Source organism: Rattus rattus, chromosome 6 (genome assembly GCF_011064425.1).
Source record: "Rattus rattus isolate New Zealand chromosome 6, Rrattus_CSIRO_v1, whole genome shotgun sequence".
Lineage (NCBI taxonomy): Eukaryota > Metazoa > Chordata > Mammalia > Rodentia > Muridae > Rattus > Rattus rattus.
In genome coordinates this window covers 37,922,565-37,993,728 of record NC_046159.1, presented here as the reverse complement: position 1 = coordinate 37,993,728, position 71,164 = coordinate 37,922,565, and the positions used below count along the sequence as shown (strand labels likewise).

Below are 71,164 nucleotides of genomic sequence, written 5' to 3'. Positions count from 1 at the left end.
TTCAGGAATACAGGTTAGCAGAATGAGAGTGTCATGCTCCTAATTGAAATTGGGGCTGGAGAACATTTTAATCCTCAGGAGTTGTCTTTGAAAAGGAGATTGTTGCTGAGTGGCTCCCCTGGAACACTCAGGCAAGGACAGTTAATTAGTTGTTTCTAGTGAGTTAAGATTGGAATACAATTAGGTTTTTCATTAGTAGTTCTCCTGTATCATTATATAGAAAGTTGTAGAGAATTTTAGTCTGATATGTTCAATTTGCATATGTGACTAGTGTTTCTAGTCAAAACATTTGTCTTAGAATCCATACAGTTATTTGTGATGACTTGTACATATTTAAAAACTTAACCACTACTGATCTTGAAAAATAAACTTTGCAGCCACTATCTGGACAAGGCAACCCGGCTTGCCTCTCAAGAGCTGCTCATCAGAGGCAGACTATTAGAGTGGCTTATGGGAATATTGCAGCTACGAAGAGTTAGAGACCATACTGCCCAAGTGTAGGTTTGCCTAACAGATGAAAGGAATGCACCTTATTAAATTAAGTTCTGTTTTAAAGGGTGGCTGCTAAGAAACAAAGATGCTTAATCTCTGGTGGCCTTTGAGACTAAGAAGAGAAAACGAAGCCAGAGGAAAGGGAGCAGTAGGCATCTGAAGCAATGAGGCAGGATCTGGTGTAGGGACTTAGCAATTATAGAAAGAGATCACGTGTCCATTCTGTGAGAGGTCATTACAGTTGTTTATATCTATATGGGATCAAAAGTGACACAGCTGGACTGAGGTTTAGAAATGTAGATTCATTTTCAAGTAGCACAATCAGGATGCTCTGTGCCAGTTGTCTTTGAGGGTTGTTGTTGTTTTTGGAAACAGCAGAGAGATCTACCTGCCTCTGCCTCCAAATGCAAAGATTGAAGGCATTAACTGTCCTTTTAAAGCTATTCATATAGATGATACATGAGAACAACAGTCTTTAGATATTTATGTAGTGCCCCGTGGTGTACAATACATGTACAGTCATACATTGTGTTAACACTTTAGTCAAGGTAAACACCTCGGGATGTAACGCACAGCCTCAGGTATGCTCAGACACGTGCTCCACCACCGAACAGCACCGGAGCCGCAGCTATTTGTTTTCATGGTGAAAACATTTAAAACACTTTGTTGTAGCTTTATGAAATGGGCAATTTGTATTATTTTCTATAGTTGTCCAACAGGTTTAAATTATCTTTAGGGGATGTAAAAGTCACCACTTTAGGAAGGATTTTATTGGATACTCATTTGTTCTATATCACTACTACCTCCTCTGCATAGACTATTTTAATAGTTCTTGAGCAGTACTTTTTTTTATATTTGTTTTGTAGTTTCTCTCTTCTCTCTGTTTACTAAATGAGTGAATGATTAAGTGCTTGCATACTGGGAGAGGCAGAGTAGCTGAATGGTTTTATAAAACCACAGAGGAAAGAGCGCAGTAGGTGCACGGCACAGTTACTGTACATGCTGTCAAAGGCACACAAGAAGTGAGGCTAGGAGTAGCTGCACACTGGGTGCCCATGATGGAGTGTCTGTGGCCTGTCTGTACACCTAGGAAACATCACTTTCGTCTACGCAGACACTCTAGAGTGTCTAGGCTCACTCGGTGGTTGGAGTCAGTTGATTTGAATAGGTAGATATAAAACCGGCTATATATCAGTGCACTTGCATGACGATCTTGTTTGTACAGGGGTCCTGCCTGCAGCATGCATGGAAGGCTCTTTGTCTCTGGGGGGGATTTTCTGAGTAGTTCCAAGATTGCTTTTGAGTCTGCTGTTGCCAATTTTGCTGGTTGTGAAAAAAAAAAAAATCTTGCATTGTTAGGATTTTGCAACAAGTTTGACTTTTTTTTTTCTTCAGGGAAACATTTTTCTGAATTTGGCGGATCTGGTGTGATGGCCCTTGTGGGGAATTTGGATCATTTAGAAAAAGAATGCCTCAGCGCAGCGCAGCTGCCTATATGTGTAGGGATGGAAAGTCTCATTTTACAGTTCCACACATTCTTCCTTCACTTTGCTATTTCTGAAGAGAGTTCTCACTCAAAGGCCGTGGGAATTTTGAGGGACATTGTGATTTGATCGTAAGATTTAATTGCTAAGATGAATCTAACTTGTACTTTTCAGCTAATGTGCAGTAGGGAGGAAGTGTGTCTCCAGTTGGGAGTGAATCCAATGGGTGTGTGCGTTGTGCTCGAGTGCTCTGAAAAGAGGAGACAGTGACTCGCGTGATCTTTAGGATGGTACTAGACTGGGCAACTGTGGATGAGTTTTCTCACCATTCTGAAGACAGCGTCCTAACAGTGGCATCTGCCCGTGTGTGTGTGTGTGTGTGTGTGTGTGTGTGTGTGTGTGTGTGTGTGTGTGTGTGCGGCAGCTGCTGTATAGAGAAGCATGTTGCGTTGATATATGCATTTCCTAACAAAGAGGAGCTTGGTCTTGAAATAATGCACGCATACACTTTCCTTTCTGGCTTGTAAGTTACAATGGAAACATTGAAGTAAATTGCAAATCAGTTCCTATTGCTGCAAACAACAAACCAGGCAGTTTTAAAGTCAAAGGTTTTTTCTTTCTACAAAAATTATAAAGCATGCTTTCTCCTATTAGAAGACATAAGTTAGTGTCCGTTGGAATATTGAAGAAATTTTCAATCTGGTTTGTATTCATGCATCTATTTCTGAAGTAACTGTCAATTCTTATGATTGAGCGATCATGGAATTTTCTCTGCCTCTAATGTAAAAGGTGTTCTAAGACCAGACACAGTTCGTAGAAGAAGCTGTAAAGTGTTTTTTACTGTCCCTGTTTTAAAAGCCATTCAAGGTTTAGGATGTCTTGTCTTTGGTAGGGATACTGTGAGTTTCTGGTTACAGATCTCAGAAGGGAAGCCGAGCAGGGCAGGTAGCAGGGTCCCAGGTCTCGGCCACTACCATGATTTTGCCAGTACTAGCAGCAGGGATGGCAGGGGTGTGAGCTTGGTCTGCCAGGCAGGTCTAAAGTCCAGCAGTGAATGCTTCGGGAGAGAAAACTCTTCCCTCAAGTGTTACAACTCAGTAAAACAGCCACTCTCAGACGAAATAACTTGTGCACTTTGTTCCATGTGGACAGGGACATTATAAACAGTGAGGAGTAGCATGGGATCCAGGGGTAGATGCTTCCCGGTGGCTCAGCTTGAGATGCTGGTGATGCTGTCGTAGCATGGGGAAGCAGGTCAGGTGTTTCCCTATGTGACTAATTGTCATGATCCTCTCAGTGAGATGTTGTGCTTCTGTGTTCCAGAGCAGGCGAGTTTGGCTGGGAGCTGGCCTGTGCCTACTGTACTCAATTTGGAGTTTCCTGGGCTTCGGGCTCACACAGCCTTACCTCTTCTGTCCAGTGGCACGGTTCACTTGCCCCACAGGGATGTAGCTCTGAAAAGAACAGTTGCTTAGCATGACCAAAAACCTAGGTTGGATTTCTAGTACATCAAAAAAATTAATAATGCTATCTTTGGAAATTATTTTTAGTGTATAGAAAAATCGCACAGTTAAGAAGCATTTTTTGGGGTTGGGGATTTGGCTCAGGGGTAGAGGGCTTGCCTAGGAAGCGCAAGGCCCTGGGTTCGGTCCCCAGCTCCGAAAAAAAAGAATTAAAAAAAAAAAAAAAAAAAAAAGCATTTTGGAGAACACTCATATGCTGTTCAGGAGGATCAAGCTCTTATCAGCATTTTATTTTACTCATTTGGTTGTGTGATGTTCTGTATGGCTATCCATGCATACCCTATAAACCAAAGTCTCAAGATAGAATCCCTGAAACTTGGTTAAGTAAAATGTATCTGGAGCAAAATAAGAGAAAGTGAAGCAGGGCCTCGTTAGTGCATATGCCATGCTAGCTGGCCTGCTAGTTTCTGACTGTTGTGTTTCTGTCTTGCACCTCACTGTAGGAGCACTGGGCTTACAGCCATAGGCTACTGTGTCCAGCTTTATGTATGTCCTGAAGAATCCACTCTTAGGTCTGCTTGCAGGGCAAAGACTTTACCCACTGAGAGGTGTCTCCAGCCGGGGCAGTTTACTATTTAGCTGTTGTAGATTATTGGTAGCGATGGCAAGATATTGTCAGTACATTTCGGTAATTTGCTTGAGTAATACTGGTGAAGAAAGACATGAATGATCCCTTAAGAAGGTTCAGGTACACCCTAGAACACCACTGCTCTCTACACCATTGTGTTTTCTTATGGAAGCATTACTGATGATCACAATTTTAAATATTTAGTTAGGAGGGTAAGCTTTCCTGTCCCCTCCCCTTCTACTCTCCTTGCATTCTCCTCTCTTCATTTGTTACATATTTTTAAAATAAAAAATTTAGATTTTTTGATTTGTCTAAATGTTTTGTCTGCACTTATGTGTGTGAACTAACTGAACATGCGTGTGGTTAAAGAAGTTAGAAAGAGGAATTGGATTCCTTCAAGCTTAGTTACATACTGTTCAGCTGCCATGCGGCTTCTGAAAATTGGACCTATGTCTTTTGCAAGTCTTTCTAGCCTCTCCCTCATTAAAAAGAAATCTTTTTTTTTTTCCAGTATGAGGAAAGGTGTTTTGCCTGAATATGTGTCTATGTAATACTTGCATGCACTGCCCATAGGGGCCAGAAGAGGGTGTTAGAGTCTTGTGGGAACTGAAACCTGGGTCCTTTGTAAGAGAAGTGCTTTGAACTCTCTATCTACCCTGTTCAATAATTTTATTCTTGTGTATGAGTGTTCTGCCTGCATGTACATCTGTGCACTATGTGTGTGCCTGGTTCCCCTTGAGGCCAGAAGAGGTGTCAGATTTCCCAGAACTGGATTTATAGATGGTTAAGAGCCAACATATAGGTGCAAGGGGTTGGACCCAGGTCTTCTGGAAGCAGCAACAGTCATTGTTCTTAACCGCTGAACCATCTCTCCAGCCCTACTTAATGATTTTTGGTGGCACTGGAAATTGAATTCAAGGCCTACTGGTATACCATGAGCTGTTTGAGCTATCTCAGTCTTCCAGAGTGCTGGAATTCTACATCAATCTCAGGTAGACTCTTCTCCCCTTCTCTCCTTTTTCCTTGTCCCCGCTTTCCATTCATCTATGCTGGGGCTATGTACCTAATCTCCCCACTGAGATTAATTGTTATCTAATTGTTGAGAAGTCCCTGGACACAAGAACATTGACTCACAGTCCATAGGTTGTGAGAAGTGTCCAAGTGTGCGTTCATTTAAAAAGTTTTCTGTGCTGCCTGCCCACTGGCCACCATCCAAGATGGACTGTCTTTGAGGACCTCATTCAACAAGAACATGTGCGAGCTCTTTTTGGTGATTGACTTAGCGCATCTGGCATGTATTTAATATTCTACTGTATGTATATCACAATTAGTTTGCCTGTCTTCTCATGTACATGTGGAACTCATCTACCTCTTAGTATTTTAAATGATGCTGCTGTGAACATGAGCTCACAAAAATCTCTTAGAATCCTTGCTTTTTTCAGTTCCTTGAGTTAGTATCCAGAAGCAAAATTGCTGGGTCATATGGAATAATAATTCACTTTTGGCAACAGTATTGAAAGGTCTGGGGCTGCAGAAGATTGTGGCTGAAGAAAGCTAGTAACTTGAGACAGTGATAGGAGTAGAGAATGCTTTATTAGCAGAAAAAATGGGGTGTTGGAGATGGGAGGTTGATGTCTGCCACTATTTCGACTGTGCCACCAAAACCAGGCGAGCACAATGTAGTTCATTAATGTCCAGTTCTGGAATGTGGGTTGTGAGTTCTTACCTTAGTCCAGAGCATCTTGTGCTTGTAAATTGAAGAAAACCTGATTAGTCAGTGCCTTGTGTGTGGGCTATGCATCTGGTTTCCATCACTGCTGGGTTTTGCTTTGTATTGACAATTGCCCCCTTTTTTTCATTAAATTTATTTATTCCCTTTACAATCCAATATCAACTCTTCCTCTCTTCACAGTGCCCCCTCACATAAGTAGTCCTCCCATTCCCCCTTCCTTTTCTCTTTTGAGAAGGGGAAGCCCTCCTCTGGGTGTCATCCCCCCCCCCCACTCCCTCCCTATCAAGTTGCTCAGGCCTAGGCACAGCCTCCCCCACTGAGGCCAGACAAGGCTGTTCATTTAGGGGCAGGTGGGTGGGCAGGCAGGCAAGCAAGGGACAGGCTTAGGGACAATCCCTGCTCCAGTTTGGGGAACCTGTATGAAGTCCAAGCTGCTCATATGCTATATATGTGCTGGTGGGGGGACTCGGGTCCAGCCTGTGCTCGCTCTTTGGTTTGTGATTCAGTCTCTGGGAGTGCCAAGGGTCCAGGTTAGTGGACTCTTGGTTTTCCTGTGGAGTCCTTGTCCTCTTCTGGTCCCTCGATCTTTCTCCCAACTCTGTAATCCTCCTTGAGCTCCATCTACTGTTTGGGTGTGAGACGCTGCATCTTTCCCATTGGCTGCTGGGTGGAGCCTCTCAGAGGACAGTTACGCTAGGTTCCTGTCTGCAAGCATAATGGAATATTATTAATAGGGCCAGGGATTGGTTCTTGCCAGTGGGATGGGTCTCACCTTGGGGCACTCATTGGTTGGCCATTTTCTCAGTCTCTGCTCTGTGATCCTGCACATCTTTTGGAAGGCTTTGTGGGTGGGTTGTTGTTTTTCTCCTTCCACTGGGAGGCCTGCCTGGCTACAAGAAGTTGCCACTTCAGGTTCATATCTGTCCCCCACTGGTAGGAGTCTCAGCTAGAGTCACCCCTCTTAGGCCCTCTGGGGCTTCTCCCCACCCCAGGTCTCTGACAAGTCCTAAGGATTGCTCCCACCACCCAGCCGATCTCCCTTCTCTCTCCCCTGCTCTCCCTGTCATCCCCTCCTCTGGTCCCCTCCCCTTTCCCTCTTCTACTGATTTCCCTTTTCCCTTTTCCATCAATTTCCAGTGTCTTATTTTGTTTCCCCATCTTAAAAAGAGTCAAATATTCTCCCTTGTCCCCTCCTTGTTCTTGGGCTTCTTTGGATCTGTTGATTATAGCGGGGTTATCCTGCTGTGGCTAACTATCCTTTATGGCTAATGCCTGCTTATAAGTGAGTACATACCATACTATGTATGTCCTTCTGGGTCTACGTTACCTCACTCAGGATCACATTTTCTAGTTCCATCCATTTGCCTGCAAATTCCATGATGTTTTGTTTTTAATAGCTAAGTAGTATTCCATTGTGTATACCACATTTTCTGTATTTCTTTTTCAGTTGAGAGACATTTAGTATGTTTCCAGTTTCTGACTACTACGAATAAAGCTGCTATGAACATAGTTGAGCAAGTGTCCTTGTGGTATTCTAGCGTATGTTTTGGGTATATGCCCAGGAATGGTATGGCTGGGTCTTGAGGTAGAACTATTTCCAGTCTTCTGAGAACCCACCAATTGCTTTCCAGAGTGCTTGCACAAGTTTGCACCTCCACCAGCAGTGGAGGAGTGCTTCCCTTGCTCTGTAACCCCACCAGCATGTGCTGGCCTTTGAGTGTTTGATCTTAGCCATTCTCATAGATGTAAGGTTGAATCTCAAAGGTGTTTTGATCTGCATTTCCCTGATGACTAAGGACTTTGAACATTTTGCTTCATGGCCATTCCAGATTCCTCTGTTGAGAATTCTCTGTTTAGCTCTGTACCTCATTTATAAATTGGGTTTTTTGGATTGTTGATGTCTAGCTTCCTGAGTTCTTTATATATTTTAGTTATTAGCCCTCTGTCAGATGTAGGGTTAGTGAAGATCTTTTCCCAATCTGTAGGCTGTCGCTTTGTCCTAATAATAGTGTCCTTTGACTTACAGAGGATTTTCAGTTTCATGAGGTCCCATTGACAATTGCCTCTTAATTGTGACTGTCAGTGTGGCCAGGAAGTAAGTGGGTAGTAAAAGGGGAATGTGTCAGTGCTTTCTGTTGTCTATCTTGCTGGGGACCAAACCCAGTCTTCTACAGAACTGGGCAAATGCTCATTATTAAGTGACATCTAGCTCTTGGTCCTTCCTACTTCATTGATGTAGTTGATATCAAACAACTAGAGAATTCTAAACAGAGAATTCTCAACAGAGGAATCTGGAATGGCCATGAAGCAAAATGTTCAAAGTCCTTAGTCATCAGGGAAATGCAGATCAAAACACCTTTGAGATTCAACCTTACATCTATGAGAATGGCTAAGATCAAACACTCAAAGGCCAGCACATGCTGGTGGGGTTACAGAGCAAGGGAAGCACTCCTCCACTGCTGGTGGAGGTGCAAACTTGTGCAAGCACTCTGGAAAGCAATTGGTGGGTTCTCAGAAGACTGGAAATAGTTCTACCTTCATTGATACTGAAGTATCAATTTACTTACCATAAAACTCACCAATTTCAGATGTGCAAATTAGTGATTTCAACACATGGTCTGAGTTGCATGGTTGTGGATAGATATATAGCTCTAACTCTTTCTTTCCCCATAAGACCCATTATGGATATTTTGTAAAAGATGAAATCATAATATATGTGGTCTTTTGTGTTTGGCTTTGGTTTTCCTTTTAGACAGGATTTCACTGTGTAGACTAGGTAGTGTTAAACTTATGATCTTACTGTCTCAGTTTCCTGAGTGCTGGGATTACAGGCTGCTTGTACCATTTATCAGTGCAATTCAGGTAGTTCTACAGTTAGTCATTAAGAGAAGGATATGGGGAGAAAATAGTATGGTTATAAATTGAAGGAAAAAAAAGGATAGAAAAATAAAAATAAAACCCTCCCCATCCACCTTAATTCAGGCAATAGCTTTAGCTTTACAGAAAAAGGATGTCAGTTTAACCCACAGGTCCAGGTGTTGACAGGCATATACCTCCTTGATTGACTCTGGCTCCTGTGAGAACCTCCTGGCTGTTAGCCTCACAGTAGGGTGAGCATTTTTAAGAGAAAGTGATCACATTGCAAGACTCAGGGTCAGGCTTAGCATGCAGCGCTGGTCTCTGAGAACTAGCTCTGGTAGGCATGGGAGTGACTAGTCTTTTCTCAGGTAGTGCTCCTGATAAACCAGCATGTCTTCTAGACCCCACATTGTAGTGCCACTATGGGGTCAAACTTTGAACATGAATTCTGGGGACATGAGCTGCATCCAGACTGTAGCATGTCGGAGATCCATTGTTGGCTTTTGAAGAGCCCCACACTGTTTCTGCTAGCAGCTGTGTAACACAGTCTCCTGCCCTCTGTACACAGCAAAGGTTTCAGCTTCTTTGCAACCTTCTTTTCTGTTTTTCAGACAGGATCCACCTATGTAATTCAGTCTTTGGCCTTACATTTGTGATTCTACTGCCTTAGCTTCCAAGTCAAGATGGGATTACAGGTGTATTTACATCGAGCCTTACAAAGAACACTTCTTTTCTGAATTTTAAACTTTATTTTCTTAGTAGCTGTCTTAATGTTTTACAACACTATCTTTGTTTTAAATGTGTTTCCCTAATGACTAGTGATGTAAAACATCTTTTCATGGGCTTATGTGTGTGTCGCACATCATGACTATGTATCATTTTGATAGCACTAGGTTTTGTTGTTCGTGAGATAGTGGATCATTTTGTAGCTCTGGATGCTTTCTGCGTAGATCAGGCTAGCCCTGAACTCAAAGGTAGATCAGGCTAGCCTTGAACTCAAAGAGATCCTACTGCCTCTGCCTCTCAAGTGCTGAGGTTAAAGGCGTATGCCACCATGGCCCAACTAGCACTAGATTTTTTTTTAATGTGTAATTTGTATGGACTGAATGTAGAGTTCTATGACTGTAATTCCAGCTTTTGGGAGGTAGAGAGAGGCAGGAGTATTTGCATAAGTTTAGGGTCAGCTGGAACTATTTAGTGAGACTATTTCAAGCAAACATATATTATGTGAAAATTCTGAGAGTGTTGTATATATTCGAAAGTAATGATTTCAGTTACTTAAATTTTTACTTTCTAGATCAAACAGAACACTGCTGAACTGACAGGAAACCAAACAAAAACAAAAAAACTTTCTGAGTTCTGCACAGGAAATGATTTTGTAAAGTTGGAGTCCGTGTTGCTGAGAACTTAAAAGTATAGAATGCTCGTGTGGGTGACATAAAGTCACAGTACACAATAAGCCAGTGTTGGGGCCTCACAGGAAAAAAATCTTACTTGCTTGAGTTGTCTCTTGAGAGTAGTCCTGTTTGTTTAACCAGCACCATGTTGACCAGTTCAGAAGCCAGCCAGTTCAACTGAGAAAGCTTATAGTCGGTAAAGTGTCTAGGATAGAAACACATCCATTTAGCATTGACCGTGGTTCAGAGGATATGGTGTGGAATGTGAAACTCCTGAGTAATATGACAGTGTATTGAAGCTGTAAAAGATTAGAATAATAACCCAGTGGGTAAATCAGGTGCTTTGTGGAGTGATTTGGTAGCCATTAAATACTGAACACTGACAAAGGGTAGCAATAATTCTGACTGATATGTTAACAAAGTTACTAATTTGTAAGGTTTATTTGGAATGTGGGAGATGAATCAAGACAATTTGAAACCATTCTAAATTTTTAATCTTTGATACATTGTAATATTACAACACAAATCTACTGTTTATTCAGAAATACACAATAATGGGAAAAAATGAGGACCCAGATGTTTATTTTTCTCTGTATGATGTTTAGCATGCCATTTCTAATTAGGAAAGGGTAGATTTAAAAGCAGTGAGATATAATGGTTATTGGTCGTCCAGTTGAAAATAGAAACTTTCTGAAAGTACATAATCAAATTCCAAAGAGAGGAGTATTAAGTATTCCATTTATTTATGTGTTGAGTGTTTGCATGCATGTGTATGCGTACCATGACATGCATGTGTGTGTTCAGATGACTCACAAAAAACTCTGCTTTCTCTCAAGCCTGTTGGTAAGCACCTATACCCGCTGAGCTGTCTTGCTGGCCCTGGATAAGCATTTTGAATGTAAAATATTAATAAAACTATTGTAAAACATCTAATTTTAGTCTTAACACAGATACTAAAATTAAGCCAAAAAGGGAACAAATTGATTCATAAAATGAAGTTCTAAATTAAAGTGCATTTTATTAGTTCTATTAGAGACACACTCAAATAAACTACTCTTCAGTATTTTTTCTCAGAACTGTTTGTTTCAGCATTAAGTTTTAACATTTATTGCCAAAGCAGTTTAGCTACCGAAGAAAAAACTTAAAGTTTTCCTCTTGACTTCTCATTTCTTTGTGAAAATGTGTGTAGAAGTGAGAATTTGTAAATTTTCATGTCATGCTGTAAAAACTCTTCTGCATTTAAAAGATTTCTTTTATGCGTGTGGGTATTTTGCCAGCAAGAACGTATCTCTACCATATGCATATAGCGCTCACACGCACCAAAAGAGGGCGTCGAATCCTTGGGACCAAATGACGTAACAGACGGTTATGAGCTGCCCTGTGGGTTCTGGGAATCAAACTTGGCCCGCCTGGAAGAGCAGGCAGTGCTCTTAGGCGCTGAGCTGTTTCCCCAGCTGCCCCTCACACTTTCTATTTATATATAGACCTATTTGGCCTAGAGATGGCTGTTGAGAATAGGCTGACCTTGAACTCACAGATACATGTCTGTGACACAAAGGTATATATATTACTGTGTTTGGCAAAAGTTTCCCTTTTAAACTTAGGAACATCTATAAGAAATACCAGTACATTTCCAAAATGCCCTTCTTTTGAGACGGGGTGTTGGTATGTAGCCCAGGCCAGGCAGCTCTTAAACCTGTGGCTATTCTGCCTCAGTGTTCCTCCTTCTGGGATTACAGATGTGAGATGTACTGTCTGCCTCAAAATAATATACTTTTTATTCACTTAGTAGTAGTGTGTGTGTGTGTGTGTGTGTGTGTGTATGTATGTATGTAATGTATGTATGTATGTATGTATGTATGTATGTATGTATGTATGTATGTATGTGTGTGTGTAGTATGCTTACCAAAGTGCGTATGTGTAGGTCAGAGAAGAACTTTGGGGAGTCATTCCTAACCATTCACCTTTATGTGGGTTCTGAGATTGGACCTCAGGTTTCCAGGCCCATTTAGCAAGTGCTTCCCTGGTTCCAAAATACCCTTTTAAAAATCAGATGTTTCCATTTAAAAAATAGATACAAATGCAATATTGATAACTAGAAGATTATATAATGTTATGGTTCTTTATTATTAATTAATCTAATTTAAAATGCTTTATTTTGTTTAGTCTGGTCAATTCAGTGAAGATATGATACCCACCGTGGGCTTCAACATGAGGAAAGTAACTAAAGGTAACGTCACAATAAAGGTATGTTGGATTCTTATACTTTGTGCATGTATGTTGTATGCATTCATGTGTATGTGTCTATATGTATTTATGCATGCATGCATGCGTGTTGTGTATTGTCCTTTTTATAATTGATTTAAATTGTAATCAGAAAAATTTCTGTTTTCTCTGCTTTTACCTGCTACTTACAATTGCCAGTAATGGATGATGTGTTTTGAAAGACTGTAGATCAGTTATTGATGTTTTCTGATAGGTTAAAGTGTTTAAGAGTTTAACTGTAGAAGCCCTTAAAAGTCAACTTACCATATGGGTTAGTAGAAGTAACATATCTTGAGAGTTCCAGAAAATAACAGTCCCATGTTCTGCCTGAGTAATGTTTTATATTGAAAGTTGGTAATTACTTACAATAACTTTAGCTCAGTATATTTCTGGAAGTAGATATTGTAACTCAGTTTTTTTCTTCATTATTAAGCTTAAAGTTGAAACCAAAATAGGTGTAAAAAGTATAGCTCATTTTTAGTATAATTTCTTTTTAGTTCCTGTTAGGGGATTTAACTTTTTCTTGTAGCTCTTACTTTCATTCTGTAATCCTACGAGTTTAGGCCTCTAGCCTGAACCAGAGACCATTTTACCCAGTTCTTGTTGACAGATGTGCTCTTTTGACAGCAGTCTTCATGAGTTTTATGTAACCATATATAGCACAGTGCCTAACAGAGCAGGCCAAACAGTGATATTTTTATGGGAAATTCTAAGGGAAGGAATGTTGACTCTGGTACTTACAGAGCAATTCAAAATGACGCGCTTCACCTTTAGTAGACAGGTTGCTGTTTTGTTTTGACATCCACATCTGGACGTTGTGTGGTTTTGTAGATGTTAAGCTTGTTATCCTAAAGTTGTGTGGATCCATGATTAGACCTGTATTGGCTAATAGTGATTAAGCATCACTTTATCATATTTGACCAAGCAGGTCTTTGTGATTTCCTCATCAATGACTACTTGAAGTAACTTTATTAAGAACTGCCTTGTTTTCATCACAGATCTGGGACATAGGAGGGCAGCCCCGGTTCCGGAGCATGTGGGAGCGGTATTGCAGAGGCGTCAATGCGATTGTGTAAGTTGTTGCCTGTTTTGTTTTTGTTTCCTTTTGGTCCCTTTTCTTGAAAGAAATTGTTTTGTAGTGTCTGTTCACCGCAGTCTTCAGTGTTGTAAGTCTTGAGAATGTAAAATCTATACTGCGGTTTATTGAGACTGTAGTGATGGCATGTTGAGATCACTGTGCTCTCTTCTTAAGTTACATGATAGATGCTGCAGACCGAGAGAAGATAGAAGCCTCTCGAAATGAACTGCACAATCTTCTAGACAAGCCACAGCTACAAGGAATCCCAGTAAGTTTGCACACTCTGTTTTTATATTTGCAGTTACAATTTAACATTGGGATTGAGTCGATCTTGATATCCCTACAGGTGGGTTTTAGGATCCCAAAGTTCCACAAATATAGAGGCCTTAAGATTTTTGCTTCCCTCTACCCTTTCTTTTCTTTTCTCCCTTTCTCTCTCTTCTCTTTTTTTCTTTTCTTATCCTTGTTTGAGATTAAGCTTTATGATGTGGCCCTGGTGGCCTAGAACATGTGATTTTGTTGCCTCAGCCTCCCAAGTGTTGGAATAATGGTAGTTTGTCACCATACTGGCTTCTCAGGTCCTTTGTGGAAAATGGCATAGTATTTACATGTAAACTACATACCTTCTTCCATGTTCTTTGAGTTACATTTGAATTACTAATAATATGTAACGTAGCAGAAGTGCTCTGTGATAGTTGCTGACTGTGCTGTTTAGGGAACCTCAGCAAAGGGAAGTCTGTACATTCAGTGGAGTTGTAGTACTCGCCCCTCCCCCAATATTTTTTGGCTTAGTTTTTTGTTTTTTTGAGACAGATTTCATTGTATCTCAGGGAGGCCTGCATCTTGCTACATAGCCCAGCCTGTGAGTCTAGATAATTATGTTTGCAATTAGTAAAATGTGTTTGTTTTTAAAGGTTAAGAGGAATGGCTCCAACATTGTAAAATTGAATATATCTTTCAGATCTTTCTCTACTGCTTATGGCATTTCCTCATTGAAGCAATTATTTGAAGTATTTTTGTTAAGAATTGTTTGTCTCACCTGGTGAGGTTGCTTATGTCTGTAATCCTTATACTTGGGAAACTGGCAGGATTGCTATGAGTTCTAGGCCAGCCTGGAAAAGTTCTGTGTTGATGTAAAGATCTCTGTGTGGGACTGTGTTGTCAAAGACTAGGGTCACCTTTGCTCATTGTCTGCTGGATCCTGGATATTGTACTGTCCATAGATGCCTTAACCTGATAGCCACCAAACTGTGTAGTGAGAGCAGTGCTTGGTTCTGGGAATACTGCATGCCAAGGGGGAAAGAGATTGAGAGATTGAGTGGGCGTTTAATGGTGCAGTCTGGTGATCAGTCAGTATGAAGACAAGCACAGAAGTGTCCAAGAATTGCAGACATTTATATAGGTAGAGCTGCAGGAGGAAGGTGAATCATGGAGATCTGAAGGGTGAGTAGAATGTGAAGGATGCGTCTTGTTGGTGGGTAGGGAAGACACAGGTCCTTGGTGGGAAGCAGTTTCCAGAGCAAAGAGCCATGGGGATGTCTAGGTTGAGTGACATGTGATCTGCATGTGACACACTTAAAGATTGCATGGGTTTAAACATATCACTGATACTGTTGTAGAATGAGCTGAAGTGGTGAAGAGGGGACTGTGATGATGTGAATGGTTTTAGGAAGCTTTCTTTGGAGTTCTGTGATAGGATAGTGCTCAGGTCAGTCCACATGCAGGGAAGGGTTTTAGAGATGAAGGCAGCTGTGAGCCTAGTTATCTCATGGGAAGAGCTCTGTGGAATAGCAATTCTTAGGGTTTTCTTTTCCTATGAAACTTCTATCAATTTTGAGCATTTCAGTGTGTGTGTATGTGTGTCTGTCTGTCTGTGTGTGTGTGTGTGTGTGTGTGTGTGTGTGTGTGTGTGTGTGTGTGTGTGTGTGTGTGTGTGTGTGTGTCTGGGTTTGTAGAAAAGGTCCTACTTCATATACCAGGCTGGCTTTGCAGTGAAATATCTGTCTGCTTCCAGAATGTTGGAATAAAAGTCAGTGGCTACTAGAACTGGTCCTCATAAAATGTATTTTGTTCTTATTTTCAATTCACTCCTCTTCCTAACTCCTCCCAAGTCCACCCTCACTCAGCTTTGCTCCCTTTAAAAAAAGATTTTTTTGATGACCCACTGAATCCAGTTTATGCTGCTGTATTCTCATGTATGTGGGACTATCTGCTGGAGCGTGGTCAGTTTACCAGAGGCCACACCTTTAAAGCAAACTGACATTCCTCTAGAGGCCATTATCCATACTAGAGCCTCAGTTATGGGTGGGGGTGTTTGAGCTTCTTTCCCCTTTTTGTTAGAATGTTGACGAGCTTGGTATTCAGGGTGTCTTTGACTCTAGGTTATGTGCCCATGTTGTTGTTGAAAGAAAAGCTGGAGTCTCCGTGTCTGCATTTGATTGACAGATAAACCCTTAGCTGTGAAGAGTGTTCCTTTTTAAAGATAACTTCTTGGATCTAAATATGTAGAGAGACTGGCTCAGAATCCCAGAGATCTGCCGACCTCTGCCTCACCTGACAACAGTGAAAGTTATGACTTTCTTAGACATCTCGGAATGTACATCACAGCCTTAGAGTTTTTATTTAATGCTGTAGATTAAATCATTGGATGTCATGCATGTGTGCTATGGCTTGGGTTTAGAGGTCAGATTATCCCACAACTTACGGGAATCCTTTCTTTTCACCCCTTCTGTTATGTGACTTGAACTCAGGTCATCAGCCTTTCCCCACTAACCCATCTCTCAGCTCCAAGAGTATCAGACACTGAATATTTTAAATAAAAGTTGGCCACAGACTGAGTTGAGGCTTGGCTACTAATCACTCAAACGTGCTTTTATTTATTTGATACTTCTCACGTGCACTTTAAGATTAAGGCATATGTAACATGAAAGCAGTTTTGGTGTATTAAGATACTATAATATGTTTCTGTGACCTTTTTATACATGAGACTTACTCATAATCTTTTCTTTTTAAAGGTACTAGTACTTGGAAACAAGAGAGATCTTCCAAATGCCTTGGATGAGAAACAGCTAATTGAAAAAATGTAGGTCCTAAGAAGAGCAATGTTGAGAGGCGTGTTTGTGTATTATGACTGCCCTCTGTTTTGTTAGCATAAAAATGTTACTCAGAAATGATCGTGCCATGTTCTTAGTTTGATGAACTAGGCAACAAGAAAGTAGATCTTTAAAATTTAATTAGTGGAAAGTATTCTTTTGTATAGTAGTGACCATGAATGAGCCTGAGTAGAGTGTGATGAACCTGACAGTGGCCATCAGTGCTGACCAGTTGTGTTTCTTATAGGAACCTGTCTGCTATTCAAGATAGAGAAATTTGCTGCTATTCAATTTCTTGCAAAGAAAAGGATAATATAGGTAAGGAATGGTGGTTTTGGAAAAAATGAGTGCTATGGAGAAGGACCCTGCTTTTCCCTGTATGTATGGGAATGAGGATATTGTTAGATGGTGGGATTTATTTTCTTTTAAATGTATGCTTATATTTTTAACTGTTACCTTAATTATTACCCTAGGAGACATAGCAATGTATGGTGACATTTTGTTTCTCATAACTAGAAAGGATAGAGACCTCTAAGCATCTCTCAATCCCTATAGCAAAGAATTAGCACAGAATGTCAGTAGAAGGAAGGCTGCTCCTCACTTCACGTTTTAGGGCTCTGTACTTTTCTTTAAACCCAACTACTTTAGATATTTTCTAATATTTACTAAATTAGAAATGGGAAACTTTGGGAGGAAAAATAATCTTTTATTACTGTCAAGAATCAGCCAGATAATTTTCTAAAGGAACAAGAACAACAACAACAAAATGGTCAGCCAGGCAGGGTGGTGGATACCTGTAGTCCTAGCTCTTGAGATGCTGAGGCAGGAAGATTACTGTGAGTTTGAGGCCTGTCTGGGATACATGGTGAGTGCTAGGCCAGCTACAGCTTGGTAGCAGAGCCCTGTCTCAGAGAGAGGAGTAGGGACAGGCGGATGAGAGAAAGGAAGTCTTGGGTTCATTTATTAAGGGTTTGGCCATGGTGGTAAGAGTTGAGTAGTGTTTGAGGCTGATCATGGCTCACTAGGGTGAAGTAATAGTTTGTAATTTCAGTGCTTCACTGAGACTATGGGAACCACTGTCCTAAAGCTAGATTAGATTCAAACTGGGCTTTATAGGAATCAGAATGCCTATATATGTGGAGCAAGAAATAAAATTGATAGCCAAATGGAATATTGAGTTATCAAGATGTTAATTTCCAACATTCTTACATACTTTAGTTCCAATGAATTGCTCCAAAAGGTATTTACGTGCACATGGTTTTGTGTCTTTACTGTCCCCTCCATGTGTCAGGGGCGGTGTCCTGATTTGAGCACTGTGTCCTGGAAACGTGAGAGGAGAGTGTTTATTCCTATATCCCTGTGACTGTAGAGTATCTTATCTTCCTTCTGTGTTTTTGTCTGACATTGAGATCTTATCTGTCTTTGGGATCTTACCTTCTGTCCAGTGGTTCTGAAGGATAGAAATTTTTTTCTTTTTAAGTTGCTTAAAACTTAAACGAAAATGTGGTCATTTTACTTCAGGCTTACTTTTCCCTTCAGATTTCACACTGGTGTAGTAAAAGATGTAAAGATATGTTTCAACAATTGTCAAATCATAGTCACTTTTGTAGAGCTCCCAGCACTAATCTATACTTGGAATATGTGGTCTACAATTTCTATAATGTGTATTAGCTGGGAATGTGTAAGACTGAATTTAGTTATCTTTCAAGCTCGGAGGATAGAGTGCTGCATCTAATGGGTTCTCCCATAGCCTCGAGGTAGTTAGTACATTTTAAAGAGCTCAGGACAGTAATTCAGTGTTTGACTTAGCTGCCTTCTCGGTCTGTGGATTTCCCCTGGCTCTCTCTTGGCCCTGTAGCTTTGACTGTGTGTTGGTTCCTTGTTAGTTGCCTCTCTTCTGCAGATCTTTAGGATTAAAATGCCTCTTGTCAGATCCTCTAGAATTTGAGATGTGAGAGCGACTCGGGAAGCAAACCAGTTGTGCCTAGGCATGGTTGGCACATGCTTTTAATCCCAGCACTGGGGAGGCAGAAGCAGGTGTGTTTCTGTGGACCTGAAGCTAGCCAGGGTAAATAGACAATATTTTACTGGGCCAGAGGATTCGAGTTTTCCCAGTCTGCATCTTCCTCAGCTTCTCTGTATACTCTGCTTGGATTGCTTCAGGTTTTTATTCCTTCCTGTCCTGTCCAGTTCAGCTTAGGCAGGCTGCTTATTGTAGCCCTCCCAGTTCTACTGTACTTGCTGACTTGTTAAAATAAGCTAACATAGCTTCCTTATTTCAGATTCTCTAATAATTTCCTGTTGACTTGAATAAAGTCCTAACTTGTTAGCCTCACTTTAGCTTAGTGGTTTTCAAATGCATGTGCTTCCCCAGGAGATACTGCTTTTAAATTAATTTTTAGTGCAGACTGATGGGTTTCATTATGACAGTTGCATGTACAAAAATTATACTTTACTCACATTCTTTCTTCCCCTTTGTCCCCTCCCTATTCCTTTCAGTTCACTTTTCTCCAAGTGTCCCTCCCATCTCTATTTTTAGGCCGTGTGTGTGTGTGTGTGTGTGTGTGTGTGTGTGTGTGTGTGTGTGTGTGTGTGTACGTGCGTACACATGTGCGGGATTACACATGTGTGGGCGGGTAGATGGCATAGTTTTGTTCTTTATGACTGAATAAAACTGAGACATTTTGTAATGTCTAGAAACATTTTGATCGTCACAGTGGTACTGGACATGATAATGGCACAAAATGAGTGGTTAAGGCCGTGGATGCCCTAAAACATCTGTGGGGCACAGGGAAGCTTCACCTCGTTAAATGAGAATCATTCAGCCTGAAGGGCAACAATGACAAGGATATGAAGCCCTGGTCTAGCAATGCCCTTCTCCTTGTGCCTTAGCTGTAACTTAGCAGTCCCTCCTCTACAGTGAGTGATGTCTTCTGAGACTTCATGTTTTTGTTGTTTCCTTTGAAAGCCAATCTCTGAGTGACTTCAAAGCTCAAGTGATTATTTTACTTTCTACTACAAATACAAGTTTCTTGGTCAGAGAGTTTCTTTCATATCTGCCTTCCTGGCAGTTTGTGCTTAGTTCCTGATCTGACGGGTAGTATTATGTATGGTCCATGTCTGGTAGTTTCTCACATTGCCCTGTGGAAGCTCAGACAGTGAACATCTAATGTATTATCTGTGCGTTGATTTCTTAATGCTGATCTCTTAACTCTCACTTTCCCCATCTTTAGATATCACACTTCAGTGGCTTATTCAACACTCAAAATCCCGGAGAAGCTGAGACATCTTCTGAGTCTTCCAGTCCTTCTTGGCTATAATCCTAGAACTACTGTCGTTCCTCTGAAGTACTTCCCAGAACATGGTCCTTCCTAAACCCAAGAAATTGCCTTTTTCAGAGTTTATTTCTCATGTGCACTGCTGAAGATGTGTATTCCTATCCTTCATAACAAATCAGCTGGAGTTGTCATGATAAAAGTCAGCGCACACTAAAAGGCTTCACACATGTGTCAAGTGTGTTGAGGCCTGTTCTCTTTCTTTCTTTCTATTTTAAAAACACCCACATTTTTGACCATCCTAATTAAGAAAATTGCATATTACCATTCTGGTCTTTCTGGGCCAGATTTTTGTAGTGGTTTTCAGTAAATGTCTACCTATTTCATTACCGAGTCCAGTAGCTTCTACTGGTACTGACTTGATGCAGCATGGAATTCCTAGTGCCACACACAGTATTTAGACAAACTTTAAGCCTGACTTCTGTGGGATACGGGCATACTGTTTATCCCATCTCACACATGCATGTGAAATGTAGACTTAAACTGTAGGAATAATTGGTCTGCCAGTAGTTAACAGAGGCACCAGGTCAGAACAGAACACTGGAGATTTCCTACCTGGTGAGTTTTAAAAACTGCTGTCTGAAACTCCTTTGTCACCAGATAGCACTGGGGAGATGGGGAGGAGTTACAGCATGCTCTTTTGTATCTGTCCAGATCATCAGTTTTTTTCCCCCTTTTAACACACTTTTTTAAAGGGATGGGAATCGCAGATTTTCTTTTTCCCAAAAGCTTTCATGAATTTAGAGCATTCCAGCTAGTGTAATAAAACCCTTTAAGAATGTCTAACTTCATATGAACACACGTCTGTTATTTGTCTCCAATCACCCACCCTGTGCTGCTGCATGACACCCTTAACTCCTGACTTTTTATATCTAGTCATGAAGTTGACTTTCAGCACAAAGGATACTTATAAACAAATTCTTATTTTTTTTCTTACCAATGTAAGGTTTGGCACTCTTTTCACTGGTGCCACTCGACTTACTGATTGTGACAACTCTAGGCCTGCCTGCTTCATCTAATGTAATCATGTGCAACGTCTGCAGGTTGTTTAATGACCGGCCACACCGAGAACAGAGGAACCAATGCTGTTTATTGTTTGCTTCTATGATACAGAGCTGTACAAAAACTTACAATGAACATATTTTGTAGCTTAGTGATCCACGTACATAAAGGGACATATTAATAATGGTTGACTTAGAAACCGTTACTCATGCCGATGTAGTAGATAAAGCCCATGGCCCACCTGCTTATGTGTTGCTCACACTGTGTGTGATTTGTCTCTTCTGTCAAGCAGCACCCATGTCAACAGTACATATTCATATGTGTTGAGCACTCCAAGTGTAGTCAGTAGTAAGTTCTTTCCTGAATACCGCTTTAATTTATAGACTGCCACGGCCTTAAGAACATTCTGTACAGATAACTGCACTGTGTTGCACAGACACTACTTGTTTTCTCCATTCACGTTTTTAATGAGTAGAATCTGGGCTTTAAAGTTCTCTTCTTATTCATGGAGGCATGTTGCACTCTTCCTGAATGGGATAGGTGGTTTAAATAAAAAGGATATTTAAACTTTGCTCCTGTAGCCGGACATGACTAATGGTCATTGTGAACCATTTCAAAGAATGTGGCAACTTGCTTGTGCCTAGAAGGAGGGATTGGAACCAGAATGTTTAACTAAGCGGGGACTGTGTAGGTTTTTGTTAATTGACCTATAGAAACCTTAATTTGTTTATGTGTCTTTCCATTGCTTTCCAGCATTTCAGGACATCTAAAAGCTACTACCAACATTTTCCTGTGCATAACCTCTGCATGTGAAAACCTAACAGTTACTGAACTTTGTAAATACGTACATTTTTTATTTAGGTGTGGATGCATTTTTTGTCTGTTTACTGCTCCTCTCAGCTTTATTCAATAAACTTGCATTTTGAGGGTTGCATTGACAGTTTTACCTTAAAATGTATATCATGATGAAAGATGCAGAGCTCTGACTGGAGTGGGGAAATAACCACTGTGAAAAGGGCTCCACAGACCGTGTGCTGGGAAGGTCGTCATTTCAGATGTCAGAGGTGTCGGTGGGATAAACTAGAAATAAACGTTTACAGCGACTCCAGAATTCTGCTATGACACCCCCCCCCCCTTTCTCTCTCTTGCTCGGAGAGGATTCTATTACTTACACATTGTCGTGAGTGGCACTTGGTGGATGGGTAGGTACTGAGGATTGAGTCTAATCTTCGCTAATGCTAGGCAGGCACTCTGGTGCTACTTCTCTCCCTAAATCTAGGACTTTTCAATGGTAGGGCCAAGTCAAGAATTTTATCATTCAGCTTATTTAAAAAAATTACAGTGTCAGAAACTGAACCTAGGCTCTTGCATAGTCTAGGAAAGACCTGTACCACTGAGCTACATCCCAGCTTTAAAAATAAAAATCAAAGCCATAATTAACAAATTTCAATGTCTACTTCAGAATGCAAATATTTTCATCCTCTGGTAGGCTGTTTTGGGGTTGAGGAGATGGCTTAATGGATAAAGCACTTGTCTCTTAAACTGAGGTTGGGATCCCCAGCAGTAGGTGGTAGACCTGTATCATGGTTTGCCTGCAATCCCAGAGCTGTAGAGCCTGTCAGGGTAGAGAGAGGCAACAATGTGGCCAGCTACACTAGCTGAGGTGAGCGAGCTCTGGGGCCATCTGAGATACACTGCCTCAGTAGTTATGGTAGAAAATGATTGCGGAAGACACCCAACATATCCTCTGTGCTCCAAGTGTAGACACCTCTGTACTCCCATACATGGGAATATACATATACAGGAATGCACACCACACACATGAAGAAATAAAAATAGTGATTTTCCAAAGCCCCTATTTTTAGAGTAGGGCATTTGTCCCATTTCGCTAATGTTATCATGGATTATAAGCTATGTGGAGTTTAAAAACGAGCCATTGTAGAAGTGGTTTGAGTTTGGCTGTTGTCGTGTGTTCTGTCATTCTGCATCCCTGGGTATTTGGTTTGGCATTTCTATCACAAGAATGTACTATGGTGAAATGGACATTAATAAGGACTGTGAGTCTGGAGGGGGCTGGAGAATACAAAGTACACATTTAGCTTAGTTCAGAAACAGAAACTTCATTATTTCAAAGTGCCTTTCTTCTGTTTTGAGACAAGGTTTTGGTTTGTGTCCCAGGCTGGACTCATACTCAGGATCTGCAGTGGTGGGATGATGGGTATGTGGCTCAAAATAGATTTCTAAACTTTGTCTTTTTGACTACGATAAAGTAAATTGGGTGTTTTGGAGCATGGCTGCTTTAGTGTTATTTATTTATTTATTTATTTATTTATTTATTTATTTATTTATTTATTTATTTTTTCGGAGCTGGGGACCAAACCCAGGGCCTTGCACTTGCTAGGCAAGCGCTCTGCCACTGAGCTAAATCCCCAACCCCAGTGCACTTTATTTTTGTGTGGGAAAGTGATTTCCTTTTGCATCTGACATTGAAGCATGTTGATTTGGTAATTACAGCCTCTCAGAAGGTCTGGAAGGTAGAAGCCAGTCTGTAACACCCTGCTGGCCAAGGACTCTGGAAATGTAGCACTGTGAGATCACCGTGCTTGTTATTTAAACTATTAACATTTTATTGAAAATGGAATATTCTGCCCCCAACAGTGCACACTTGTGAGTCAGGAGACTGAGGAGAAAAGTTGTCATGCAAATAGTAGCCTTACAGACTTCCTCTAAGTTTGCTCTTTTACAAGTTGGCAGTGCATGGCAGGTGTTTCCTGTTGGTAAATAGCCTTCACAGACTTCTGTTTAAAACTGAGCTATTAATAAAAGTGGGTGCCCTTGTCATTGATGCCTCATGTTTCTCAGGGAAAGAGGAACAGGTCAGTGGCATTCTAGATAGAGTGCAAGAGTAGACTCAATCTAAGCAGTAGGGGGGGTCACTGGCAAAAGGAGGGAATGTGGTGAAGAAGCATCAGTTTAACATGCTCATGCCTGATTCTGATGAGTGTCAGATTAGCACTTGGGGGAATGCCCCCTTTTCTTTGTCATTGACTGGTGGTATCCCCCGTGAGTTACTGAAGTCTTTCCAGTCTATCCAATGAGGATTCCCAACCAAGCTTCTTAGTGATTCCCGCACACTAGAGGTGTGAATAGTAGCTAACGCGCGCGCACACACACACACACACACACACACACACACACACACACACACACACACACACACACAATCCCCACTTGCTTAGTGACTGTGTTTACTGGGTTTACAGAACCATGCAGACCTCTGGCTTCCCTTTGACATGGGAAGCAGAACAGCAGCCAGTCAGTTATTGTATCTCCCTCCCTTTTGTCATCTGTGACAGTGTCCAGCCTTCAGTTGTTACACAGTATGCTCCACATGATGGGTTATTTTGTTTCTGTGTCTTTTAAACTTTATATCCATTTTTATAATTTATTTAGAGTCCTGTTCTTCAAAGAGAAATTCACATTGCTATTGTCTGTTAAACTGTCTGCCTCAGTCCACAAAGACTGAACATTGAGGTGATTTCCCTTTGTGGCAGTATAAGTAAGAAAGTGGGGGGGAGGTATGTGCCCACAGGTAGGGTACACACAATATCAGTTCTTCATGGGTAGGTGCAGCATTTGGGCTAGCAGGACTTGGGAAGGGAAGGAAGCTCACTATCTTTTATTTTTAGGGACAGTTGACTCACTACACTGCTCAGGCTAGTCTTAGTCTTTTGGTCTTAAAGCAGTCCTCTTTCCTTAACATCTGAGGAGGACTTCAGGCATTATGAAGACCAAGCTGCCTCAAACTTAAAGGAATTTGCCTGCCTCTGACTATGAAGTGCTGGAATTAAAAGTGGGAGCCACCACGGCTGGCTGAATAAGTTAACTTTTAATAGGTAAAGTTACTTGTTTCAGAAATGAACAGTCCACAAGAGATTGTCTTGGTCCCACCCACATAAAAGTAACCTCTGCCTAGCGATATACAAGTTTCTTATTCATACAAAATACAGTCTCATCCTTTTTTTTTTTTTCGGAGCGCTCTACCACTGAGCTAAATCCCCCCCCCCCCACACACACAGTCTCATTCTTAACAGGGCCTACTACTACAAGTTTTTTGTTTGTTGGTTTTTTTTTGTGTGTGTTTTTTGGGCTTGAGAGAGTTTGTGGTATTTATGTCTTAAAATGGGGAATATTTTGCAGCAGGGGAAACAGGTGCAGAAACTAACTTAGCAAGGTTATGAAGGCAAGATTCCGATTGGATTCTCAGCTGTCTCTTTGGAGCTGCACAGTAAAGCTATAACTAAAATGAAAGTGACTTTCATGTTTGTCCTGAGATATTTTTATGAGAATGTATGTATTTAGAAAAACCTATCACAACCCTTTTTCTGTGTGTGTGTGTGTGTGTGTGTGTGTGTGTGTGTGTGTGTGTGTGTGTGTGAGAGAGAGAGAGAGAGAGAGAGAGAGAGAGAGAGAGAGAGAACAAGAGTGAGCTAGGTATGGTGTGGTTCAAGATTATAATATCTTACTTGGAGCTGAGACAGGAGCATTACAGGCTGGAGGCAAACTAGGGCTGCATAGTGAGATCCTGTCTCAGAATTTGTTTTCATATTTAAGGCTGGGTATTCTGATTAGATAGAGATGTCTTAATTTCATCAGCTACATTCAATCTGAGAAATCTAAAGGGCCAGTCACAGATACTCCACTTTAGTTTTTTTAAAAATTTAGATAAAATAGGAATACCGCCATAGTGTTCCGAAAACCCGTTCTACTGACACTTATTGTTTGTTGTGCCATGGAAAGCATTTTTCATAAGCTGGCTGGTTTTCTCTAGTTATTAGACTCATCTTTTAAAATCAGGACTCTTCCGTAATGTGAGAACAGTTGCTGTCACAGTGGCTGACAGCTGACTAGAGTGCAAGATAAACTTAAGCTAAAATTTGCACAGAAGTAGCTTAAGGAGGAAACAAAGCATATCTTAATGTTCATATTCAGTTTGTGTTAGCTCCAGGGAGGCAGAAACAGTTAAGAACTGGAGTGAGTTGGTCCACAGCGACTTAGTCCAGTCACTTTTCTCTCTCATTCTCTTCCTCCCCCCCAATACTGCTTGGGCCTTTGTCTCTCACAAAATAAGCTCTTACAGGCGCTCCAAGTGTAGAAAGCCACAGCCCTTAAAAAACGAAATCCGTAACCTTAATTATAGGAATTAGGACTTAAAAGGGATTAAACCCCAAATCTGCCCTACATTTCCAAGGTTGCGCCGCCTTGCACTGTGGAGATGATGGGAAGGTCAGGAAAAGCTGTTTAAATAGATTTGATGAAAATGATTTGGTGTTACTCTCCAATCTCGCCTTGATGGGGATTGGATGTGATCTCGGAGTATTTTAGAAGTATCATGAATGATTCTTCCAAAGTAAGGCATTCCACTAAAAACAAAAACAAACAAACAAACAAACAAAAAAAATCAAGACAACAAAAACCGGATGACATTTCATGCAGTCTTGACCGGGGAAATCTAGACCTTCCCTAGATATTCCTAGTAGGTACCTCCTTTGCTTAAAGGCCCTGCCCCTTAACTTTCTCACCCTTACTACTCCAGACCTGGACGGGCTTTCTCCTATCCATCTTCAAGAAACATTCTGTTCAGGAACAACATTTACTCGGGCTAGGGTGGGTCAGAGGCCGCGTCAGTGTCCGGCTCCAGGAGCTCCCGTGCCGCGCTCTTATTGGTTGGAAGTTCTTTCCCCAAAAGCCGGAGCCACCTAGGCTCGCCACGCCAGCTAGACCAGACTCGGAACCGCCCAGGGGGCGTGGCCCGGCGGCGGGGCGGGGCCTTGCAGTCCGGGTGGCCTATAGAGCCGGAGGGAGTCCCCGGCCGCGCCCCTCGAGGCCGGGCCCGTGCGAGGCCAATCCGGGGCGACCGGCGGGCGAACGCGGGGCCAGGCGGGCCGGGCAGGTCCGCGGGGCGGGGGACAATGGATCAGTTCCTGGTGCGTCACGAGGGAGTTCCTTAAAGGGGAAGTGAGCGGGCTCCCGGCGGACGCGCGGGGAGGCCGTCGGCTGGGGACGCGCCCGGCGCTTCAAAATAATGCCCGCGGCGGCCGCGCGACCATGCAATGGCGAGCGCTCGTCCTGGGGCTGGTGCTGCTGCGCCTCGGCCTCCACGCAGTGCTCTGGTTGGTCTTCGGGCTGGGGCCCAGCATGGGCTTCTACCAGCGGTTTCCGCTCAGCTTCGGCTTCCAGCGCTTGAGGGACCCCGACGGCTCGGGGCCAGTTGGTCCTCCCGGAGGCCCGTCCTGGCTTCATCGGCCAAGGCGCGGGACAGAGGGGCGGCTCGAGACCCCGCCGGGACCAGGGCCGGGACCGGGCGTGTGCGGCCCGGCGCACTGGGGCTATGCTTTGGGCGGCGGTGGCTGCGGCCCGGACGAGTACGAGCGGCGCTACAGCGGCGCCTTCCCGCCGCAGCTCCGTGCCCAGATGCGCGACCTGGCGCGGGGCATGTTCGTCTTCGGCTATGACAACTACATGGCGCACGCCTTTCCGCAGGACGAGCTCAACCCCATCTACTGCCGCGGCCGGGGGCCTGACCGCGGAGACCCGTGAGTAGCTCGCGCGCTGCCTTCCGCCCCTCCGAGTCTTTGAGAGGACACCAGGGTCTTTAGGGTCCGTCGTAGTCTGAGGTTCCTCCTCTCCGCTACCCGGTGGACTGCCATCCTCTTGATTCTCCCTGACCCTCCAAAGTTCTGGTCCCTGACATTTCCTGTTGCAGATGGGGAAACTGAGGCCCAGAGACCGGAAGGGACAGTCACAGTGTCCCTCGCTTCAGATGGACACATCAAGTGCTAGTTATATAGGTTTCCCTTGGAAAACTCAGCTTCAAAACGAGCCTTCCCCTTTCCTAATCAGAATGCCACACCCAAAGCTTTTTAATATGAACACTAAGGAGCGGGTTCCTAGAAAGGGGTCATCCAGTGAGTTGGACACCGGGTTGGGATGAGGGGTTAAGCGTTTCTCCTTCCCAGGGACCGCTTCCTAGACTGAGGGGAGCTTGTTGGGAGGGGTGGTAGTTGCCTGGTCTAGATTTGCCATCTGGATCCTCGAAGGATGATTTCTTAGGCGCAGAGTTGACTGACACGGTCAGTGCTTGGTACCATTGTAAACACCAGTGGGGTGATGGTGCTGTCAGAAGGTCAGCCAGTCCTCCTAGCCCACTAGCCACGTATGGGAAGGTGGAGTTCCGGGGTTACTCTAGTGGACTTCAAAGTCCAAGAGAGCAGGACACCCAGCCAAGTTCCTCCTCCCTGAAGGGTGTGCACTGCCACAGACCCAGTCAGGCTGGTTGGTGACTGTGATGTTTCCCTCTCCTTAGATGGGAGTGTAGTTGGGGTGTTCATTGTCTTGGCATTCTACATGGAAACCCTTGGACATCTGTCGTGTATGGTTTTCTTTACCTGGTGGGAAGCTATGGAGGATTCTTAGTTTCTAAAAGGAAAGCTATGGGCTGATGAGATGACTCAGCCAGTAAGGGCCCTTGACACTTTGCTCAGACGTGAGTTTGATTCCCCAGGACCCACATGCAAGAAGAAAAAAGAACTGAAGAGACTCTTGGAGTTGTCCTCTGACCTCTACACACGCTCTGTGACTCCCACACACAAGCTAGCTTATACTCTAAAAGGGCGTGAAGAGCTGTAAAAGTGGGTTGGTTATGTGTAGATTTGTGCCTTAATTTGCAGCCTGATGAGCCAGTAAGAGGGAGCACCCCACACAGAGGGACTGGGTGTTTTTGTAGTTGTAGCAGGCTGATGAACCACATCGGCCTTTGTACATGTTAAAAAACAAAACAAACAAAACAAAACAAACCCAAAACCTCCCTGCTTTCTTTGAGCAGTGCTGGGAATTGAACACATAGCTCCATGTAGTTCTTTATAGCGGAGCTAAATTCCATCTCTTTCTTTATGTAAATGTATTTTTCTCCCAGTTTCTTTGGAGGGAGGGGACTAAACAATTTTGTGAAGTAACATCAGTCCTTTGGGGGGTTATAGGAAGGGAATGAGTTGTCCCACTCCTAAGAGACACAGGGGAGACTGTACTTATGGCTGTGTTTTCTTCAATTCCAGCCTTCCCCTTTCTTCCCTTCTCTTCTCTTCTCCCCTCCTTTTCCTTCCCCTCCTCTTCTCTCCCTTTTCTTTATCTTGTGAGAACAAATTTCATTAAATCTGAGAGGGGAAACTGAAAAATCCCACTAGTTATTTTTAGCAGATCTTTTCTGCCAGTTCCTGTCCATATGGCAGTGTTCTCTCTCTCTCCCTCTCTCCCTCTCTCCCTCTCTCTCTCTCTCCCCCTCCCCCTCCCTCTTCCTCCCTCCCTTCCTCCCTCTCTCCCTTTCCTCCTTTCTTCTTTCATGTACCTGCAACTTAAGTATGTGCCTATTTTGGATATTTTTGTTTTGTACCAAAAGTCAGCCAAAGGTTAACAGTTGACATTGAGATACAGAAAAGTTTGAAAATCTGTAGATGACCTCCCTTAAATATTTTACAGGGCATTTCTCATACGTTCCCAACTGAACCTTAAGCACAGCATCAGTTATGTTCCTGTCAATTAGACCTCATTGTCTTTCTCTTTTCTTCTTTTTCTCTGGTCCAGGAACTGCTCTGCCGTTGGATGGTTCTTCCATAATTCCTTCCTTCCTTTCTTCCTTCCTTCCTTCCTTCCTTCCTTCCTTCCTTCCTTCCTTCCTTCCTTCTTTCCTTCCTTCCTTCCTTCCAGTCTGTTAGTCTTTCTGGATTCTTTTCACGTTGAGGATTGTTCTAACGTAACCAGGAGTGTTGCATTAAAAGCTCTAGCTGCCCTAGTAAGCTGGGCTTCGCCTCTCATCCCAAGGGACCAATTAAAGAGACAATTACTGGCACAAAGCAGAGTAAAGAGTCTTAATTAACCTCCTGGGAAGAGGTACAAGCATAGGGGTCCTGCTATCTCTGAGTTGGGCTTCAGGGACCCGCCATGAGCCCTAGGACCAACTAGAGGAAGCAGGATTGGTGCAGAGAGAATAAGAGATTTAGCGCTAAGCAGTCTGGGTCAAGTTGTGGTCTTAGCCATTATAGTAATAGCTCACTTCATACGAGTTGAACCTGTTAGCTAGGAACAGTGTGAATCTGTTCCTAGTTGTCATTGCCTAACTGAGAGAGCAGGTCTTGTAAGATGATCTGCCTCACAGGTAATTGTTCTCAGTCTCATAGGGACGAGAGAGGGTCGACGGGTTCTCCTGGCGTGATTCCCATGCTCACGTGTACCAAAGCAGGATGACCCGAAGGGAAGTAAACACGTGCAAAAGGAAGACGGATGCCCAGCTTTCACCCCGTTTTTAGTTACTTTGTGGGCTCCCATGAGAAGTTGAGTCGGAGCTTTTCAGCAGAAGCGGCATCTAAGTGCCTGTTATACTTGGGCCTTGTGCGGGCTGTGCTAGTGGCCCACCCCTGAGCTCACTCTATTTGGACAGTCTCGTTGAGTTAGATGCACTGCGACTTCAGCAGGTCTTGAATTTGTGACCTCACTTCAGACTCTTGAGTAACTGGAGTTACAGGCCTGGCTTTAATGATTTTTTTTTTTTAATTGAACCATAAAGTAATTTCCAGAGCATTTAGAAGTGGGGACTGGGGCTCTTTAGCAAAGTCGAAGTGATGGTGGTGGGTTAAATTTGTTGATCCCAGTGGCATCTTGGGGGGCATAGGCCTTTTTAGAGGTCTATGATAAGTCCTGTGGTTTGCCTTGGTTATACGCTGGCAGTTTGTCTAAGGTGAAGTCCAGTCTGGACTGGGATGATGTCTAGCTAACACTATTGGGGAATGATGGCATTTAACTTAGTGATTGGCAAGCCTTTGTGGTATTGACATGGTGAGAGAGAGCAATTTTGTGGCCTTGAGCAGGCTCTCATACTGGCCAAATCAAGGAATAGAAAGTTTAACTTCTTTTTTCCTTTTTCTTTTTTATATCTGCTCTCTGCAGTAGAGTTCTCTCATGCTTTGGTATTTTTTTTTTTTTTTTCCGGAACTGGGGACCGAACCCAGGGCCTTGTGCTTGCTAGGCAAGCGCTCTACCCCTGAGCTAAATCCCCAACCCCATGCTTTGGTATTTTTAGGAGTGTCTCAAGGCTGTGCTTTGTCATTCTGGTTCTCAACAAGTTGAATACATTTCTCAAATAAACTGTAATAAAAAGGCTTACTTTTTTTTTTTTCTAATAATAAGAGTTGAACCCAGGACTTGCCCATTCCAGATAAGTGATCTGTTAGTAAGCTATCTTCTGGCCCTTTTCAAAATTAGACTTCGTGGGCTGGAGGAGAAATGGCTCAATGGTGAAATGTGCTTACACCACTTACACAGAACTTGATTTTGTTCTCAGCACTCAAAACCACCTGTAACTGGACCTCCAGGTGACCATCTAGCCTTCCTGTGGATGCTCACACAAATGTGCACACATGCACACACATGGACACACATGCACATATACACACACAAAATAAAACTTTATTTTGAGGTCTGGGGATATATTTCAATGGTAGAGTACTTGCCTACTATGTACGCGGCTCTTAGTTCAATACTAGTGTTCCAAAAAATAAAGTAACAACAGCACAAATGTTTTGAGAAAGAGTCTACCATGTTGCCCTCAACCTTAGGACTCTCCTGCCTCTGCCCATAATCATTACAAAGTGTATTTTTACCATGCCCAGAAAATATCTTTCAGATTTAAAAAAAAATCAAATATTCATTAAGGCAGGGTCTCATGTAGTACAGACTGGTCTTCATTAAATAGGTAGCAGAGAGTGACCTCTCCTGAACAGCCTGGGTTGTATCTATCAGTACTGTGGTTACAGGTACAGGCCGCCATGCCTGGCTGTGTTGTTTCCTTAGTCACATCCTCTTGATGCTTATCTTGATAAACGTGGACCCTGTGTTGAGTTAACAAGCAAATGGATCTTGTGCCCTATAAGGACAGCCAGTCTCTAGCTCCCAACTACTGTTGGGTTGTAGAATCCAAATTCAAACCTGTGAGTAAATTTAAATATTTCTGTGATCCCATGGATGACAACTGTGACCGTGCTTGATCCAGCTAACTCCCCAAACCATGTTCTCCCCACAAAAAGAAAATACCAAGTGAACAGATGAAGTATTGGTTCCCAGGCACATCTAGCTTAAGAGAGCCATGTATCTAAATGCTAGTTATATAGGTTTCCCTGGGAAAACTGCTTCAGAACAAACCCTCCCCAGTCCTCATCAGAATATCACACCCAAAGCCTTGTGCTGCGGCTAAAGTAAGTGGGTAAGAGGGCACTATGAAAGTGTGAACACTTGAGTTAGAATTCCTTAGCAAGCTCATAAAAAGCTGGGTGTGGCCACCCCTTTGTAACCCAAACAGGCTAGGGAGGATGGCTGGGGTTTGCTGGCTACCTGCTGAGTTCCAGGTTCTGTGAGATACCCTGTCCTAGGGGGTAAGATGGAGAGAGACAGCAGCACGCTAAGACTCCTACTCAGGCCTCTTACCAGAATGTGAACACCTTCATACTCGTGTGTGTGTGTGTGTGTGTGTGTGTGTGTGTGTGTGTGAGAGAGAGAGAGAGAGAGACAGAGAGACAGAGAGACAGAGAGACAGAGATACAGACAGAGACAGAGACAGAGGGGTGTGTGTGACCTCTTTTAGAATTCCCTTTATAGAAATCTTTCAGAGAGAGTCAGGCTCAAGTCTTGCTTGGGCTGTGGAAGGTGATTCTCCTGGTCTGACCCCTTTCTGGTTTAACCCCTTTCCTGTGAGCCCTCATTTCGACTTTGTTTGAGAATTGAGTATATTTACCTTCCTGTCCCGTTCTTCTTTGTGGATTACTAAGTCCTTGAGTGTGCAGGCACTATTTGTTGTGCTATCTTTCTGCCCACACAGAACAGATAAAATTTCCAAACAGCTGTTACAGGTCAAGTTAATGTAGCACTTCCGCCCCCCCCCCCAACATGTCTGCTTGATTTTATTAGCTACATAGTCAGAGTTCCTAGCAGGCACTGTGCTCCTCATCTTCTCCATTCTCTTATTCTTTCCCTCCTCTCTCCCCCTCCTCTTCCTCCTCCTCATCTTCCTCTTTTTCCTCCTCCTCCTTCCTTCTTCCCCTTTTGTTTGTTCAGAGGTAGTGAGAACCTTAAAGTGTCACCATGGACGAATTGCCATGAGTTTTCCTTCAGATGTAATGAAGTAGGAGGGAGTTGAGAGATTTGACCAGCCGCTTACATGGGCCCCCTTGTACTCTTGAGTTTTGCCTTGTGCTGAAAGATTGACTTCCTCAGGAGCTGGTGGGGGAGACAGGACTACAATAAGTATGTCCAGAGAGCAGAGCTGTGTTATCTGATGCAAGGGCTGACAAGGAGAAGCAGGACAGACAATGTTATGCTACTGGGCCAGGACCAGTTGTTCTATCGAATCTGTTTTTTTTTCTTCATTCTCTACTCTCTTCCTCCTATTTTGATAACATCTGTTATTATTATTATTTTTTTCTGAGATGTGGACTTGTGTAATCGAAGAACTTGATACCCTCCTGCCCTAGTCTCCTAAGTGCTGGGATTATTTGGTAGAAAAGATTTCAAAATGCTCTAGTGAACATCCTAGATTTTTAAGTGGATTTTGGGGCTTGGGTAGAACTACCACAATTATTACAGATATATTTAAAGAAAACCTCCTCTGGTAACAGTTGCCAAGTGCTACTGACTCTGGCTAGTGTTACTGAGGATTTATTGTTGTGGGGGCCAGGTCAGTGCTGGGTTTCAGACTGAGTGTCTTAACATGCAAGGCAAGCATTCTACCAGTGGCTGTGTACCCAGTTCTTCAGTAGTTGAACACTGTGTCCCTTCTGTGTGTGGACTGAGAGAGAAAGCACAGTAAACATGGAAAGGAACGTAGTTGCTAAAGATTACGAGTGCCTTCATGGGCCCCGGCAGCTCCAGCGTGTGCCACTTACCACAGATCAGGGTGTAGCTCAGGGGAGGGCTGTAATGCCAGGTGACAATGGAGTTCTCGTTCAGTCCTATCAGTTGGGACGCTAAGTGACCTGGGATTTTCTGGTGAGGTGAGTGTCTGGAACTCAGTCTGTTTCTGAGCAACGTAGGCCCATAGTTAAATATTTAAACCCAGCCAAGTGCTTTTGAAGGTGAGGATGTCTGCTTTGACCTTCCTGCAACCCTTGGCAACTCCTTTGTGCTTGGCCCTGCCTCTGAGAGACCTGTTTGAATCCATAATGCTCACCCTGAGAGCACCTTTGGCATCATAAACATTTTTTTAAGAGAATCGAGTAAAAGTTAACAAGTGCAGTTTTCCAGTGATGCTGTTGGGCTGCGGTGGTTCCTACAGAACCCGCTCTGGGCACTTGTTTTTGTTTTACATTCTTTGTCCTCCATTAAGTGCCCACCACACACAAAAGAGAAGCACTGGAAGGTTCAGATAACATTGGTTGTGGAAGCTGTTTATGCCTGCTTCATTTAAGTTCCATTTCATGCTCTCTCTCTCTCTCTCTCTCTCTCTCTCTCTCTCTCTCTATCTCTCTCTCTCTCTCTCTGTGTGTGTGTGTGTGTGTGTGTGCTGTAGGAATTGTATGTAGGTAAGGGTAACGTGTGAGTCAGTGCTTTCTTTTTACCGTGTGGGGTCTGGGGATTGAATTCAGGTTCTGAGAGTTGGCATCAAGGGCATTTCCCAGTGAGTCATCTTAGGAGCCCCAGGAGGTCTTTTAGAGAGATGCAGGGCCAAGCCATCCAGAACTGTGGGCACTGCCCTTAAAAACTCGTTCATAGGAAGGAAGTAGGGCAGGGACCCTCAGCTGATGCAACGGCAGGTGGCCTGCAGGTGGAGGACGCCAGATGTGAGTGAGGCCGTGGCTGGAGATGAAGTAGGGCTTTCTTCCTTTGGTCTCTAGTAAATGAGATCATCAAGTAGTTGACTTATTTCTTCTTTTACTATCATTTTGTTTCCCTTCGAGCCTCTGCAATCATTTTCTGGCTTTGTGGTAGGTAATAGGACAGGTAACAGTCAGTGAAGTTGTGACCTGAATGTCTCAGCTACACCAGGTCCTTCTCAGTGTTTGCCCAGCCTTCCCGGATGCGTTAGTTTTCATTGTGTCACAGTTTGAGCAATGAAGAAATCCAAGGTCATCTGACGGGCTCCCTCCTTCCGTTCCTAAGATTGTGAAATGAAGCGTTTTGCAGTTGGACAGGGTTAAAGAACCGCATGGTTGACAGTCAGTCTCAGAGAGTGAGGGCCTTGCCATCTCTGGCATCCCCCTGAGTTTTCTCACTGCTGCTTTATACACGTGTCTCTGCTGTCCTGCAGCTGCTCATCCTGTGAGCACAGACACTGCTGCCCTTGAGAAAGAAGGCCTTCGTTACCCTGCCGTCTGCCCACAGCCACTTTCTGGATCAAAAGCACTGTTAGCAGTTTTAGTTTCTCATGAGTGTTTCCTTTTATGTTTTTTTTTTGGTTTCACTTTAAATGAAAATGCTTTTGTTTAGTTTTAATTCTTTCTTTTTCAGTTCAAATCTGAACATCAACGATGTACTAGGAAATTACTCTCTGACCCTGGTTGATGCCTTGGATACACTTGCAGTAAGTGTTCAGCCTTTTCTTCCTTAATTAAGATAATTAAGGTAAAGTGTTTGGGGGCCTACTGTATTTCTTCATTTCCCCAAGGAGTGGGAATTCCAGGAAATGCTGTACTCGGAAGGCTTTGATGAGTGTTATTTATTTTAATGACCTTTATGGGAAGGCAGGAGAGCATGGAGGGTTAAGTGAGGGGACATGTGGCTCTCCTTTAAAGGTAGAGAAGAAATGCATGCCCAGATTTTAAAAAGCGTTTCTTTCCCCTTGCCATCCTAGTTATTGACTTGAAGGAGGGATCCTGTCAGATGCCCTGATATTTCTTCACTGCTTAAACTATGACAAACAGTGAAACCTTATATATCCTGGAAGGCTGAACAATCAGGTCACAGGCTGCATTAACTACTTTCCTGTTGTTGTGCTGAAACACCAGGGTGAAGAGCCAGTTGAAGGAGAGAGTTTCTTTAGGCTTAACGGTTCTGCAGGGTAGGCCTCAGTGGTGGGAAAAGCATGGCATGGTGGCTGGATCAGGAAGCTGGATGATCATTCATATTTTCCTCCAAACAGCACCAGCTACTGGGGACCAAGTGTTCCAATACTCGAGCCTATGAGGGATGTCTCATTCAAACTACTGTGTGTGTGTGTGTGTGTGTGTGTGTGTGTGTGTGTGTGTGTGTGTGTGTGTGTGTGTGTGCGCGCGCGCCTTCTAGCCTCTATGTCTTTCTCCCAGAAACCAGGTCACACTCTCCAGTCATCTTTTCCCTCTGGGACAGAGCTCATATAAAAAGGATACTGTGGGGGTTGGGGATTTAGCTTAGTGGTAGAGCGCTTGCCTAGGAAGCGCAAGGTCCTGGGTTCGGTCCCCAGCTCCGAAAAAAAAAGAAAAAAAAAAAAAAAAAAAAAAAGGATACTGTGCCTCTCGGTGGCTTCTCCTCATTGTAGCTAGCTATAAGATAAGTTTATGCTCCTCCTAAGTGCCCATCTCTGTGCCCTTGGTACATAGATCAGACTAAGCTAAACTATCAAGTATGAAGCCTGCCCCAAACCCTAAGAGCCTTTAAGAATCAGAACTTCTATTTGTTTTCTGGAACTATGAGTCCAGTCTCTCCTTTTGGGACCCTGTCTCTCCTAACTGCTCTCTCTTTTTAAATGGCCTTAGCTGGAAGGCGCTCTCCTAAGGGTTCATTCTGAAGGGTTATATTCTGTTAGCCCCTTTTTAGGGACCTACTATTCTTCTTTTTAACTTGTAACACAGGGCTTCAAGAGCAAAAGCTATCCTAAAAGGCTTCTAGTTCCTGCTCCTCAGGGGTGTCTGTGCAGGGTGCCTTCCCGTGCATGCAGCCCTCTCTGTGGACACCAGGTATTTCCTGCTTCTTGGTGTTGGCCGTTGTTTATGACAGATAAGGTCTACCCAGCTGCATCCCGCTTTTACACCTCTCATCCCTTGGCATCCCGCATTGATCCTTGGAAGCTGGAGACCTTGAAACATAAAGGCAAGGCATGTTCTGAAGGCGCTCAGTGTACTGGACGTGTCAGGCTGTTCAGTGCTTCATGGCATAGCACCACAGAGCATGCTTTCCAGGGGACATTGCCAGTGTTCTGCAATCTCCTTAGTAACTTTACAAACTCTTGCCTGTTCTCTCTGAGTCATCTTTACTATTAGAAAGCTATTAAATCCTGCATCAAGTCCTGTATTCAGTAATTTATCTGAGTCCTTTAAATGTCACCAAGACGTGTCTAAAGCTGTCAGGTAGGAGTTGGAATTCGTTAAGGGAGCTAAGTTCACACCGTGACTGTCTCGTGTTTTGCTGGTAGTAGAGTTGCAGGACGCGGAGAGAGCTGGAGGTGATGTTGTCTACCTTCATTTTATGGATAGCAGAAAGAGGACGGGGCCAGGGCTGCTGGGTTTCTTTCTAGGCTCTAGTCACAGAGAACTTTTAGTCTCCCAGTATTTCCTTCTGAAGTGATTGCTGCTCCATTAAGTCTCCATCATCCCTTCTCAGAATGTGCCCAGACAAGTAAGTGCAGTGTGATTAGTGCTACCTCGCTGGAGCTGCGAGAGGCTGACTCAGCCGCTGTTGGAAAAGGAGAGTCAGAAGGTGTGTGTGCAGCTTCAGAAAGCTCACCCTCGCGAGCACTCCTGTTCATCCCATCTTGTCTCTCTACCCGTTGCTTGCTAAGGACAGAGATGCCGTCATTACTGTTTGTTGTACTCCTCCACATTTGACAGGAAGTGCTACTTAGTAGGAGTGGAGATTTTTGTTTAAGTGAATATTTATAATCCAATTTTGTCCAATATCTATTCTAAGGGTGCACCCCTTGAATAGTAAAGTTCTTAAGCAAACCAGAGGAATTCTGACTTTTAGAGATCCACATCATACAACAGCATTTTATTTATTTAATTTTTGCGTTGAGGTAAAGAAGTTATTTAATTTAAACAAATTAAGAGCATTTATTTAGTGCTTGTGTGTGTGCTCATGATACAGCATGTCAGTGGAGGTTATGGGACAGCTTGGAGCTTGTAGGACTCAGTTCTCTCCTACCATTTGGGTTCCAGAGATCAAACTCAAGTTGTCAGACTTGGTATCAGGAGCCATCTTCCTGGCCCTGTTTATTTAATTTTTGAGACAGGGTCTCAACAGTAAGGTTCAGGAAGGCCTTAAACTTGGAGTAATCTTCTTGCCTCAGCCTTGCAAATGATGTGCTTGTTTGTTTATGTTGGTGGACTTGGAAATTAATCCCAGGACTTTGCACACATGAGGCAAGTATTTTGTTCTTTTAGTCAGAGTCTCCAACTGGTGACCATCTTTATGCCTCAGCCTCCGGAGTGCTGGAATTAGGGATAGAGCTGAATGTCAGCATTTTCAAGGCTCTGAGAAGTTCCTCCTCTGTCCAGTCAGTCTTTCTCAGGCCCATGCAATTCTGTGCCCTGGTTACTTTGTGCTCACTGGCTGTCTAATGGTGTATAATTTGGTGTGCCTAGATTTCATCACCTTCCCCATTTTGTTCTGAGATCATATGTGCAGGTGCACCAAATACTGTTCTTGGAGAACATCTGTGAGGAAACAGACCTATTTCTGTGGTTTTTCAGAGTAGAGTAGCTGGTCTTGAACATGTTAGTGTGTTGGCTCACTTCTCATGAGGTCCTTAAGTTGAAGTTCTTCTCTTTTGTTAGCATTTTCAACAGATGTTTGCAGATAAGCTGCACGAACACCCAGGGGAAAAGAGTCTCCAGACCATTGCATACAATTGGAACAAGATTGCATGATCTTTTAAAAAGGAAAACTGAGAACAGAAAGCCTGTGTCTGCTCTACACCCTAGCAAATAATATGATTTGAGAAACACATATTGATCAGTATTGTAAGAGATAAGGCACACCCCAAAGAAGGAGTGTTTGAAGAATCATTTCTCCTTGATGTTATTATCTATTTCTCCACTTGTTTATTGGTGTCTATGTTTATGAGCATAGGGAAAAATATGGGTGAAATCAAATTATTTCCATGTAGGTTAAACTGTAGTATTTTGTGACGGTTTTGCCCTTTAAGAAGGGAGTAGGACACTGGGGTATTGTATCTACGCATGTCACATAGTAACCTTAATTTTAAATTGGATGTAGAACATATTTCGATTTTATACATTAAATATTTATTTTTCAGTACATGTGTATACATGTTTACAGTACATGTGTATACGTGTGAGGGCAAGCATGTGCCACAACATTTGTGTGGAGATCAGAGGGCAAACTGCTGTCTTTTTACATGGGTTCAGGGATCTGCGCTCAGGTCATAGGTCAGGCTTGCGTGGCAAGTGCTTCTACCCACCGAACCATTTCCCAGTTTCATGCTGTTTTGGTAGTACCGTTTCTCAAAACCCTCACACATCTGGATGGAAAGCACGGTTGATTAGTTTTTCAGATGTCTTGGATTTATTTACAAAGCAGAGATAGAGTCACATTTTAATTTTCTGGCTTATTTTCTCCCATTCCATGACGTTTTAGAAACTGCCTTGTAAATGAAGGTCAGGGCAGAGCTTGGGGGAGAAGGGAGTGGGAGACCGGACACCCCAGGGGCTGGTTCTGTGTTGTTCACACAGTTGTGCCACTTGGAGCTTGGACCCTTGAGGGAGTGTAAGAGACAGGCTTGCTGTCTGTCCTGGAGTAGAATGTGAGAAGTGACTTGTGGCCTCCATTCCCACTGTGGCAAAGCCGTAGGCAGTACAGACACACAGGTGCAGCGGCGGCTGCCATTTCAGTGCCAGTTTCAAGCTGCTCTAATGTTTTGTGTTCCTCTGTTTAAAGATAATGGGAAATTCATCCGAGTTCCAGAAAGCAGTCAAGTTAGTGATCAACACCGTTTCATTTGACAAAGATTCCACCGTCCAAGTCTTTGAGGCCACGATAAGGTAACGTAGCACAGGAAATGGGTTGGAGACTTCTGGTGTGTGGGTGAGGGGTGCGTGTGATTCCCGAGGGTTATTTCTTCCAGGGTCTGCATGTATGGACTCCACGTCTGTTATTTATGCTCATTGTAGTTTGGTATCTATGGAAACTTGTAGTTTTGATGTGCGCCTGTCATCGCGGTTTGAACTGCACAGAAACACTCATTATAGGCTCCATAAAGGAGGGTGCCCCTCAGATGCACTTCCACTGACTCCGTTCATGTCCTTTCTGATTTCCTCGTTCACTGTCTCCACAGCCCTCACTCATGTTCTTAATGGAGTCTGCATCTCTCCACTCACAAGAAACACTGCTTGCTCTTTTGATGTCTTTTCCTCTTGTATGGTTTTCACTTATCACCCACTCTTTGCTAAATATGGTGGACTCGGCCTATACCTAGTTTTGTGCCTGGGTTTCTCTAGGGTGAAAAGTTGACCCTTTTAATGTTTAAATAAAATTATATTGCTACGCAACAATCCAGATCCAGATTTGAACCTTGAAATTGAAGTTATGAAATTATTTATTCTAAAACAAGGAGAAGAAATCATTTGTCTGAAAAATCTTGCAGTCCTTTTTAGACAGTTTCGATGGGACATTTATGTATCTACAAGGCCATAAATCAGAGGGAAGCCTTCTGTTTCTCAGGATCTCCCGCTTTTTCATTTCCCTTCTCAGATTGTCTCACCACACATGGGCGTGGTTCTTCAGTCTCCCGGTAGACAGTCAGACCTGCAGAAGAGTCATGGTTCCTTTTCTTAATGCCCTACGATCAAGAAATTCGTGCTTTAGGCAGAATCCTCAGTTGTCTTGAATAGATGATTCCCCTTTTTGTCAGCAATGCAGTGATCTGAAGATCGGTTACTTAGAGCCAGAGAGGACTATAGGATTCCTATATAGGAATCTGAATCAGGTCCTGCTGCTCCAGGCAGCTTGGGTCCTGAAAAGTAGAGTCATCTTTTGTCTTTGTAAACTGGATTCTGTACTATCATCATCATCATCATCACCACCACCACCACCATCATCATCATCATCATTTTTATTTTCTTGCTATTAGGGTTCTGGGAAGCCTCCTTTCTGCTCATAGAATAATAACTGACTCCAAACAGCCCTTTGGTGACATGACAATTGAGGATTATGATAACGAATTATTGTACATGGCCCATGACCTGGCTGTGCGGCTTCTTCCAGCTTTTGAAAACACCAAGACAGGGATCCCCTATCCTCGGGTAAGTGACTGGTTTGTTCCGTTGTTTTGCTGGTTTTTGAGAAATGGCCTTGTGCCTTGTAGCTCAGGCTGGCCTTGAACTTGTGGTTTTCTTGCCTCCAGGTGTTAGCATTGCAGGCATGAGTTACCAGACCTGGCCGCCTTGTTCCTTTGTGGTTCACAGTTCACTGTGTTCTTGAATTAAGACTCCTATAAAAGAGATGGGCCTGGTTATAAGAACCAAGCAGTGTCCTTGGAGAAGATTTGGTCTTAAACATAATGTCATCTTTTAGAAATCTGCATTTGGTGTTGTGCTTGAATGTCTGTGCGAGGTAATTGAGTTACAGACTGTGTGAGCTGCCATGTGGGTGGTGGGAATTGAACTCAGGACCTCTGGAAGAACAGCCAGTGCTCTTAACTGCTGAGCCATCTCTCCAGCCCCATAATATCAATTTTTAAAACTTTGAGCATTTACTGAATACCTTCTGTGTGCTAAACGTACGGTAATAGAGCAGTTAGCCTTTCACCTTGAAGAACCATGTGTGGTTTGCATTTTCTCTTATGAGACAGTATAGAGAATGTTTCTTCATTTCTGTCTGACTTGGATATATTTCCCAAAGACCTTCATGTATTGGAAGAGCTCAGTGAATGTTCATTTAAATGCTTCGCATGCCTGTAAGTGAAGCCTGCAGAACCAGCCAATTAGATGCTGGAGTGAGATTGTATATTTGTGGCATCTGATTTAGCAAGCCAAATAACTCCTTTGGGAATCGTGTCAGCCTTCTCTGTAAGCAGGGAGAAATGCCAGACCACAGGACCTCCATGACGAAACTGGCTGTCATCCTGTGGCTCAGCTTCTGCTCCTTTCCCGTCCAACAGTTGTTAGTGTTTGCTGAGAAGGAGTGCTTTAGACACTCCTTCAAGTTTAGAAGCCATTTATAGCTACAGGTTACTAAGTGTGACCTCCTGTTAGTCACTCCTGATGCTGTGATGAAACCAGGACCCAGAGCGACCTAACAGAAGAGTGCTCATGGCTCTGGAGGGAGAGTCCTCAGTGTCAGGCAAGGAATGCTGCAGGCAGCACGAGCAGGAAGCTGGCTGATCTTATTTCACACAGGAAGCAGGAAGAATCAACAGGAAGTAGAATGAGACTCTAACTGCTCAAAGCCCGCCCACTCGCTCCCAGTGATGCACTTCCCCCAGCAAGGTTGTATGTCCTGGAGGCTCCCTAACCTCAGGCAACAGACACACTAGCTATTCAGCAGCCGCACTGTTCTCTCCAAATACATGAGCCTTTGTGGGACATTTTTACTCAGAACACCCCTGAACTTGGTGCTTCTGTGATCTTGAAGGACACTTGGCAGAAAGAGATGGTTTAGTGAACAACGTCATAATAAGATGATAGACTCTGTTCTTACTGTTGGTTGAATGTAATATGACGAGTGGTGACTGAGTCGCAGTGAGCCTGGGTCCATTAGCGGAGTGTCATACTCATGGTGTGACTTTTCAGCACTGTGAAGTTTTAAGTTTTGCTACAATTTTTTTTCTTTTTTTTGAGATCTTGCTATGAGCTGACTGGCCTTGAACTTGCTCTGTAGCCGGATGACCTCCAATTTCTGACGCTTCTGCCTTGGCCTCCCGAGTGCTCAGGTAGTGGTTTAACAGCCTTACGCCTTCCACACAGCTTTCGATTCTTCCCGCTGCAGGTGAATCTGAAGACGGGTGTCCCTCCTGACAGCAATAATGAGACCTGCACAGCAGGGGCTGGTTCTCTCCTGGTGGAATTTGGGATTCTGAGCCGACTGCTGGGGGATTCCACTTTTGAGTGGGTTGCCAGACGAGCTGTGAAAGCCCTCTGGAACCTTCGGAGCAACGATACAGGATTATTAGGTAGGATTCACTCTCTGCCATCAGTTGGTCCGCACAGCCTTTGGTCCCCTGTCCTCCTTCCTTCTAACCCTCCACAGTACCTCGTCCTCCCTGTACCGCTGGATCTGAAAATTGTTAACTCCAACAGCAGCCATAATGGGTTCAGTTTCTTCACACGGCCTTTTGCTTAGTGTGAAGCTTCAGGGTTTGATGGAAGGTAATAATAGTCCAGCTGTTAAGAGCCCCTTCCGTTTGGATCCCTTGGTATATTCCATTGGAAATTATTGTTAATAGAAGTGGCATAAAAAGAACTGTCTCAGGGGCAGACTTTATTGCTTCCAATATAACGTTCTAAAAATACAGGAACTTAGCATTTCCGGTGGAAAGGCTTCCTCCTAAAAAAAAAGGAAGAAACTCCAGTGCAAGCCTAGATGAAACATATATTAGATTTTCCCCATTGAATATTTAGTCAAGATGTTTAAAACTCATTCTGGGTAAGTTTTAAGCATTAGTAGTAGATATAATAAATAATACACTCGTGTATTCATCATGGCGTTCATCTTTAGTAACCACCCATGTTTTGCTCACTCACAGTGTTTTAAAGTGGGTTTTTAACATCATAAAATTGTCTTGCTGGGACATATTTTCTTTTTGGCATGTGGAAATAACTTGGTTGTTTGGGGACCATATTGGGTTATTTATAAAAGGTTTGGAAAAGTAGTTTGTCTTCTGAAATTTATCTACAAACTTTATACAACGATTAGCAACAGTAGAAATAAAGTCACTTAGTCTGAATGTGGTGGCATACGCCTGTAAATGTAACACTCTGGAGGTGAGGCCGAATTAGGGTGAGTCTGAGGCTAGCCTGGGCTGCATAGTGAGACCTCGTCTCTACATGGTGGACCACTTAGCTTTCAGTCGGCCCTCTCAGTCTTTGATGAGTTCACCTGTGACTTTCGGTATTACCCACTGCTAATAGAATCAGTTTCTGTGCTGGGTGCATGAGGCAGATCAGTCTAGTGTTTCCAGGTTGTTGCCTTGCTTTCATAGTTACGGATTTCCAAAGCTGGACATTTTCCCCCATAAAAGTCTTGCTATGTAGCTTCTGGCTTCCGCTTTCTATGCAGCCCCAAATAACCTTAACCTGCTCAGCGCTGACACCCGTGGACTGCCACACCCGACTATGCTTTGTGGTGTTGGAACTCAGGTCCTTGCCTGTTAGGCAGCCCCTCCACCTCTGACCTGCATCCCCAGTGCTCACCTCAGCCCCTCCACCTCTGACCTACATCCCCAGTGCTGACCTCAGCCCCTCCACCTCTGACCTGCATCCCCAGTGCTCACCTCAGCCCCTCCACCTCTGACCTACATCCCCAGTGCTGACCTCAGCCCCTCCACCTCTGACCTGCATCCCCAGTGCTGACCTCAGCCCCTCCACCTCTGACCTGCATCCCCAGTGCTCACCTCAGCCCCTCCACCTCTGACCTGCATCCCCAGTGCTCACCTCAGCCCCTCCACCTCTGACCTGCATCCCCAGTGCTGACCTCAGCCCCTCCACCTCTGACCTGCATCCCCAGTGCTCACCTCAGCCCCTCCACCTCTGACCTACATCCCCAGTGCTGACCTCAGCCCTCCACCTCTGACCTGCATCCCCAGTGCTGAACTCAGCCCCTCCACCTCTGACCTGCATCCCCAGTGCTCACCTCAGCCCCTCCACCTCTGACCTGCATCCCCAGTGCTGACCTCAGCCCCTCCACCTCTGACCTGCATCCCCAGTGCTCACCTCAGCCCCTCCACCTCTGACCTGCATCCCCAGTGCTCACCTCAGCCCCTCCACCTCTGACCTACATCCCCAGTGCTGACCTCAGCCCCTCCACCTCTGACCTGCATCCCCAGTGCTGACCTCAGCCCCTCCACCTCTGACCTACATCCCCAGTGCTGACCTCAGCCCCTCCACCTCTGACCTGCATCCCCAGTGCTGACCTCAGCCCCTCCACCTCTGACCTGCATCCCCAGTGCTCACCTCAGCCCCTCCACCTCTGACCTGCATCCCCAGTGCTGACCTCAGCCCCTCCACCTCTGACCTGCATCCCCAGTGCTCACCTCAGCCCCTCCACCTCTGACCTGCATCCCCAGTGCTCACCTCAGCCCCTCCACCTCTGACCTACATCCCCAGTGCTGACCTCAGCCCCTCCACCTCTGACCTGCATCCCCAGTGCTGACCTCAGCCCCTCCACCTCTGACCTGCATCCCCAGTGCTGACCTCAGCCCCTCCACCTCTGACCTGCATCCCCAGTGCTGACCTCAGCCCCTCCACCTCTGACCTGCATCCCCAGTGCTCACCTCAGCCCCTCCACCTCTGACCTGCATCCCCAGTGCCGGCCTTTGCTTTTGTGAGTGTTATTTTCAGGACAGTCACAAGGAATGGGAATATGGGGAGAAGGGTGAACACTCTTTTGGGTTTGGAAATGCATTACCACTGTGGGAAAGCAAAATGTTGAGCCATTTACTTATTTTTCATCTGTGGCCGAATCCTACTTGTGTGTGCACATGCACACATACTTGAGTGCTATAAAAGGATTTTCCCTTTTCCAAGTTATTGATAGGACAGATCAAAAAAGTCAGACTTAAGTCCCCATCCTCATACCTGGCAGGGATATGGATGCTGAGAAGCAGAAGTAGGAGGGCCGTCCCCCTGGTCCTTGTGCTGTGGTTGAGACCTAAGCCTTGTTTGTTTGTTTGTTTCCACAGGCAATGTTGTGAACATCCAGACAGGCCATTGGGTTGGAAAGCAGAGTGGCTTGGGTGCTGGGCTGGATTCCTTCTATGAATACCTCTTGAAATCTTACATTCTTTTTGGAGAAAAAGAAGATCTAGAGATGTTTAATGCAGCTTATCAGAGCATCCAGAGCTACCTGCGAAGAGGGTGTGTGTCCCTGACCTCTGTCTCTCTGTGCCGTACAGTGTTCAGAAACGTTCCTGCCCAGCTCTGCTTTAATTTTAAACATTTATGGTGGTGGTGATGATGACGATGATGGCTTTATTGGTTTTGGAGAGGGGTTTTTGCCATGGCACCCGTGTGGAGGTCAGAGGGACAGCATGCAGGAGTTGGTTCTTTCCTACTGCGTTAGCCCAGGAACGGAGTCTGGTTGTTCAGGCTCAGTGGCAAGCATCTCCACTCTGTTACCTTCCTTGCCAAATGTCTTCTTTCAGTTTAAAAATGCCGGGGGTGGCGTGTCACCGGAGAGCCCTGTCTGGCCTGGTGTTCTTCATTTGGACTCAGATCTGCAGCAGTTCCCGTGGGTCTGCTTCCCAAGTGCTGGGACCACATCCGGCAAAGGCCTTGCTCTTTAGCCAGGCAGGCCTGCAGCTGGTGCACTTCTGCAGCACCTCTCGTGCACGGGGGCTGGAGGGGGTTGGGTGGGGTTATAGGGCCGAGCTATCATGCCTCCTCCATTTCACGTGATATAAACAGCTATGGTTTCTTTGTGTCCTTACTTACCATCTCTCTTGATTGATTGGTAGCCCTTTGGGGTTGGTCATTGTATAGTACAGTATCCCCAGACCTGGTGGCTTAAAATATCTCACACTTCCTAAGGGACAGGGATGTGGGAACTGGTGACTCATTGGCTTTAGGCTAGGATCTCCTTTGAAGTACTCTTAACCTTTGAACCATTTCTGCAGCCTCAGAAGTATCCTTTGCTACTTTTTTTTTCAGTATGGTTACAGTGTCATAGAGACTGTGTCATGGAAAAGCTGTGCAAAGCTGCAGAATCCACTCATAGCCCAGGCTTCCTTCCCTGGGCGTTTCTCTGTACATGTATGTAGTAAATGGCTAATACAAGTAATAGCTACTGATCTTCCAGTTTTGTAAGCTTTTGATTCATCAGCTGTGGTTGGAACCATTTTTGTGAGAGCATTTGGGATCTGGGGGGTGGCTCAGAGGCTACGAGCACAGGCCGCTTTTGCAGAGGACCCAAGTTTGTTTTCTAAACCCTGTATGTGGTAGCTAACAGCCTCCTATATCTCCAGGTCCAGGGTATCTGACGCCTTCTTCTGGCCTGTCTAGGCACCCACATGTACATGCTTGAATGTACTTGAGTACACTTGCAAATGCACACACACAAAAATTAAACTCTTGCAAAACCACTGTGTAAGGCTTTGGCTAGAGCTGCCTGCCACTTGGCTCTCTTTGTGTTCTCTTCCTTACTGTGAGGCACCGCAGAGTGACTGTTGCTACCGCTCTTTTGCTTGTGAGCTCAGACAACCCCCAGAAACTGCAAGTGTGGATTGCCGTGATTTTGAATGTCATCGCTATGTAACGACTCTGCTAATTTCTCTGTGGCGTTGCAGTTTTGCTACTTTTGCTGAAGTGTGCTCTTTACTTTCTGAGACTTGCTATCCCCCTGCCTCACTCCCGAGTGTGGTGATTACAGGCATTCACTACTGTGCCTAGCTCATTTTAGCTTTACAAAATACCGAACTAAATTGAGTATAAGCTCTCAGGGTTCCTCCTTGATGCATCTCCACAGACCTGCCCTCCCCCCTTTTTTCTACAGTACTGTGTTCTTTGTGTACCAGAGACTAAACAGTAAAACACGTGCCCCTGCTTGGGTCAAGGCCAGCACAGACCAGTTCTGTTACATGGCAGTGTTCGGAGGCCCAAATGTCAAAGTGCTTTCTGTAAATGTAATGAAGCTTTGATGCTCCATAAAGGATATGTTTAAAACTAGGTTCTTGTGTGGACTCCTACAGGCAGTCTTACTGCCAAAGACTTAAGCAAGGAGCTGGGAAAAAATTAGCATTGATTTTGCTTCAGTGGAACACAGGGAGGTAGACCGCTAAGAGGGACAGAGTGAGCTTCCCTTTCACCCTTGTCTGTGCTCTTCGGACCCACAGCCGGGAAGCCTGCAATGAAGGAGAAGGAGACCCACCGCTCTACGTCAACGTGAACATGTTCAGCGGGCAGCTCATGAACACCTGGATTGACTCTCTGCAGGCTTTCTTCCCGGGGCTGCAGGTATTTTGCAAGGATGTGTTGAGGAGGGCTGGGGAGACGCCTCACAGTGTGGCCGTATGAACCTGCACACGTGAGTTCAAATCTGCAGCACTGACCTGTCACTTCAGGGTTGGGGAAGAGGGGCGGGCAGGGCACAGAGAGGAGAAGTTAGGCTACTGCTGCTAGTCTAACTCCAGGGAGTAAGGTGGAGAGGGACAGCCTCCTGCTTCAAACTCCAAGTCTAAGCATGAGCAAATGTAAACATGTACATATGCCAGCCACACACACACACACACACACAGACCCACACACACACACACACACACACACACACACCCACACACACACACCCACACACACACACACCCACACACACACCCACACCCACACACACACACCCTCACACACACACACTCACACACACACACACTCACACTCACACACACACACACACACCCACGCACACACACACACACACACACACACACACACACACACACAGAGGGGGGGGAGGGGGAGAGAGAGAGAGAGAGAGAGAGAGAGAGAGAGAGAGAGAGAGAGAGAGAGAGAGAGATTTGTTAAGAATGAGCAATTATTGGCAAAGCCCCCTCTCTCCTTTTGTCCTTAGCATTCTCTGCCTCCTTTGAGTTTGGGAGGTTACTACCACATCTTGATCCCTGTGTGAAATCAGAATCTGGACTTGGAAGTCTGTTGGAATTTTAGATAATTTGCCGCATTGTCTTTCTAGGTTCTCATAGGGGATGTGGAAGACGCCATCTGCCTACACGCCTTCTACTACGCCATATGGAAACGCTATGGGGCCCTCCCTGAGCGCTATAACTGGCAACTGCAGGCCCCTGATGTTCTCTTCTACCCCCTGAGACCAGAGTTAGTGGAGTCCACGTATCTCCTCTACCAGGTAACGGCTCGCTGAGCAGTGGTCACTGTCGCACACTGACTCTTCTCTTTCTGCCTATTTTTGCCTTGCTAGAGTCACTTCTGTTGATTCTGTAGGGTGGAGAAAGTGTCTGCGAATATGGGCTTTATTTTTCTTATCTTAAATGCTCAAGGGAAGATGGACTCTTTTAGTGTTTTCCAGATTTGTTTGACCAAAGAACTCTTGTGGGAGCGAGGTGGGAGGTGGGGGTGGGCAGTTTTTTCTAGTTTTCTCATCTGCAAAAACAGTACTGACACAAAGTACTTTCTTCTTCTTCCTCTCTCTCTCTCTTTGTAGAAAAGTATATTTTAGTCTTTCTTTAAAAGAGGGATTTATTTTTATGTAATTACTGTATTAAAAGAGGACAACGTGGTGCTGTGAGATGTCTCTGTGACAGATGAAACCTGATTCACAAACCTTTCACATGCTCTACACACATATGCACAGTCACAAGCCCATCAAGGTAAACGAAGGTGGCTCAGGGGAGCTTAGTAGGTATGAGTTAGGCAGTGCAGTGTGCAAGGATCCTCATCCTTCTAGATTCTGATGGTAGGATGGGTTCTGTGCTTTATGTTTATTCTATACTGTTATACTGAATTACACGTCAGTGCTTCTAGTTGCATGCATGAGAGCGAGTTCGTGCATGCCTGTGTGTGTAACTGAAACCTTTTCTGCCCTTGCCCAGTTCCCAAATAACAACTCTGGACTTAATTATTTATGAATAAATGCCTAGGCCATAAGCTTGGGCTTGTTCCTTGAGTAGCTCATAACTTATATAGCCTATTTATTCTATGTGTGCCACATGACCGGTGATCCCTCTCCTCAGTTTCATAGTCATCTACTCAGACTAATTGGAGAATCTTCCCGCCTGATTATCTCTTCCGGTTCCTATCAGAACTCCCACCTTCTATTTCCTGCCCTTTGCTAATAGCCATCAGCATTTTATTGACAGGTGATGCTTCCACACAGTCCACAAGAGATTCTCTTTACTCTGTCTCTCTCTTTCTCCCTCCCCCCATTTCTTGTGCATGTCTGTGTGTGTGCATGTGCGGATGTTAGTACTCATGTCTTAGAGATCTCACAGGTTTAGAGACTCTTGAAAAAGGGGACGATAGGTAATGTCAGGTGTGGTTTCTCTGAGTCTAGAATAAAGTGCAGCTGTGTACACACTCTGTGACCGTCTTGTCACAGATGGTGTCTGGGACGTGGCTTGTCATCAGCTTAGCCCTGCTGCCTGTAGGTTTAACATCTATCCTTGCCCACTGTGTTCTCAGCATCCAGAGGAATCTGTCACTTACATGTTTCTCGTCTGGGCTCATCCCAGGCTCTTAGTCTCAGGCAGGCAGAATGCTACTTGTTTCCTTTGCTTGCTATAGGTTAGCAGTAGGCTTGAGTTAGAAGCTTGGGCTGGAAGCCTCATCTTCCAGAGAACGTCCTCCCCTAAAATAACCAGAGAGCTGGTGACAGAGGAATAAGGACCTGAGGTTGGGTTAGAAGAAAGTGTTCAGGCCTCCCTTTAGAGTCCTGTCCTCTGAAGGACAGTTGTCCCCTCTCTGCCCTCCCAGTGCCATAACTAGATGAGACAGTCTTACTAACATACTTCTGCATCTTAAGGCTTCTAGGGAGTTCTGAGGCAAGATAGAAACTGGACTTGCTCTCTGATCTCTGTGGTACCCACAGGGTGGGCCTTGTTTCTTTTCTGACCATGCTAGGCATCAGTAGAGCCAAAAGAGTGCTCTGCTCTGTCGAAGAGTTCCTAACCGTGAATGCAGTAAACGTGTCACAGGTGCTGCTGGGAGAACACCATCATCACATGAAGTGAGCTTGGACTCCGGCCCTCAGAGAGCCGCTGCAGGCCCCACAGTGTGCTCTGATGGTGTGTACCTCTTCCAGGCCCTTCTCCTGTAACATTCTCTTATGTTCTGTCTAGGCAACCAAGAATCCCTTCTACCTCCATGTAGGAATGGACATTCTGCAGAGTCTCGAAAAATACACAAAAGTCAAGTCAGTTTACTAAGTTCCTTTATTTTATTGTTTGGATGCTTGTGATTGACTGAGAGTTATTCTGGAGAAATATTTTAAGATTTTAAATTAAAAATTTAAATTTATTTATGTATTTTATGCGTATGAATGTTTCATTTGCATGCATGTTTGTGCACCATATGTACCTGGTGTTCTGGAGACCCGAAGAGGACATCGGATCCCTTGTAACTGGGTTATTAGGCTTGTGAGCTGCCACACGAGTGCTAGGAATGAACCTGAGTCCTCTGGAAGAGCAGCCAGCGCTCTTACCACTAAGCCGTTTCTTTTGTTTGTTTGTTTTTTAATATTTATCTGTGAGTGTGTGTCTGTGTGGGATTTATACTTGGTTGTGAACTGCCCATTGTGGATTCTGGGAACCAGAATGAGCTCCTTAGTAAGAACACTGAATGCTTTTGTGCTGAGTCATCCCTGGTCCCTTAGTTATGATTTTTTAAATTATGTTTATTTATTGTGTGTGCATGCATGTGTGTATGTGAAAAGGGGGTTTGTGCGTGGAGGTCTGAAATAAGCTGCAGGAATCTTCTCTCTCCCCACACTGTGTGGACCCTGGGGAGTGAACTCAGGACATCAGGTTTGATGGCAAGGGACTCAGTCACCTCTTCAGCCAGGAAATATTATCTGTATTTCAAATGTGTAGTACACATTCTAAATGTCAGTTTGCTAGAGAAATGGTTTACCTTTTGATGTAGTAGAATTTCTTCATTACTGTGGAAATTTATTTTTTTATTTATTTTTTTTTTCCGTTCTTTTTTTCCGGAGCTGGGGACCGAACCCAGGGCCTTGCGCTTCATAGGCAAGCGCTTTACCACTGAGCTAAATCCCCAACCCCGGAAATTTATTTTTTATGCCACCCTCCTTTCTGTAGATTTCAACAAACAGTGTTCTTTTTGAGAAGTTTTTTATGCCAGTAATTCATTAAAGCACGTAAGCAGCATACACGATATCGAGAGTGAGATATTCTTATGATTATACCTAGAGATCACCATGGTAAACACTGAAGTGCCCATGCTAGAATCTTCTCAATATATTTGTTATATTCATCATATGTCTTGTGTGTGTGTGTGTATGTGTGTGTGTGAGATCTATAAAAACATTCCTCTGTTTTGATTTTGTGGCCTGCTTTTTTGTATGTACCTCAGAAATGTGTGATAGAAAATACTGTTTTAGGCTATGCTAATACTAATGCAGTTCCACAAATAAGTGGATAGCTAAGTCAGTCCTTCTAAATTTATTGCCAGTCATTTTCATGATGCTGTGTTTCACGACACAGTCCTCACCTCAAGCTTGGAGCTAACCTGAGAAGAAGCTATCCAAGAATGCTCTTAAGTAAATTTGCAAACAATTCATGTTAAAACAAAAGCCAGGAACTACTCTTTGACCCAGCAAAGCTATTTTTTGTGAGGTGTTAGAGAAGTAGGCTGATTCTCCTTGTAAGAGAATATTCTGACAGGCAATGAGTGCAGGGGAAGGAGCCCACAGCAGGCTAACTGGACCCTTGTTTTGTAGATGTGGATATGCCACGCTGCATCACGTCATAGACAAGTCTAAAGAAGACCGGATGGAGAGCTTCTTCCTCAGTGAGACTTGCAAATACTTATATCTGGTATGTGTGTTGCAAGATTAACCAGAGGTATTTAGTGCTTCAGAGAGCAAACATTTGTGCAGTCTTCTGTACAAGAAATATTTACTAGTCACTTGTCTCCATTGTACTGGATGTTGTACTTTCTGGGAGTTACAGGCCTGGTCAGGACAAAAGGATATTGCTGTCTTTCATGGTTGTTAACCTCCTGGAGAAGTTATTTGTCATGTAAACAGAAATGAGCTCATGGTTAGGAGTTGTGGGAAGTGCTGGTAAGAATGGAGAGAAAATCAGCTTTGCTGGTATTCTGTAGACTCTGTGCGGAGGAAAGCAGTGTTGAGCTTAGAGCCTTGTGCAAGCCAGGCAGGTGTTTTACTAATGAGCTACACTTCCAATATGAGAGTGGTGTTTATGGCTCTTGGCATGTGGTGCTGGCTCAGAGGTACAGCAGAGTCTCCTTGTCCTCCGGGGTGGGGGTGGGGGGGAGAATGTCTGGACCTAGCAGAGACCATGGATTATATAGTTATTTTTCATTGTATCCTTTTGGGAACTACAGCTTACATTGAGAGGTCAGCCAACTTGCCGTGGTCTTGGGGTGACCGAATGGCAGAACTGAGGCTTGAGTCATGTCCAGGACTGTTTCAGTTTCTGGATTCTGTCACAAGCATGTGTAGTGCCTGTATGCTCATGTGTGTAGGCTCTCTTCTATCATGGCTACATACAAGCAACACTTTGCAGGCACAGAGGGTTGACTCAAGGGCAGCAGCAGTAAGGATAGGTTGTATCCTTTAGTTCACTGGTTCCCAGGCCTGGGACTAGCTAGGTAGCAATGACCCTAGCTAGAGCCCTTGTTAAGACTTCCTTTACATTGAGTCCAAACCTTTGAAGAGAATTGGGCTGGAGAATTGAATTTTGACAAATGCCTGTGCTGATCCTGTGTGAAGTCAAGTTGTGGGTAGGGTGATAGGGTCTTCCCCTCTAGCATCTGTTTATGGCCCGGGGTATACGAGGTGGAGGGCAGTTAGTTCTAGGGTTAGGTGTGAGGACTCTAGCAGGAGGTTTGAAAACTTTCTGGGGAGTACTTATAGACTGCCTGATCCTGGACCTGGGGTTTCTGATTCTCTGGTTCTGGAGGAGTGAGGGCCAGGGTTCATTCAAGTATGCAAATTTAAACAAAAGTAGAGCATTGCTACTCTGGGCTGGAAATCGGGACTTTTAACTGATGCCTTTTTATCTGGTTTTGTTCCCTAGCAGCTCAGAACCCTTTGCTGTGAGTTAGTTCAAAAAGTTCTCCAGTTACCAGTTGTAGGCTTGTTGTTAAAGTTGGTCTTAGGGATTGACCCCAGGGGCTGCATTTGCTCTGTAAGGACTTACCAGAGCCATATGCCCTCCCTAGGCCTCCCTTTCCCTCTCCCTACCCTTCATCCTTCCTAGCTTTCTCTTCTCTTTTCTTCTCTTCTCTTCTCTTCTCTTCTCTTCTCTTCTCTTCTCTTCTCTTCTCTTCTCTTCTCTTCTCTTCTCCTCTCCTCTCCTCTCCTCTCTCTCCCTCCCTCCCTCCCTCCCTCCCTCCCTCCCCCTCCTCCCTCCTCTCCCTTCTCTCTTTGTGCTATGGCTAGCCTAGAACTCACTATGTAGACAAAGCTAGCCTCAAACTCATAAAGATTGGCCTATCTCTGCCTCCCTAGGCTGGGATTACATTTACGTGCCACTCTACCAGCCAATATGGTTTTTTATTGCTTCTTTTTTTCTGTCTTTAGCTGTTTGATGAAGAGAATCCAGTACACAAATCTGGAACCAGATACATGTTTACAACTGAGGGCCATATCATATCTGTGGACAAACGTCTTCGGGAATTGCCTTGGAAGGAATTCTTCTCTGAAGATGGGGAGCGGGACCAAGAGGAAAAGTTTGTGCACAGGCCTAAGTCTCAGGAGCTCAGAGTCATTAACTCCAGTTCTAATGTGAGTTGCTTTTTCCACTGCAGGTGGGAAAAGAGAAAATATTAACTCCTTTAGTAGTCAAGAGTTCTGACGTGAAATAGATGGCACACTTGGATTGTATAATTTGACAAGAGTTCATAGTACAAAGTTCGAGTACAAAGGTGTACTCGAATGTAGAGAAATTATGGACCGGTAGTATAGACATCAGTCATGGCTGCAGGGGCAGGTAGAAAATGACACAGCATCCTGGAGAGGTAGTCTTGCATGGAGCAAGGCCACCGGCAGGTCTCACTGCTTAGATCTGGATTCAGGGACATTCCGAGAGGAAGCCAGCAGTATCTACACCTTCCACATCTCTTCATCTGATGTCTCTGGAGTGGAGTTGTAATTGTTTTATTTTGATGCAAGGTTCTCTGTGTAGTGGAGGCTAGCCTTGAGCCCCTGGTTCCCCAGCCATTAACTTCCTAGATTTACAGATGGGTGTCACCATGCCTCACACTGTCCTTGATCTCTTACTGGCAGTCCTCCTTGGCTGTTTCCACAAGAAGCCAGAGGGCAAGGAATGTTGCTGTAGTCCATCAGAACACTTGGCTAGACCTTGTTCAGGCTAGACCAATGGAAGAGGGTGAAGAGGGGATCCATGGAGAAGATTTCAGCTAGACTACCCACCACCCACCAGTAGGACAGGGATAGGAGTCACTCTTTTAAATTACCTTGTTCATTGTTTTGTATTTTGAGATATGATCTCATGTAGCCTTCAGTGGCTTCACATTTGCCATGAGTCAGGCCATTCACTCAGGACATTGGCAGTGTCTGGAGTCTTTTTTGGTACAACTGGAGGAGGGGAGCTGTTGCTGGCCCCGTAAGTGGAGAAGGCCAGGGATGTTGTTCTGCTAACCATCCTTTAATACACAGAATAGCTCCCCAGGACGGAGAGGCACCTGTCTGAAATGTTGCCAGCTATGGGCTCACCTTCCCTGGGTTTTAATTTAAATCTCACATCTTTTCCCTTTTGTCTTCCCAGTGCAATCGTGTTCCTGATGAGAGGAGGTACTCCCTGCCCTTAAAGAGCATCTACATGCGCCAGATCGACCAGATGGTTGGCTTGATTTGACCTGCTCACCTCGCTGTGGCCAGACCCTAAACCAAACCCAAGCATACCAAAATCTCCTCTGAGGAGGAAGCGGGGGAGTCTGTCCGTCTGTGATGCTCTAGAAGTTTCTGTCCAGCTCTTACTCACCTCTGGTTGAATCTTGCACTTAGTGCTTTCCTTCTGTTTAATAAAATACTCTATTTTTTTTTTCCCTGAAGGATAAAATTAGAAATGGGAAGCTCCGTGGCGAGCTTCTTGTGATATACTGATGTTGTTAAGCACAATGGATATAGCCTCTTTGGATTATTCTTCCCAACTTCATGACTAGAAGCCCCTACGTGCTGAAGTATCGCTACCTCTTTGCTAGAGGATCAGGAATGCAATTCCTGTGTAAAGATTCTGAGGGTCACTTGGCATCACACTTACTGCAATCGAAGTGTCATCATTTGTCTCTTACGGGATCATTGGGCTGTCCCCGAGATAGCCAGCTGTGGTCTTTGGATCACATGGGGGAAATTCACCTGCATCCTAAAGTAATTTATTCAGTGTTACTTGTTTTAGTGTAATGGTCTAGCCAAAAAATCTACAGGCAGCCTTTAAAGTTAAGTTGAAATCTAAGAGATAACTAACAGATCTTTTATACTGTATTTAGCATTTATTTTGAACATCACCTTACCTGAAGAACTTCCATGGTTCCAGAACCAGGTGCCTTCTAGGGAGAGGAAAACCCTAGGGTTGTGAGCTTCCGTCCCTCGTGCTTCATAGCCAAGGATGCACAATGCTGACGTCTTTGGGTTAGACTTCTGGGTTTTTTTTTTTTTTCTTGGCTTATGTGTAGTGCCAATTAGCTAATCAGGGACAAAGAAATGATCAGATGACTTTCTGACATCCTTGAGCCATTTCTCTGTGTGATATGGACTTTAGATTAGTGCCTTATGGGTTTTGTTTGGGCCATGGGCTGTCACAACCACTGCTACAGATAGCCCATTTTGTATTGTCATATGATGGGACCAATAAGGAGCAGGGTGTGTGTGAGGACGATTCCGGGAAACCAGTTTGTCAGTCTTTGCCTTTTAACCTATGATTTTAGCCAGGCATAAAGGAGGAAATTACGAGGAAGAGCTTTTGTTGTTTCCTGGTGAAATGGGAAGCCCTGTGAATGGGAAGTTTGCACAAACTGTTCCTAAAAAGCAGAGCTGGGCCTGCCCCTGGCTTGGCCTCCTTTCACTGGGACAGGTCAAGGCATCCTAGGCAAAGGGTAGGAAGTTTATGAGAAAGCTGGTCTAACCTCACATATCTTATGTCTTCCCTCCACACTATTAATAGACACTTAAAATTATTTCATTCCAGTCTCCTATAGCCAGGGAAAAAAGCCTCATCTGAATCATTGGATTTTTAGTTAAAAGGGAGAAATTATAGTCTTTCTTCAATATGTGGTACTGTTTTGAAAATAAATATAGTTCAGCTCCTTGGCAAGTTTAGAAATGGGGTTTCAGAAGTGACTGTCATCTTTTAAATACTTACTATGCAATTGGTTTTATTTATTTAAGAATATTGAATGTTTTTCTTTTGATCTCACAAGCATTGTTCTATGTCTTCAGTGTCTCATCTACTGTATAGAAAGCTTTCTTTGAGCAGATTATCTGTTTTACATATTTCGTTAACTCAGTAAAAGTATTAAACATATGCATGCACAGGCCTGTGTGTGCGCACCCCTTTTTACCTTTGCTCCAGGCACGTTTACGTGTGACTGTGAATGACCCGCTAGGGACAGTGAAGACATCAGGGAAGGAAGCGCGCCTCAGGCTTCTCTTTCTCATCTCCCCATCTCTGTCTGGTTGTTTGGTAACGGCAGTGTATGTCAGCACCCACCAGTTCTCTCTCATCTGGGTTCTTGTTCCCTTGCTCTTGAGCCAGCTTGGGTTACTTCTTCCTGTGCTCTTGCAATCGTGATCTGTGTCTGGAAGTACCATGGTGCCTTGAGTGCTGCCAGTGGGTCTCGGGTACAGGCAGGCATGCCATGCATTTTTACTAAGTCTTAAACCCTCTTGACATTTGGGTACTATGTTTCATCTGTTAACAAGGCTGAGGGTAAGGAAGACAATGCCTATAAATTTTATTATTGAGCTTCTAGACTGCTCAGACCAAAGTCAATGATTTGTGGGGCTGGATGAAGAACACTGTCTACTGCCAGTCATATAAAGAACATTATTTGAGTCAAGTTCGAAGCCTACTTGCTTGCTTCCTGAATGCCAGCAGCTGCGATGTATATCTTACGGTATGTTTGCTGTTCCTTCCAATCTGTGCTGAAATACGGGCAAAAAATTTTCTAACTCACTGCTTTGTTCCAGAAATGGCTGGAATGTGAACAGATAGCTGCATGGATGTTTGTGAACATGCTTGTGCTCCCAGGAGTAGCCAGCATCTAGTGTCCAGTTTGGCCAGCATGTGCAAAGTTGCAGACTACGTGGCAGGCTGGCTGTCGTATGGTTAGATGTGGTAGAGCCCGTTCTATGACCAACAGGCTTGCTTTAGCTCCTCTAAATACTGTGACAGAGCAACTCCATTCTCCTGGAAGAGGTGACAGAGGAATGTTTGCCTTTCTGATAGCTTTGGTTGCTGTGGAAAACAGGCTTGTTTTCCAAGCCTCCCTAGAGTTTCTCCCTGCTCTTCTCTCGGAGCTTGCTTTTTGTAAGTGGGTCTCTAGTTCTGACGTCTGGGCTTCTCTGTCTTGGACTGTGGACTCTGCACATGGCATTCAGATGGTTTTCTGTGTGTCGAAGTAAAAGCATGTGAGGGTAGTTCCTGCCCGGAGGAGTCTCGCGGAGTCCATGCTTTCCTGGTTTGAATGTACACAGTTGTCTCTCCTGTCTTTCCTTTTCTCTCAAGAAAAGTGACCCTCTCACCCATCTCCCCACCAGCTCGGTGAATGAGTGCCCGCTGCGGTTCTTCACTTTGGATCTTGTAGACTCTACATTAGACATCGCTTTTCTTCAGGGCTCTGAGGTCGTGTTCTCTTGACATGGACAAAAATAGTGCTGGTCAGAGGGTAGGGCGGCTGGGTCACCTCAGGCCCAGAGTGGCCAAGCAAGGACTTGAGAAGAAGGTGCTGCTCTTTGCTTTCTGTCCAAGCTGTCCAGTACCTGATCTAGTGCCTCTTCCCTGCAGGGCAGGGACCCCTAGTGAATTGGAGCCAATGATGGGTGTGGGCCTTGTGGCTGTGACTCAGTGGGGCTCAGGTTAAGGTCCCCCTTGAATTTGGATGCGAATAACCAACAGATATCAAGTACCTGTGAAACTGCTTCACTGCTTTTCTCTCTCTGAGAGGGAAACAAATAATATTTTTCAGGATATTTTGTTTTAGTGTTAAGTAGCATCCCACAAGCTGCGTTTTTATTTATTACACGCACAAAAAGTAAATGTGTTTCTACAAAATAAAAAGTCTAGAGTTGGACACTCTGGGCAAACTTACTGAGATGCACAAATGTTTCTCTCTCTCTGTGATGTGCAATATGCTTGGTGACCATAGATATTTCATGTTTAATCTGTAAATATGAACTGTATTTAAATTAAATGAGAGATTTTTGTAAAAGGACCAGACGTTCTTTTATAAATGTACTAAGGAATATCTTGTTCTTTGAAATTTATTAGGATTTTTATGGATAATTTTTATTAAAAGATTCTCTTTTTGAGTTGTCACTGTGTTTCTCCTTTGCATGCTTGGATATATTCACTTTTTTCAGGACAAGGGAAAATCATTTGGAGAAACCGTAAGCTTCAATAACTAAAGTCTTTAGTTTTTTTGTTTTTGTTTTTTTAAGATTTATTTATTACTTATTATATATAAGTACACTGTAGCTGTCTTCAGACACAGCAGAAGAGGGCATCAGATCTCACTACAGATGGTTGTGAGCCACCATGTGGTTGCTGGGATTTGAACTCAGGTCCTCTGGAAGAGCAGTCAGTCACTGAGCCATCTCTCCGGCCCCCTGTTTTGTTTTTCTTTCTTTTTTTTTTGTTTATTTATTTATTTATTTATTTAGCTAAGTTTCTTTGTGAGATTTCTCTCCAATGTCCGTCCCAGCTTTATGTTTGGGTTTGGATGTGAATGTCCTGAAGATAACACTTCCTTCGCTTGTGGACAAGCCCCTGTTGTGTGTCCAGTTGCTGGCCTGTTGGGTCCCCTGGCAGTGGTTCATCCTCAGTGCTGTTACCTGTGTTTCTTGTTCTCTGTTGTCCTAAGCAAGGCGCCTCCTATTTTCTCTCTGGTTAAGATGGAGGAGCAGTGCTGAACAGTGAGGGTGCACACCAGAGGCTCGAGGAATCGTTTGAAGCTAGCCTGGGCTCCGTAGTGAGAGTTGAAAAACAAAGTAGGCCAGGCAGTGGTGGCACATGCCTTTAATGCCAGCACTCAGGAGGCACAGGCAGGCAGATGCCTATGAGTTCGAAGCCAGCCTGGTCTGTAGATTGGGTTCTAGGACAACCAAAGCTACACAGTGAACCCGGCTCAAAAAACCTAACATAAATAAAAAAAATGGTGCCACCTCCTGGTGACATAGGGAACACTGTCTGGGAAACCTTGAAGAGGTGATGGAGGTCTGCCTTCCGACCACTGCACAGTTCCTGGTGGTAAATTTATTTGCGGCATTTCAGTGTCCCATCTTTCGGCCATAGACAATTCTGAAAACAAACAAACAAACAAACAAACAAACAACCCCTGAAAGGCGGAGCATTGTCATGGGCTCAGGAGAGCCCTAAGATAGGAAGCATTGACCGGTGAAGCAGTGCTAACTTCCTGGAGAGGCTCAGCAGTGAGGAGCTATTTTACTTTCAGGTGGTTTACAACTTCCTGTAACTTCGGCTCTAGGGGAACTGACACCCTCTTCTAATTTCCCTCAGCATCCACACTGGTGTGCACATGAACAGATACATGCACAAACTCGATCATATGCACACAAATAAAAATACATTTTTTAAAAAAGATTTATTTATTATGTGTATAAGTACACTGTAGCTGTCCTCAGACACACCAGAAGAGGGCATCAGATCCCATTACAGATGGTTGTGAGCCACCATGTGGTTGCTGGGAATTGAACTCAGGATCTCTGGAAGAGCGGTCAGTGCTCTAAACCACTGAGCCATCATCTCTCCAGCCTCCAAATAAATTCCTTTTTAAAAAATCCTCTACTATTTTAAGGTGTGACTGTGTTTGTGAAGTGCTGTGGCTTGGTATCCACCCTCAAAACCACACTGCTCCCAGTTAGGAGAACAGATAAAAAGCCAGGAATCCTGTCTCTGGTGTCTATCCAGTTTTCCCTGGGTTCTTTGCCTCGATAATTATGAGCATATGTCTTTGGCCAGACAGTATTGGGTGGCATGGAGCAGACCTTTGTGAAGACAGAACATCAGGGTTGAGAGCCAGGGACTGCGTGTCCACATTGTGTGGGGTAAGTTAGGACTATTTTAAATTACAGGTACATGTGAGCACAGGTACCCGTGGAGACCAGAGGCTGTGGATTCCCCTTGGAGCTGGAGTTGCAGGCAGCTGTGAACAACCCAGTGAGGCTGCTTTCTTTGTCGCCCAGGATGGTCTAAAACAGCAGAGATCAGTTGATCCTACCTCCCCCTTTGCTGGGAATAAAGAAAGCCAAGCACCACCATGCTTTATTATCATTTACAATTTATAACAGTTTTTAAAAACACACTCCGCATTATCCCATTAACCCCTTCACCTTCCCACCAAACCCTTCCTCCCAAGCCCCCAACTTACTATGGTATATGTATGTCACTGAATTCACATGTAGTTGCTTTCATGAGTATGGGTGGGGAGTTATACACTGGTACAAGGGGAACTTAGAAGTGGCTACATCACTAAGAAATACAGCTTCCTTCCCCTAGTTACCATTAACTACCTATAGCTCCTTGGGGAGGGTGGGCCTGGTCTTGTACAGGGCATCACTCCTGCTGTGAGTTCATGCACAACAGCTACATTGTATGCAGAGGATGATACCTCTGACAGCTACGTGGTATACAGAAGACGATACCTCAGCACTCCTTCCTAGGAAGTCAGGCCCCTCTTCCTCTGTTTCTAGCCTTTTCTGGTTGGTGGGGTCTGGTTATTGATATCCGGTTCAGGGCCCATAATCCATCAGGAAATAAAGACCTTTCACCTCAACTCAAGAGTATTCTGTGTGACTTTGTGGGCATATGAAGAGGTTATTTTGGGGAGGGGAGTTGGCACTGGCTCAGCACACAGAAAAGCCTGCTTTGAGGAGATTGATATTCCTCAAACACCAACTACCTTTGCAAGTTGGCCCTCCCCCTCGCCAGCCACCACACTTGGGAGAGCTGACCCCACCCCTCGTGTACTAAGGGGTGGCACGAGCAAGGGAAAGATGCTCTCCTTCTACCCCTCAATACCTACAGCAACCAGGAGAACTGGACTTTCTTCGGGATATTTTGAAACTCATCTCTAGGAACTGATCTGTCTGTGGTGAGTAATCAGGTTGTTTGTTTATTGGTTGGTGGTTTATGAGGGGGAGGGCCAATCAGCATAGTGTCTCAGGTGGCAGTCCAGACCAGGGATATCTGCATGGCCTTTGGTGTTAACATGGGCCTGGGACATCAACACAGACCCTTGGTTTCCAAAGGACCACAGACATGGTCCCTGTCAGCCTTTGGTGTTAACATGGGCCTGGGACATCAACACAGACCCTTGGTTTCCAAAGGACCACAGACATGGTCCCTGTCAGCAGCATAGACCTCTGTGTCCCTGTGGCCTCAGGTGGCAGTGCAGGCCACTTAGATCAACAAGTCTCCCCTTGGCAGCACAGCCCTCAGACACACGGGCCCTGGTGGCAGCCCAGACGGTGGAGATACACTTGGCTGTCTGTGGTAACTTGGGCCACGGACACTGGCACAGATCCAGACATGGCCTCCTCCTATCTGCCTGTTCCTCACCATCTCTGAGTCTCCAGGTCCATTGTTTTCCACAGTGGTCACTGTATGAACCCAGTTTTGCTTTCTCTTCCATCTCTCCACTGAGTACTCTGTTTTCCCCATCTCTCTGTCACGCATTCATTGCAGTGGGACCCACATCAGGGTTTGGGTGTCTCTCTTTGGCACTTGGGTTGGATAATCAGGTTCTTAACAGAACGTGGCCAGAACCTGAAAGCCTGCTTAGGAATGTTTTGTTTGTGTGTATGTTTGTTTTTTTTTTAAGTGTCAGTTTCTATTGTTCAAATCCTATCTGAGCCATACTAAGTTTTTATTTCATTTTATTATTTTTACAAATGTTGACACTTGTTTTTAAATTAAAAGGTTTTTTTTTGGTATGTTTATTGTCTGAAAATATTTTTTATACCATATCTTTTGATCATATCCCCTTTCTAACTCCACCTCCCCAACTTCATGATTCACTTTTTTTTTTTTTTTTTTTTTTTTTGGAGCTGGGGACCCGAACCCAGGGCCTTGCGCTTCCTAGGTGGCGCTCTACCGCTGAACTAAATCCCCAGCCCCCATGATTCACTTTTAATGTTTAACTACCTATATGTGTGTTTGATGTAGGGCGTATACATGTGAGTGCCAGGTACCTCCGAAACTAGAGGAGGATGTCAGACCCTCTGTAGCTGGAGTTAGGTTTATGAGTCACCTGACCTGAGTGCTGGGAGCTGAATGGAAATCCCTCTGCAAGAGCAGTGTGCATGTACCCACTGAGTCACCTCTCCAGTCCCCAAACAGTGACATTTAAAAGTGATGACTATAGGGCTAGAGAGATGACTCAGTGGTGAAGAGCACTGACTGCTCTTCCAAGGTCCTGAGTTCAGTTCCTGGCACCCACATGGTAGCTCACAGCCATCTGTAATGGGATCTTATGCCTTCTTCTGGTGTGTCTGAAGACAGCTATAGTGTACTCTTATACAATAAATAAATCTTTAAAAAACAAGTTAATGACAATGGATTGTCCAGCCACTTCTCTGTCCCCAGCACCAGGAATATCCAGACAGGAGCCTGGCATAACTATCTCCTGAGAGGCTCCATCCAGACGGAAACAGATGGAGAGACCCACAGCCAAACATCAGGCGGAGCTTGGGGGGCTTTGTGGCAGAGAGGGGGACTGCATTGAGCGAACAAGGGGTGGGTCAAGGACACCACAAGAAGACCTATATACAGAGCCAACTAACCTGGGCCCTTGGGGCTCACAGAGACCTGACTACCAACCAAAGAGCATGCAGGGGTTGGACCTCGGTCCCCTGCACATTTGTAGCAGTTGTGGAGCTTGGTCTTCATGTGGGTCCCCTAACAACTAGAGCAGAGGCTGTCTCTAACTCTGTCCCCTGCCATTGGATCCTCTTCCCCTAGCTGCACTGCCCTGTCATGCCTCAGTGGGACAAGATGAGCTTAGCTCTGCTTCTACTTGATGTCTCAGGCAGGGGTGGTATTTAAGGGGGTCTCCTCTGAGGAGAAGGGGATGGAGTAAGGGGGAAGGATTTGTAGGGGTAGAACTGAGAGGGGGGTGCTGAGATCAGGATGTAAAGTGAATAAATTAATTCATGTAAGAAAAAATAGAAAAAAAAAGCCTAGGATGGTACCTAGGTTATATTTTATTTGGGGGATAACATTTAGAAAATATGAAACTGTAAGTATAAATTTAGACGTCATAAAACCAGACCCTTGGAGGATGTCTGTGCTTCATGGGGAAGCAGTTATGAACTTATTGCTAGCAATCTGCTGCAGATAAAAAAAGAAGTGAGATATTCATCTCAAAGACATCGGAAAAGTTCACTGCAAAAAAAGTAATTAATAAAGACCAAGGACCATTAAAAAACAGTTCCAACCACAGAGTGTAAAAGTAATTTTGGGGGTGGGGGGTGTTCTATGCCTCCTTTGCTCCCAAATAGGGTTTTTCTATGCCCACACTACCCTGGGTTAGTCCCTGAGTAACTGACACAGAATGCTGTTGTTGTTGTTTTTTAATATTAATAAGCTGGTGGCACTATGCTGGCTAGGTTCTGAGCTGCTAAGCCTCTAAGGCTGCCCATCTCCCTGCAATCTGAGTCTCACTCTGCAATCTGTGCCTGGCTCACTCTGCTCCATAAGAGTCCTATGGCTGCTCCTTCATGGTGACTTCATGGCAAATCCTCCTGGTCCCTCCACATGGTCTCTCCATACCTTCTTCTCTTTTCCCACTTCTCCTACCCAGCTGATCAGCAATTTATTAATCAATCAGAGGTATGGAAAACAATTTTTACATAACATTGAGACAGGAGATGCTCGACCATACCAATGCCTGGGACTACAAACAGATGTCTGGGCATAGAAATAAATCAGCTTCGGAGTACACAGTGCACAAATCATCCCCGAACAATAGGGGGATGCTGTTGTTTGGTTGGTTGGTTTGGTTTGTTTTTTAGTTTTTAGTACTAGACCTCTAGTGTGTGTGTGTGTGTGTGTGTGTGTGTGTGTGTGTGTGTGTGTGTGTGTGTGTGTTAGCCCTTAAGTTACACATACAAATATATCTATTGAAATCTTGAAACCACTACAATGCATTATGTATTATCAATTATTAACGCATGTAATTCCACAAATTATTTATTTGGAATTTTTAGATGCCGCACCCTTTATTTGCATTGTGTTTTCCTAGTCTCTCAGCACAGGATTTCACAGTGTCTTGATTCAGAACAGTCCTTGGAAGTCTGACTGTGTATGCTACAACCAGGTGCAGTTTGACCAACACTCTATATTGTGTATCTGGTTTACTGGCTTTTCTAAAATTGTAAGTGCTACATATTAAAAACACCTTCAGGATTGAACTAACATTACCATGAATATAAAGCAGCATGCGTATGTAACTATTTAACTTAAAAAAATATTTAAAAAGCAACTTGGTTGTGGTGGCCCATACCTTTCATCCCAATACTCAGGAGGCAGAGGCAGGCAGATCTCTGAGTTTGAGGCCAGCTTGGTCTACGGTTCGAGCTCCAGGATACACAGAGAAATCCTGTGTTGAAAAACCAAAAAACAAACAAACAAACAAACAACAAAAAACCCAAAAAATCTCACAACAACCAAACAACAACAGCAATAAAAACCAACAAAAACAAAACAAAAATAAAAAACATTGCGGTATTTTTATATGTATGAGTATTTCTTCTGAATGCATGTCTGTGATCCACATGGGTGCAGTGCCCAATGGAAGCCAGAAGAGGGCATCTGATCCACTGGACCTGGAGTTTCAGACGGTTGTCAGCTGCTATGTGAGACGCTCAGGTTCTCCTCAAGAGCAGCCAGTACTCTTATCTGCTGAGCTATGTATGTTGGCCCTGTATAATTATTTTTAAAATTAAGATTTTTTTGTTGGGCAAATTTCTTTTTATTACAAGGTGGGCCCATTAAAGTGAATTCTTTATCTGTGTATAAAAGCTTATACATTGCTGTTTGGTTTGAGACCCCGGGACAAGGGACTGAGGTGCATATTTTATATCAAAGCAGACCTGGCCTTCACGTTCTTCCAACATCGCTCAGTCTCTACCCGGCATACCTTGCCCACAATCCTGAATTTTCCAGCCCAGAGGATGGGCTGCCTTTCCTCAGAGGCTCTTCCTTACATAATCCAGGCATTTTGGTTTCTCCTATTTCTTTCTGTTCCTCTCTCTTTCTCTCTTTCTCTTCCCCCTCTCTTCCTTCCCAGGCTTCTGTCCTTGGGGCCAGTGAACTCTCCACAGACCAGCTTCCCCATAAATCGGAGTTTAATCTAATCTAAGCTGGCTTGTATTGGTTCATTTCACTGGTGGAGAAATAACTTATTCAGTTGCCAGTGGGAAGTTAGACTCAAACTATTTTGGATGGAAGATTGGAATTATCCGGTGTAGTGGTTTGAAAGAAAATGGCCCCCACAGGCCTGTAGGGAATGGCGCTGTTGGGAGGTGCAACGTTGTTGGAGTAGGTGCGGTCTTGTCGGAGGAAGTGTTTCACTGAGGGTGGGCTGTGGGGCCAGAAGCTCAAGCCAGGCCTAGTGGCTCATGATGTCTTTCTGCTGCCTGTGGATCCAGAGGTAGAACTCTCCGCTACCTCTCCAGCCCCACGTGTGCCTTTATGCCACCATGCTTCCCACCAGGACGATGATGGACTAAACCTCTGAACTGTAAGCCAACCCCAATTAAATGTTGTCCTTTAGAAGAGTTGCCGTAGTCATGGTGTCTCTTCACAGCAATAAAACCCTAACTGTTAGCTTTCTGTCTAAGCTCCACTCCACAGTTACCTGGCAACAACCAGGTATGCCTGACACTATAACAGGGGCTACTTGCCCCCTTCTCACTCTCTTGCTCTTGTTCTCTCTTGCTCCTTCTCTCTTCACCCATTTGTCCCTTCTCTCCCCATTCCTTTCCCCCTTCTCTCCATGTGCTCGTCCTCTACTCTCCTCTTCTACTTCTCTCTCTGTCCTCCTACTCTCCTAACTCCCTCCCCATGCCCCATACTGTGTGACTGGCCGTCAAGGGGAAGGGATGCCTCAGCATGGACCCACTGAGCCACCCCCTCCCCCATTCCTCCATAGAACATAATCTCCCCTCTCTCCTTATCTTTTTATAACAAGACATTGGTGCCAAAACCCAGGATCAAACCAGGGACCCGGGGCATATTCTCTCTTTATCTTTTTATAAACACATCACTGACTAAGACATTCTGCAAAGTTGAATGCCCACGTGCCCTCTAACTCAGTAGCTAGGTTGCTCCCGCCCCTACTCCAGCTATCAAGAATGCTACTGGCGGTTCCATGATTAAGCAAGCCATGCTCAGCAGTGGCAGTGCACAGCACTATGGTTTTTGTCATTAAGATTTTAAAAAATTTGATTAAATTTATGGGTATAGAAGTTTTGTTTGCAGGTATGCATGGGCACCACATGCATTCCCTGTGCCGGTGGAGGTCAGGAGAAGGTGTTGGTTCCCCCATAACCATTAGAGATGGCAGTGAGTGAGGTAGGTGCTGGAAATCAAACCCAAGTCCTCTACAAAAGCAGTCAGTTCTCCAGCACTGAGCCATTTCTCCAGCCCCAGTGTTAAGGTTTTATTGAAGCACAATCTTGCTGTTTTGCTCATAAACAGCCTATGACTGCTTTTGTGGCTTCCAAGGGTCCAAATATGCACTGTCTGGCCCTTTACAGAACACAATCTCCATTTTCTGCCCTTTGGATGTAGGAAACCAAATGATAGCAGGGCTATTAATAGCAGCATTGTTTGTCAAAGTAAAAATGGAAACAGCACAAACCAGAACAACAATAAAAACAGCACAAAATGAGAGAGAGAGAGAGAGAGAGAGAGAGAGAGAGACAGACAGACAGAGACAGAGACATAGAGAGGGACAGAGAGACTGAGAGAGACAGAGACAGAGAGAGACACACACATAGACACACACACACACATACACGTGCAGAGAGAGAGAGAGAGGAAATTACTCTACTACATATTAAAACTCTTTAGAATATTACAGAATGAAGAATTACAATTCATTTATATATTGTTCACAACTGGCCCAAATAAATCCATTGCTTAGAGATACAAATGCATGTGAAAATTATATAAAACACAGGCAACATAGTTTTCCTAAAAATCAACATGCAGATGTTGTAAATTTGTATAATTTTATTACCTTTGCCTTTTTAAAAAAAGAAAGAACATTTATTCATTTGCTCATATTTTTAGTTTCAGAATCCCCATATGCTTTAGGGGTCTCACGAAAGGGGGGCAAACAAACTGAAGTCTTGCCCTGACCAGCAAGATGTCTTTGATGGTGGGCAGCAGAAAACAACCGAGAGATGAGCGAATGGGTGAGCAAATGCTAGGTGAAGCAGTCCCAGCATGCAGGAGGGCAGGAAGTTCAAGGCCAGCCTCAACTATATAGAAGGATTAGAAGAGCCAGAGTTAGAGGGTATCTGCCCTAAAACAGCATTTGCCTGGTACTGCATGGCTGCTGTACACAAGCTCAGAGCAGCTGTGACCATGTGTGCAAGACCTTTGAAAGATTAGACCAGTCAGAATCCAGCGTAGATGTGGGAGAGTTTATTAAACCCCAACAGCAGCCCGGGAACTATTGCTGATTGTTGGATGCTGGCAGATGGGGCAACAGTCTTCTTCAGGGATGTGTTCCCAGAGGCTACTTGTGGTCCTGCTCCCATGCACACAATAACAGCACTAAGTGGATTCTGGTTCTAAAAACAAAGGGCATGAAGTTGAGAGGAAGGTGGTGCAGGGATAGGGGAGGAACTGAAGGGGAGGGGTTGAGGTGAATTTGGTCAAAATGCATATACATACATACATACATACATACATACATACATACATACATATGCATTTATGAAATTCTCAAACGATAACAGAAAAACAGAAGAAAACACTGAAGTATGACAAAGAGACATTGAGCGACAGAGCTTTTTCAGATGCTTTCCCTAGGGCTGACAGCTCTGAGGGAGACTGTATTTGAGGAGAGGCCTGACAGAAGTGGGCATGAAGATGTTTGAGCCTACCGTTGCATAGACAAGTGGGTGGCAGAAGGCCCTTCCAGACTCGCTCAGATGGAAGGATTACATTCTTCATGGTGGTATGATTGCTACCCCCTCTTTTCTTTCTGGCTCGTGGATCTCTGGATCATCAGAGATCGCTCTCAAGTTCTTGTCCTATGACACACTTCGCTTTAAAGCCAGTTCCTGCCCAGTCCTTCAGCCTTTAAATCTCTCTGACTACTTGATATCTATTTTAAATACAAGAGAGCAGGGAGCTGTGGGTTACTCTGTTACACAGCAACAGTCCATGCCTGATTCACTCTATTTTGAGTGTAAGTGCCAATAACGACTATCTCTCCATCATAGTCACACAAGTAAGTAAGCACCAGCTGCCAGCATACCAGGAGGCACGGCTGATCATTTGTTTGTGGCAATAAATAACGACACCTGAAAATAAATCCTATCCAAAACACCAGCTACAATGAGACTATCAATCTCACTAGAGGATCATAAAAGCCCCCTCATTTGGGACTATAAAAGAATTACCCCAAGACTAAGTGCGGCGGGCCTGACAACTTGCCTCTCAGTCACTTGTCATGAGTCCCATGCAGGAAAATTGTCCTGCCTCTGTAACTCCGGCTTGATTTGAGCCAAGTTTTTCTGACATTGACTCTCAGACCACTTCAAACTGACCCTCTGAATTCCCTGCCACCCAGACTCGCATGTGGCAGCTCTGCCTGAAGGGCATCACACTTGCGGTTCAGAACACAGCTGTTCTGGTCTGCCTTTGTCTTCAGGATATCCTCTCTGAGCTCTGCATCCCCCTTTAAGCCTTCCTTAGCCATCCTATAGCACATTTCTCGTATAAATTACCCTGGGAAGTGAATGTGGGATCAGAGAGTTAATTAACATCGGAATGCAAGAACCTGTAAGTGCCAATGGCTAACCATCAAGTGACATGAAAATTGTTTGACAAATTGTAAAATTTGATGAAACTCACGTAGATTGTAAATTTATTGCTTTTCAGCGCATTGACACTTTAGAAGGCTAGGGATATATCTGGATCTTTCTGACACAAAAAGTTCATAACATATCTTCCCCATGCCACAAGCAGGGCTCCACCACTCTGGTCCACTACCACTTCTGTCTAATAGACACATGTCCCATGTTGGTGGCCATTTGTCTGAAAAAAGAACAAGCCAGTCAATATTCCAATGTGGAGTGGGGAGGGACTTATGAGCTCCAACCTAGCTGAGAAGCCATTGAAATTCATGAGTTTTGGAAGAGAGAGCATCAGTTTTCTCTAAGGAGGTTGACCATGCACTAGTGGCTGGTTCCACACCCGTAATTATACAGGCAAAATAAATTGAACTTTTAAAACAATCAATAAACAGACAAATCAAGAAAAGAAGAAAGAATGAGAGAGAGAGAGAGAGAGAGAGAGAGAGAGAGAGAGAGAGAGAGAGAGAGAGGCGATATGAAGTTGGGAGAGTGTGGCAGGATGAGCATGAACTTGAGAGGAATTATGGGGTGGAACTGGTGGTGACTGTGGCCAAAATGCACTGTAGGCATATATGAAATTCTTAAAAGTAAATGAAAACATTGCATTTTTATTCCTTGGGAATTCCATGAGGCATATATTGATCATATTCTCTCCCATCTCTCAATGTTTCACTACACACTGGACTTTATGTTCTTCATATGAGCATCTGCATTACTGGGTCTGAGAAAACGTGTTGCCTTAGAATAGTCTGTCACTTCTGCTTCTGCCTTAGTGTTCTATTGCTGTGAAGAGACACCATGACCAAGGCAACTCTTTTTTTATTATTATTTTCTTTCTTTATCTAATTTTTTATTAGTGATTTTATTTATATTTCTTTTTTATTGGATATTTTATTTATTTACATTTCAAATGTTATACCCTTTTCAGGTTTCCCCTCTGGAAACCCCCTATCCCATCCTCCCTCCCCCTGCTTCTATGTGGGTGCTCCCCCCCTACTCCTCACTGCCCCGCCCCGGCATTTCCCTACACTAGGGCATTGAACCTTCCCAGGACCAAGGGCCTCTCCTCCCATCGATGCCCTACAAGGTCCATCCTCTGCTACATAAGCAGATGGAGCCATGGGTCCCTCC

At 44.2% G+C, this 71,164-nt stretch overlaps 2 protein-coding genes across 2 annotated transcripts in view; both read left to right on the top strand.

Annotated features, from left to right (window-relative positions):
• Nucleotides 1-21,763, top strand: part of Arl8b (ADP ribosylation factor like GTPase 8B) — a 42,220-nt gene extending 20,457 nt beyond the window's left edge. Inside the window, exons 2-7 of the mRNA XM_032905991.1 lie at nucleotides 12,222-12,302; nucleotides 13,319-13,392; nucleotides 13,573-13,666; nucleotides 16,413-16,480; nucleotides 16,738-16,808; nucleotides 19,724-21,763. Of these exons, the coding sequence (XP_032761882.1) occupies nucleotides 12,222-12,302; nucleotides 13,319-13,392; nucleotides 13,573-13,666; nucleotides 16,413-16,480; nucleotides 16,738-16,808; nucleotides 19,724-19,773 (438 nt within the window). The 3' untranslated portion in view covers nucleotides 19,774-21,763. The remainder of the gene's footprint in view (nucleotides 1-12,221; nucleotides 12,303-13,318; nucleotides 13,393-13,572; nucleotides 13,667-16,412; nucleotides 16,481-16,737; nucleotides 16,809-19,723) is intronic.
• Nucleotides 21,764-26,808: 5,045 nt separating this feature from the next.
• Nucleotides 26,809-59,234, top strand: Edem1 (ER degradation enhancing alpha-mannosidase like protein 1). The gene is made up of 12 exons (XM_032905990.1): nucleotides 26,809-27,423; nucleotides 35,375-35,447; nucleotides 39,737-39,840; nucleotides 40,929-41,100; nucleotides 42,785-42,968; nucleotides 45,696-45,870; nucleotides 47,844-47,964; nucleotides 48,692-48,862; nucleotides 50,811-50,884; nucleotides 52,430-52,526; nucleotides 54,260-54,463; nucleotides 55,467-59,234. The coding sequence occupies exons 1-12, from the start codon at nucleotides 26,936-26,938 to the stop codon at nucleotides 55,554-55,556; spliced, it is 1,953 nt and encodes a 650-aa protein (XP_032761881.1). The 5' UTR covers nucleotides 26,809-26,935; the 3' UTR covers nucleotides 55,557-59,234.
• The last annotated feature ends 11,930 nt before the right edge of the window (nucleotides 59,235-71,164 follow it).

Bases quoted from the DNA above. Each gene is read 5' to 3' on its own strand.
- Edem1 (XM_032905990.1), top strand. From the start codon at position 26,936: ATGCAATGGCGAGCGCTCGTCCTGGGGCTGGTGCTGCTGCGCCTCGGC. The intron at 27,424-35,374 runs GTGAGTAGCTCG...TTTCTTTTTCAG, and splicing joins GGGCCTGACCGCGGAGACCC to TTCAAATCTGAACATCAACG. The intron at 54,464-55,466 runs GTGAGTTGCTTT...TTGTCTTCCCAG, and splicing joins TCATTAACTCCAGTTCTAAT to TGCAATCGTGTTCCTGATGA.